Source organism: Lycium barbarum, chromosome 9 (assembly GCF_019175385.1).
Source record: "Lycium barbarum isolate Lr01 chromosome 9, ASM1917538v2, whole genome shotgun sequence".
Taxonomy (NCBI): Eukaryota; Viridiplantae; Streptophyta; class Magnoliopsida; order Solanales; family Solanaceae; genus Lycium; species Lycium barbarum.
This window is the reverse complement of record NC_083345.1, coordinates 103,691,544-103,763,632: the sequence shown is the minus strand read 5'-3', so window position 1 is coordinate 103,763,632 and position 72,089 is coordinate 103,691,544. Positions and strand designations below refer to the sequence as shown.

The window sequence follows — 72,089 nt, the reverse complement described above, 5'->3', positions numbered from 1 at the left end:
CATCTACAAGTTGATGTTCTTGATCAACCACTAGACGCCGTGACCTAGATCGAGATTAGGGAGGTTGAGGACGGGGGTTTACGAACATTATGGGGACACGGGAAAATCCCCCCTCTGAAGCAAGTAATGCGTCTAATTGTGCTTTCATACCAGTAAACTTCTCGTCCCTTCGCCTATCCCTGGCCTCTGCAGCTTGTAGCTGCTCGTCCCTCCCCCTATCCCTGGCTTCCGCGGCCTGTAACTGGCTAGATAGCTTATTCATCTCCTACATGAGAAAGATATGTATGATAATAAACTTTATTATTTTTCTTCATTTCTTTGTCTTTTGTTCTTGTCTAATTGATTCTACAACTCTGAAGTTTCTTATGTTTTAATTCAGAATGAGATATTCCTAGTGTTCTAAAATAGTCCTTTATTTTAGTCTTAAGGAAAAAAGACCATCTGTTATATTGAAGAACAGATCTAAATTTAGCCAAATTAATAACTTGGGTTTGTGATAATTTGTAAACTACATATGCTTGTGACAAGTAGGATAAATAAAAAAAAATGTGAATTTTCTTACTAATATTAGAAAGTTACTTTTTTATAGTCGAAGTAATGTGATTTTTTATTTTTATTTTTCTCGAAATTCCTTTCTGGATATTCCTCAATGTCCCGACTATTAGCGGAACGTGAGAAGCAAATGATTAATCATTTGTTTCCGCGATCTTCTGATCCATGGCCATAACACTCACTTTATCCAACAACTCGACATCATTGGAAGAACCTATGCCTACTGGAATTTACAAAATGCTCGATTTAACATTCTGTAAGCTGTACCAAACCTAGTAGCACCGCCAATAGTCTCAAGCCACACTTCCATTTGTTGTTGTGTAAGTTGTGTGTTAGGTGGTTGAGTACGATGTAACCAAGCCACCAATTAGAAAAGGTTCAAGTGTCATTGCATAGTCAACAAAAGCAATGACACCATCTGCAAATTCTTCCCTCATCCCCCCTCGGCCAATATTTGCCCTATCATACATCCAACTAAGATATTCCATCTACACAAATAACAAAAAATTTAAAATTGTTAATCCACAAATTCAATGTTCAAAATATTTCAAGGTTCAATTTAATTCGATTCAAGGTTCAATGATAATCTAAAGTCCAATTTATCCATGGTTTCAATCTAAGGCTCTTGAACAATGTAGTAAATCAAGGTTCAAAATAACTATGTATTACTCAGTTCTAATCATTAAAGGTTCATATACTGTTAGCATGCCATTTTTTAAAGTGTAGTGAACTTTAAGTGATCAACTCCATAAGCTAATGTATCTTCTGAAAATTTCTCCTGCATATTCATTTGTTTGAAGACTACTTCCACAGTTGAAGCAATTTTAAAGGGCATTAGGAGGTTTTAAATACATACTAGTTGGATGATTTCGTACTGCTAGTAGGATCTAGAATTGATTGTGAAAAATAATTTCCTTGTTCTTCCAGTTTGTTGAACCATACAATTTTCTGGGTGAGAAGTGCTCTAGCTAACAAGTTCCAGTTAACAATATTCTTTCATAGACGAGTAACAGTTCCCTTCCTGCCATTGTTTTTATTGCCTTTCACTCAGATAAAGAGTAATCATTGACCAAAAGGTTTGAAGACTCAAAACTAACAATGTAATTAATTAAAAGTTCAAAACTTGGACTAAAATTAATCTAACAAAACCCTAAAAAAAAATTGCATATAAACTACCAATGAACTAGAATCATAGGCAAAAAAGTTAATTAAACTAGTCTAATCTAACATAATAAGCATTACTAATATATAAAACACCAAAAAAAAAAATACCTTCAGGTCGGTTTTTCTAGTAAGAAGTGGCCTGGACGACGGGCGAAGGGCTAGGGATTCCCGTGGATGGTGGGATGTTGCCATCCGTGTTTTGTCGGAGCGAGAGAGAGAGAGAGAGAGAGAGAGAGAGAGTGAGAATTCGCAATGGGCAGAAAGGGAGATTTTTATTAAATTTACTGACCTCATAAGGTAGGTAAATTTAATAAAAATCTTGACCAAATTTGGATTAAATTACCGACCTCATGAGGGTATCTTTTATTATTGTTTTTATTTAAAAGAATACCGACCCACCTCACGTGGTTGGTAAATGTTTAAAAATTATAATATTTTAATTAAATAAAAAGACCTAAAGAGGCCGGTTTTATAATTTGATTCTTAACTATCTCAAATAGTCACAAAATTCACAGAGGAGGCGAGTACAAGCAAAAATATGCCTGAGGGGGAAACTATCGAGGAGTCGAGAGAAATCCCTCCAATCTGGACCTCCCTATTTGCTAGTAATCGAAGTTCTAAAAATGGGATGAAGTTAACTTACATACCACCGGAAATAGTTGAAGGAAAACCTGTGGCTCAACTTGAACAGGAGGAAATGGATAGTGAAATTCGAAAATGGTCGAGTGCTCTGATTGTATATGTAATTGGGGAAACGCCTGGGTACAATTACATGCTAAGATATGTTACACAAAACTGGAATAAGGTGGCTGAACCTGAAGTGTTTCTACATGAAGAAGGCTATTATGTAGTTAAATTTCAAACACTAGCAGATATGTATGAAATCCTTTACTCTGGCCCTTACACGATTAATAACAAACCCATGGTGCTCAAGCCTTGGACTGTTGATTTTGATCTAAGCAAAGAATTCCCTACTGAGATTCCCCTATGGATCACAATGCCTAACTTACCAATGAGTTGTTGGAGCTATCAATCACTGAGTCGAATTACTAGTACCATTGGCAAGCCGTTATTTGCTGATGAATGCACCTCTAGGCAAAAGAGAATCTCCTATGCACGAGTTCTTGTTGAAGTCAATTTCACCAGACTGTTGCCTGATGTGCTGGAGTGAGTGAACCTAATGGAAGGAAGTTTGAACAGGTAGTCACTTATGATTGGAAACCGGAATACTGTAGCAAATGCTTGAAGATAGGTGATTGTTGCAAACTGACCCCTGCAGTGGAGAACCTAGGATTTCAACAGCTTAGGAGAAGAAGAAGGACCAGAAGAAATCAGCAAATCGGACCACTGTAGGTGAATCAACCACCTAAACCTGCAAATGTAGTTCAACAATGGAGATCAAAAGAAAATGCAGAGGGTAAAGCACAAATGAATACTGTGCAAACTGGGGATGAACAAGCTAGGAAGCTAAGTGCTGATGAGTCAAAACAGCAAATAGCTGAACCAAGCATGTTGAATCAGGTGACTACTCCTCAACAAGAGCCCCCAGGGACTCTGACTGTGATCAACAAGCAAACACAAGCTGAGAGGGCAAGTCCTGAATTATCTTGCCTAACAGAATTCCCTGCTCTAGGATCTGGTGGATACAGGGCAAAAACAGGACATCTGAGAATTGGAGAATTGGTGATTGATAACCATAAGCTCACTGGCATAAGTGGGCAACCTATACCTTCTCAATGACCTGGTTGGTGTGGACTGTGAGGGGCATTAATAAAACGTACAAGCAGAAAGAGTTACAGCTATATTTAAAGAATAATCACATCAAGCTTGCTGGCCTGCTTGAAACCATAGTTAAGGAGACTAGGGTGAATAAAGTTTATAAAAACATTATACCATGATGGGGACTACAAAGCAATTATCAAGATGCTGTCAGTGGAAGAATATGGCTCTTATGGGATACTAATATTTACACAATTGATGTAATAAGGACTGAAGCTCAATTCATACACTGCCTTGTGAAGGGGAGGTTGGATGGATTTGAAACACTAGTCATTATCATTTATGGATACAATATAATAGAGCAGAGAAAGAAATTATGGGAGAGCCTTGCTGATATCTCAGTAAGTGTGACTAAACCATGGTTGGTAAGTGGGGATTTTAATGCTATGCTCTACCCTGAGGAAAGATTGTTTGGTAATCTAGTTTCCTCAGCCGAAATCTTGGATTTCTCAAACTACATACACAATCTATTGCTGAATGAACTACCATGGAAAGGAGAATATTATACACGGTCTAATAGACAACAAGGACCCGATAGAATTTATAGCAGAATTGATAGGGTGTTTGGCAATGACCTTTGGATGATGAACTGGGGATCCGTGTGCACTGAATATGGACTGCCCCTATTTTCTGATCATTCCCCAATGCTGATTAACATTAAAACTGTCAAATGGAATGTGAAGTCACCATTTAAGTTCTTTAATGTGTGGAGCCAACATCAAAACTTTGAGCAGATTGTAGCTGAGACATGGAGCAAACAGATGGCATCGCAAAAAATGGAAAACATATGGAAAAAACTAAAGGCACTCAATCCTAAACTAAAACAGCTGAACAACAATGACTATAGAGGTATCACGCAACAAATTGAAAGGGTGAGGGCTGAACTTATGTCCATACAGGAAAGGATGAATATGCAGTATACAAATAGTCTACTAGAGGAGGAAAGGATAGCTGCTCAAACATTAGAGAAATGGTCCTTGACTGAAGAAAGCATACTGAAACAAAAGTCAAGAGTCAAATGGGTTAAGCTAGGGGACTCAAATACAAAGTATTTCACAGCTGTTATGAAAGAGAGAGCCAATAAAAAATAGATCTTGGAACTTATTGCTACTGATGGCACAAAGATCAATACACCCACTGGTATTAAAAAGGAACTGGTAGATTTTTACAAGAGTTTAATGGGATCAGCAGCACCAACTCTACCTGCTATCAACTAGGTGGCTATACAGAAGGGACCCAAGCTAACCCATGAACAACAGGCTGCTTTGTGTGTTGAGGTTACTAAACTAGAGATATATGATGGGTTGTGTAGTATTAGTGAAGACAAGGCACCAGGTATTGATGGGTACAATTCTTGCTTCTTCAAAAAAGCTTGGAAACTGATCAAAAAAGATGTTATAGATGCAGTGCAAGATTTCTTCACCACAGGTCATTTATATAAACCCATAAACTGCACAGCTATCACCTTAGTCCCTAAAGTAACAAATTCAACCAATGCAAAAGAATTCAGGCCCATTGCTTGTTGCTCGGTTCTATATAAGATCATCTCTAAGGTATTAGCAGCTAGGTTACAGAAGGTGATCTCAAGTATCATTAGTGAAGCCCAAGCAGGCTTTATCCCTGGTAGGAAAATTGCATACAACATTGTGCTAGCTCATGAGCTTGTCAAGGCATACACAAGAAAGAACACCTCCCCTAGATGCATGATTAAAATAGACTTGACTAAAGCCTATGACTCAGTGGAGTGGGTATTCTTAGAATAGACTATGATAGAGCTGGGATTTCCTTCTAAATTCCAAGAATGGATCATCACTTGTGTTAAAACTGTGAGTTACTGCATTACAGTAAATGGGGAACCTTCACCCCCATTTACAGCTGCTAAGGGACAAAGACAAGGGGACCCAGTGTCTCCCTTTTTATTTGCAATAGTAATGAAGTACTTAAGCAGGTGGCTTAATGATCTAAAGGGGAAAAGAGAATTCAAATTTCACCCAAGATGCTCGAAATTAGCTAAACACATCTCAGGTTCGCTGATGATTTGTTACTATTTGCAAGGGGTGATCTAATCTCTGTCAAGTGCCTGCAACAATGTTTTGAGCAATTCACGAAATCCTTAGGACTGTAAGCAAATTTGACAAAAAGATCAGTATACTTTGGAGGGGTACCACAAGACACAAAGGATGCAATCTTGAATCTGTTGGGTTTCACACAAGGAGAGTTGCCTTTCAAGTATCTTGGTGTCCCATTAACTACCAAGAAAATGTCACTGATACAATGGCAACCACTGATAGAAAAAATGGTAGCTAAGATAACAACATGGACAGCCAAGAAGCTTTGATATGTAGGAAGGCTACAACTGGTTCAAGCGGTCTTGTTTGGCATCCAAGCCTTCAGCTCTTCCTAATTCCATATAAAATACTGAAGACAGTGGAAGCATACTGCAGGAGCTATATATGGTCTGGAGAAAATGCCATCACGAGAAGATCACTGGTAGCTTGGGAAAGGATGTGCTCACCAAAAAGTAGTGGAGGACTGAATTTGATAAATATCAAGATGTGGAATAAGGCAGCAATTGCAAAGAACCACTGGGATTTGGCACACAAACTGGATAAACTTTGGATCAAGTGGATACATACATTTTACATAAAAGGGCAACAGTTGGATACCATGGTGATACCTGTTTGCTGAATGTAGCTTCACTAAAAGAGTATGGGATAGACTACTCCTATGGATCACCATGGTATCCAACTGTTGCCCTTTTATGGGATAAACCACCAACACTTTTGATGGACTCTGCACAATGCGAAGGGAAAATCACAAGAAGCCGCAGTGTTCAAGATGGTGTATGCAGAGGTAGTTCATGAGATATGGATTGAGAGAAACTTGCGTATATTTGAGAAGAAGAGTAGAAGTGTAGAAGCTATAGCCCGATTTATTGCTTGTACATGCCACATTAGAGTAACAACAGCAACTGGCAACGTGATGCAGAGGCTGAAATTTTGACTAAGGAGAAAATAGAGTAGCATAAGGTCCTATGGTCTGAGTGCTACAAAGGGACTCCTGGACAAAGGGGATCTCCCTTAGTAGAACTTGGGTAACTGAGCTTAAATTGTACTTAGCCTGATAGAGAGGCTCAACATTTGAGACAGCAGAAGAGAGTGATACCTGCTGTGGTTATGTAATTTCTCAATGGTGATTAATATAATCATTTAGTTACCAAAAAAAAAAAAAATTACCGACCTCACAGAATCGATATATTTTTAAAAAAATTAATTCCGACTGTTGACAACTAAATTTTGACCTCCCGTAATTTATTTCAATCACTCCGAGTCCCCAGATATAAATAAATGAGCTGAGCATTTTTAGCAGCCTTAAATCATTTTTATAAATTGTCCAGGTCAATATTTCTTTCCCTTAAATTAACAAAAAAGGATTTTCATGCATCATATTTTTATTTAGAGTTTAATGAGTATTTTCAAGATATTTTATGAGACTTTGTTAAATTCAATTAAAAAGAAAAAGCGGGAGAGAGGGAGGGTTCTTATTTATATTATTTAAAATTATTTTGCAAATACTTCTTTCCTTTTTATTTTATCTTTGAAATTTTGAATAATTTAAGTAATTAACTACTAAACCTTTTAAACTTGTGATTTTTATGATTTGTCAAAATAGGCATAATTGTCTTTAAGCATTTTAATTAGGCTAATTAATTAATTAAGTGATAATTACTGCAAAATTGAGCCTTTTATATAGATATATTTTTTATTTTGGACATAATTAATTTAATCAGTTCATAATTTTAAGAAATTAGAGTTGTTTCCAAAAACAGCCTGTTAACATTTGATTTGAAATAATAGGTTTAATTTAACTTCCAAAATTGATTAAAAAGGCCATAATTGAAATAATTATGATAGGCTAATTAATTAAGGTCATTTTTGGCCCATTGACAATTTGACAGACTTTTTAAAATTATTTTAGTAAAATAATTACGGCCTAATTTTTCCTGTAATTAAAATTTTCTTCAATTTTAATACTCTTTCTAATTATTTGTTTTTTAGGTATTAGATATACTCAATGTGTACACCAAGTATACATACATACATACATACATACATACATACATATATATATATATATATATATATATATATATATATATATATATATATATATATATATATATATATATATATATGTATGTATGTATGTAGGTATGTATGAGGTATATATGTATACACTTGGCGTATACTCAATGTTTTTTAGGTATAAAATTTTCTTCAATTTTAATACTCTTTCTAATTATTTGTTTTTAGGTATTAGATATACTCAATGTGTACACCAAGTATACATACATACATACATACATACATATATATATATATATATATATATATATATATATATATATATATATATATATATACACTTGAGGTATATATGTATACACTTGGCGTATACATGAACTTATAAGGGCCATTTAAATTAAATTCGGAATTTTGACAGAGTCCAGCCCAAGCCAGGCTGAGACCCGGCCCAAGTCTTTTTAATTAACGATAGGTATACCCACCCCCAAGCCCCTTATTTCACTTTTTTTCATCCCCCCCCCCCCCCCCCCCCAACCTGCTTCACTCTCTCTCTCTCTCTCTTTCTTTCCTTTCTCGTGAAACCCTAGATAGCCGCCATGCTCTTCCTCGTCTCTCGCATGCTAAAAATGGCATTTTTACAGGCGTATGCTGACAACATTTGTATGCTCTTTGTGGTGAAATATCAAAGATTCACTTGGTTCCACGATTTCTTTTGCCCAAATGTGGTAACAAATCCTTACTTTACTCTGTTTTTTCAGATTCTTAGTCAAAATAGTCATTATCTTTGCTTTAAAGTTTACTTTTGCTTGCATTATTACTATTGGTCTACACTTGTTGGCTTAGATCGACACAAAAATGGTCAGATCAGATCGTGTGTTGGCTTGCCTTAAGATCTGGGTAGTCGATTTGTTGTCTATTGGGTTTGATTGTAAAAAAAGAGGTTTTGTCCTACATCGTTGTTGTTTGGTTTCAGTTGAACTTTTGGGGTTCTATAAATAGAACCCCAACCCTCGTACAAGAACAAGTTTGGGAAGGTGAGAAAAAATAGCAAAAAATATAAAGAAATTTGAGAGTAAAAGAAGTTGAAAAACTCAGATTTTTCGAAAAAAAAAAAACTTCTTAGTAAAACAATTTTAAAAAAAAACCTAGACTAAATAGTTGGGGTTTTGTTAGTTAAAATATTTGGTCCTTACTTCATTTTTTTTCGTGTGTGTGTGGCTGGGTTGCTGAGGTTTGGAATCACAGAGGTTCCCAAATCCGTTCTTTTCTTGGCTGCGCACATAAAAGGTAAACCTTAATTCATTTATTTTTTGGTATTTAGTATTTTGCCTAGTTTAGATATGTTCACAAGTTGGCTATGTTAATGATGGTGCTTATTTGCTTAGTATGCCTTGTTTGGTTTTATGCTTAACATGTGCTTTAGTTAATAGAAACACAATAGGAGTTAGTGTAAATATTATTGTGAAGTTCATTTAAGAAGTAGGCTGCTTGAATCACTTATTGGTTTTGTTTGTTCATGTGATCTTAAGGTTCTATGATCACTATGAAGAAGTGTGTGTGAAGTGCTTTTGAAAGTCCCTTTCCCTTACCTTTCTTTCTTGAATGTTTTGTTAGTTAATTGATTATGATCCTAAGCAGAATCACCATAGGGAGGTTAAACTTATTTTTAAAAGAATTGAGACAATCCATGTGTTGGTTTAGATGATTGTGGGTAGTTTACTTGTAATATGTGCTTGTGATTATAGTGAGAAGTCCCATACTTTGTTAATCAGTCATGAACTGCCCCTATTGTGAAGTGAAGCCTTTTGTCAAAAGTCTTAACTGTGGTTGTTTGAACTTGACAAGTTGGTTTGGACACAACTCCTGATGTGTTCTCTTTCTTTTGAAAATAAGTAAATAAATGAACACTTCGATAGAATTTGAACCTGTTTGCTGAATCTCTGAACATATAACAATAGATTACCTTATTGCTTCTTTCCTTTCCTTTTAAATGATCTTGCTCACTTCAAATAGAGTAAGACAAGATAAATCAATGGTTTTTTTGTTTGTCAATTAATACTAAAACAAAGGAGTATCAGGTTCATGTCTTAAGCTTATAGATTGGTAGATTGTTCATGGCAGTATTTGTGGTTGTGTTATTATCTAATGTCAGCTAGACTATGTGTAATCCCCTGTGATTTGTGGCAAATGTGTGCTAATTGTCCATGACTTATAGCAAATCCTAGAACCATTATGATTAAGGCATTGGAATGTGAATTCTATTTCCCTTTTTGGTTTGCTCAAGGCTGGTTTTCTTGACTGAATTTGTTGCCTATACACATGGTGTTCATAATTTGTTCTGTTGTCTTATGTCACAAGTCCTTCACTTGGGAATAGTCTACTCCTAAATGTGCAGAGTTTGATAAAAAAGGGAAAAGTGAAAATGGAAAGAAGTGATTAACTGTAGGAACTATAGGATTAAGTCCTCATTTGAAGACTAATTAGAGTTAATCTAGTTGACAACTGGCTAATTTGTTGCCTGTCAACCTGCAATTTAGTCATGATCAAGTTCAAACTGAAAAGGTATAAAAAAATAGAATGAAATTGTGTGATAACGTCCAAATCCACCCTATTAATTAGAATGGGCACGGTCGTATGCAAATATAATTTACCCAACTATGAGTCGGGGTCGAATCCCACAGAGAACAATATGTAGGTGATTTAAGCAGATTAGGAATTATCACTAACAATAGCTATGCCCGAACGCATCAATGGTGGTTTTTTATAAGGTTTTGATAAAATACGGAAATATAAATTCTAATCTAGAAAGCAAGTAAATTGATCAATGGCAACAAGAATGGAAGGAGGGAAACTACTTCTCAAGTAACGATCCAATCTATTTCACGAATTGTAAATAATAGCAAGTTTATGTTATTTAGCCTCGGATAATGACTCTAAATTAACTTCTTCCGAAGATTAACTAGACTACCCAATTGAAGATCCCTCAAGCAATTAGGAGCATTAAGAACACCCGAATATGGCTACAAGTGGTATTGCCTATTCCTAGGTCAACTTCCATTAGATGAGGGTTAACGCCCCAAATTCATGTTAATTATCCTATCCCAACTCCGTTTTTCCTCTTCCGAGTTTCAAACAAAGTAAATGGGCGAGTTCAAAGGTTAGCTAATCCCTTGAAAACATTCATGAACAAGAATAATTAAAATAGCAAAAACTTACTTGATTAAGAACAATGCAAATGAATAAATAAGCACAACAAGAGTGTCAATCTTAATTGTCACCAAGAGATTTCCATCAACAAGGATTAAAAAGAAGAAAGAACAATTTGTGTAGGAACCCTAGCTTCCAACTTGTGGGAGCTGCCAAAGATGAAAATATTTTGCCCCCTAGTCTTCCTTTTATGTTTCCCAATTTTTCCAAGTCCAAAAAATGACAAAATATGCCCCAGATTTTCGTTTTTGCAGTTCTGCCCGTTGTTTGCAAATCTGTCCCGTTTTTGCAAAACTGTCCACTTTTGACAGTTTTGCAAAACTGTGTAGTTTTGTCCAATTTGACCTCTTTTTGACTTTATTTTCACTTGGTTTCTTCCGATCACTTCTAAATCACATAAACCTGTAAAATAGATGTAAATGATATTAAATGCACTATTTTCTCAAGCAAACATAGCAAAAATATAAGATTAAAGAAGAGATAAGTTGGTAAAATACTAACTTATCAAACCCCCAAACTTAAACTATTGCTTGTCCTCAAGCAATTCAAAACATACACTCTCTTTCGAAAAAATCGACTCAATAGTACACCAACATCATACCAAGTTAAAAAGTCTACTTTAAGCACAAAAACGTGACTTTGATTGGTACCAACAATTAATTCAAAACATATGAATCACCAACTTCTTCTTAAAAACTTCATTTTCCTTTCAAGTGCTCAAACACCAAGTTAATCAAAGTAGCAATCAAGTCATGACACTAAAGCTTCAAAATTTGCCTCCTTATCACAAAACAACTTTCTTTTGTTCATTCCTCTCAATTGGAAAATGAAACAATTTCACAACTTAAATTCTCATGTGCCTTCACACTCAAGAGAGAATCCCACACTTAGAAAATGTAATTCAAAACACAAATGGGATATTAAATAGAAAGAATTAACTCTCTTCTCTCACAAAGATGTTCAATTGCACAAGTAGTACCATAAGCTTGCCCTTCATGTATTTCTCCACTAATATAGACACACTTGGTTCAAAATCAATTAGGACTTAAAGGGTTGTAATGTAGGCTTTTGGTTAAGGTAGGAACATAATTTGGAAATAGTGACTCAAAAAACCTCCCTAAGCACTACAATTTTCAACAATCAAAGCACACTTCCTTTGAATTTTTTCCACCCTTTTCTTCATTTTCCATTTCACCAACTAGTCTTCCCTTTATTCACAACTCTTCATTATTCCTTCCTCTTTTTTTTTTTTTCTTTTTCAAAATAACAAGGAAGTTTCCAATTTTTTTTTTTTTACTACTTCATTTTTTTCTTTCACCTTAAAGTAACACCCACATCACAACTTTTTCCAACTATCACCCCCAAACTTAGGCTTTTAGCCTACGTTTGCACTTTCAATGCACTTAAGGAGGTAGGGTACTAAAAGATGGATCAATGAAGAACAAAAGGTTAAAGCTTGTAACATGGTTGCCAAAGAAAAGGTTAAAGGCTCAAAAGGGGTTGACTAGGGAAAATATGCAAGGGTAGGAAATTTAAGGCAAAAACGATCCAAAGAAGGCCTAACATCATTTGTCAAACCAAGTGTAACCTAGAATTTCGCCTTGAAACACATTCCGGGCAAGTTCTAGACCACAAGTAATGTAAAAGAACTCACAAAAACCTCACCACACATGGCACATGATAATCCAAGTAGAATATGTATCCAAAACCCAATTGAAACAAATGAACTCAAAGAAAGTCACTTATAGCCTAAAGAGACTAATTAGTGAAAGTAAGAGCAAACAATTGAGTCTAAAATTCACAACAAGAATCATTACTTCAATCTTTTTTTTTTTCTTTTAAATCAAGAATTCATATGCTAAGGTTTAAATAAGTTGGTACCAAGCAAGCCAAAAATTAGCCAAGGGGTAAAAAATCACATCCCAACACCATTTTTACTCCTAAACTACCTAACTAAGAACGGAAATAAAATAACAAAAGTGACTAATCCACAACATGCAAAAAGAACGAAATTTTCAAGAATTTGAGAAAGTTCCATTTGTAACGTTTATCCACAGCCACACCAACAGTCAAAAAATAAGCCCGACAAGGGCACACAATATCCATATATAAGATAAAAGCCCGGCAAGGGCACAATTTATGCATATCCAAAATATAATGTGCTACCACATGCCACCCCCAACTAAAAATATTGCAGTGTCCTCATTGCACATAATCAAAACAAAACATAAAAATAGATTTTTTTTTTTGTGCAACTGGACAGTTTTGCAAAAAAAACTGGACAGTTTTGCAGAAACTGGACAGTTCTGCAGAAACTGGACAGTTTTCGCAACTGGACAGTTCTGCAGAAACTGTTCAATTTTGCAAAAACTGGACAGTTTTGCAAAAACTGTGCAAAACAGTTCTATTAACAGTGCTGCAATTTTCAGCAGCTACTGGTTTGGGGCTGTCCGGAAATCCGACCTGCTCAAAACAACTCCAAAAATTCTGAAACTTTGCAGATTAGTCAAAAACCATAAACTAAACTATTCTAAAAAATAAAATTTCAAAAACGATTTAAAATTTTTAAAACGATGGGTTGCCTCCCACCAAGCGCTTAAGTTAACGTCGCGGCACGACGGTTACCTTTACCGCTTTTCTCGCCATTTGGAGCTTATGAATTGGGCACCCAACTTGGACTCAAGTTTTTGACCACGAGCGGTGGGCGGTGGTAAGTAGATGAACAAGCCAAACGTTAATTTCTTCATTCTGCACTTCTTGGCTTTCAAATGAGGAATGTCATTTTGCCTTCTTACTCTTTCGAATTGCAAGATGTAAGGCACTTGTCTTTCTTCTTCACCATCCAACATGGATGTATGTGGCTCAATTCCCATATCACCATACAAATCCAATGTTGAAAAATGCTTGGAGTGAGACTTCAACCTCCCGATTTGCAATTTTTTCCGGATTTTGACATTCTCATTTTCCCCCAAACTAGAGTCAACTTCCACCATTTTTCTCAAGACAACGGTTGACTCTAATTTCTTTTCTTCTTTGGCATCTCTAATGAAAATAGATTCGTTTGGAGGATTTTCAATTCTTGATTCCTCCTTTTCATGATTGGCCTCTAACATGGGCATTCTCTCCTCATATTGAGCATTTGAGAATTCTTCTTGATTTTGATCAAATGCCCACGGAAGATTTTTGTATTCATTCATCAAGCCATTTTGGAGACTAGTTTCCAAGTACTCCTCCAAGGCTTTTTGCTTTTCATTTCCTTCTTCAAGTAGGCATTCCATCATGAGCTTGAACTCTCCATTTTGTCCATTCTCAACTTCTTCCACTTCCATTTCCCTATCATTGTCACAACAAAAAGTAGAATCGTCATAGTGGGGGTTCGGGGAAGGGAAGGACACATAAGCACAATTAGCCCAATGGCCATTTTGACCACCACATCTATCACATATGCTCCACTCATGGGTTCGAGATTGTGCGCACAATCCTCCCCCGGGAGACTTTAAACAATTTTGCCAAGAGTGAGGTCCTCCACAATAGGGACAAGGGTCATCAAAGTATGAACAACTTCCATCCGACCCATTTTCAGTACAAGATGCCATTGTTTTTTTTTTAAAATTTATTTTAGCAAAAGCAAAAACTGGACAGATTTGCAAAGGCAAAAACTGGACAGATTTGCAGAGGCAAAAACTGGACAGTTTTGCAGAGGCAAAAACTGGACAGTTCTGCAAAAACTGGACAGTTTTGCAGAAATAAAAACTGGACAGTTTTTTTTTTTAAGATAAAATAAAGCAAAGAAAGTTTGGACCAAAGCAAATTAGCTTAAATCCCAAACTAAACCAAATACGCCAAATTGTTCCCCGGCAACGGCGCCATTTTTGATAACGTCCAAATCCATCCTATTAATTAGAATGGGCACGGTCGTATGCAAATATAATTTACCCAACTATGAGTCGGGGTCGAATCCCACAGAGAACAATATGTAGGTGATTTAAGCAGATTAGGAATTATCACTAACAATAGCTATGCCTGAACGCATCAATGGTGGTTTTTTATAAGGTTTTGATAAAATACGGAAATATAAATTCTAATCTAGAAAGCAAGTAAATTGATCAATGGCAACAAGAATGGAAGGAGGGAAACTACTTCTCAAGTAACGATCCAATCTATTTCACGAATTGTAAATAATAGCAAGTTTATGTTATTTAGCCTCGGATAATGACTCTAAATTAACTTCTTCCGAAGATTAACTAGACTACCCAATTGAAGATCCCTCAAGCAATTAGGAGCATTAAGAACACCCGAATATGACTACAAGTGGTATTGCCTATTCCTAGGTCAACTTCCATTAGATGAGGGTTAACGCCCCAAATTCATGTTAATTATCCTATCCCAACTCCGTTTTTCCTCTTCCGAGTTTCAAACAAAGTAAATGGGCGAGTTCAAAGGTTAGCTAATCCCTTGAAAACATTCATGAACAAGAATAATTAAAATAGCAAAAACTTACTTGATTAAGAACAATGCAAATGAATAAATAAGCACAACAAGAGTGTCAATCTTAATTGTCACCAAGAGATTTCCATCAACAAGGATTAAAAAGAAGAAAGAACAATTTGTGTAGGAACCCTAGCTTCCAACTTGTGGGAGCTGCCAAAGATGAAAATATTTTGCCCCCTAGTCTTCCTTTTATGTTTCCCAATTTTTCCAAGTCCAAAAAATGACAAAATATGCCCCAGATTTTCGTTTTTGCAGTTCTGCCCGTTGTTTGCAAATCTGTCCCGTTTTTGCAAAACTGTCCACTTTTGACAGTTTTGCAAAACTGTGCAGTTTTGTCCAATTTGACCTCTTTTTGACTTTATTTTCACTTGGTTTCTTCCGATCACTTCTAAATCACATAAACCTGTAAAATAGATGTAAATGATATTAAATGCACTATTTTCTCAAGCAAACATAGCAAAAATATAAGATTAAAGAAGAGATAAGTTGGTAAAATACTAACTTATCATGGTGTCTAAGGGAGAGGTTTGTTCTCTTATTTTTTATTTCTTCTTGTTGGTCCTGCCCTATTAGTTATTTTACTTAAAGGGTGAAGTAAATTTATTATGAAAAAATAGACTGATATGCTATACTCTTGCATCTGTGTTGGTTTTCATCCATGTATGGGTCTTGATTTGGTAAGAAATCATAGTGTTCCAATTTTATGAGTTTAAGTGTTAAAAGAAGAATGAAAGGAAAAAACTTGGTTTTGATTTGTCCAAGTCCTGAACAGTTTGGAGACTAAGGCTTTTTCCTTGAGACATGAATTCTTTCTTTGCTTTCCTGTGTTATAAGTGGTTGATGTAATAATAATAGCCCCTTGTTTTCAAGCTGCCTAGGCTTAAAGATGAAAACAGATAGAAAGAAAACCATATGATGCTAATCTAAGTAAAAGAAGAGTATTAAGGAATATAAAAGAAGAAAGCAGTAGTTGAGAACTTAAGAGAAAAGCATTTGTCTTTGATCTGTAAATTGTCCAGTCTCTTTTGGTATGTGATAAAGGGTAATAAAAGATCATAAGTGTAAGGGTTGAGGTTGAAAACCACTTCGCTAGATGGGGAAGGTCTTTTAAAGACATCTTAGGAGAGGATTGAGAAAGGGTCAAGTATTACTTGACCCATAGTATCTTTTCTCCTAAATAAAAGATAGTCATGGCATCCCTGACAAGCCTATGGGGGTATAACCTCCTACCTTTGCACCTTTGATGTTTCCTTGTAATCTTGTTAAGTTCATTGAATCCTAAAAATGAAACTTTTTATGCATTTGTTAGTTGTTCATTAGGATTGATAGCCTGGTCTTGTTGCATTTGTTCTGATGTGTCTTAAGAAAATGGTTGGATCAGTTTAGATGATGTATAATGATTTGGAAATTGTAATAAAACTGGAAAAGGGAAAAGTTGTTTTCAAAAAGAGAATGCTGATTGTTTTTTGGTAGATAAAGTAGAAGAGTTTTTTATGAAGATGACATGAGAATATATGACAGACTCTTTAACATTTGGTTAAGTTAGGATCATGATTTAGACCCTATGTGGATTCTGTGTGCACTGATGTGGTTTCAACTTGTATTTTTGAAAGGTGATCTATTCTCCCCTTGTATCCTAAGTCCAAATAGTGCCCTTTTAAAAAATAAAGAAGTCAAGAATCTGCATTCATTCAAGGTAGCAGTGTAGGCTGAGAGGGTATGTTTGGCCCTTTTCTTTGTGATACTCTAGACAATAAGTCATGCTTCCTTTCCATCTTCTTCTTTGAAATGTGTTGTGAGTCCATCAATCTAAAGTCCCAGTAAAAGATAAAGCTAAACCTAACCTGGTTATGTTAAATAAATGTGTCCTCCTTTTTTGTAGCATTAAAAGTTAGTCAAGGATATGTGGTACTTGTCTAGTCTTTTGGAAGAATGAATATTAAGATTAGGCCATGGCTAAACTAGGTGCATCCCTTTAAAAATAATCTAAGCTTTTCTGCAAAGGGAATAGAATCAAGAGTAAAGGTGTGGGGAATTCCAACTCTGAACTTAGAAAAAACTGTGAAATTTCTGTGCCTTCCTGGGACCTTGACCCTTCTATTTGCCTAAGTTATGTGTCAAGGTGTAATTTTTGTACCTAAGACTTGTATATTCTAGATGGGATCATGATGACTTAAAGGTCTCTTGGCAGTGTTTTCTACAACTGATCCTAGTTTGGTTTTCATTATTGCTTGTGTCTTGAATTGGGTTCTGTGAGAAGTAATATAGTATAATACCAATAAAGGGTCGTTCCTTTTAAAAGAACTATGATTTTCACCTACTTGGTTTTGTTACACCATACATGTTGAGATTACAATTTGATTCCTTCTGTTTATTTTTTGTATCCCCTAGAGGAATCATTTAGACTTTGGAACATAATCTCTAAAAAATGGCAAGAAATCTTCATTTTAATTGTCCATAAAATGTCTAGGCTCATTTGAGGGTTATACTTAGATAGTTCTACATATTTTTCATGCATACCAAACCTGTTGTGATTGTACTATACCTAGAGGATGGTTTTTCCTTATCCTTGTATGTCTCTATACTTTACCACATCTGTTTGATTTAATATTGTCCAGAATTGCATTTTTTCTATGTGACTGTCACTGTTGTGATTATTTGTTTTAAGTTTAGTCTAGGCCACATTGCGTTGATACAGATTGATTTCATTTTCATGCTCAAGTCACTTTATCTCTTTGCTTGTCTCATCTATTCTTGTTGGCTGATATTTGTTCCATACACATGTATATTGGGCCTATCCTATTCATTCTGAGCCATGTGTGTGTGTATGTGGATCTGTGTCTCCCATGGTTGTTGGTTGAGAGGCAATTTAGGTAAAGGAGGGTATAGTTTGAACCTTTCCCTGGTGACCATCCATGCTGGAGGTTCATGAAACCTCTTAGAACTTGTGCGGCATCAGGAATAAAGGGGGGAAATGACTTGGCCTTCCACCACCTACTTTGGGATTTGAGTTTGAGGACGTGGAACACACATATGCCCCTCATATGAGCTTGTGAATAAATATGATATGTTGCTTATATATGTGTATATTTATGTATAGAAGGGGACTTGTAAACAGTAGTGTATTGTGTATATTATGTGCACATATCATGTGAATGATAGGAATAGTAAAATATAAACTAACCGGGGTCTTTCGTCCCCCCCCCCCCCCCCCCCTGCATGGCCACTTGGGCCGAAGTCCAGCCACCCTATTGGGCTAAAAGCTCAATAGGGAAAATTCTTTCAAGTGTCTTTGAGTCCAAAGAAGAAAGGGAAGCTAATATATTGAAGTCCTAGTCATGGGTAAAAATGACATGAAGGCCCAACCATGGGTGAAAATAGGTGGGGTTTGGTACACCCCATTTCACTTTATTCCGTTATATTTCCTATTTTTGCTTATTTGTGTTGTATTCGGTACTTGGTAAACACACATACATTATTGGAACCATTATATTGTGAATTAGGGATCTTAGGCAAACGGTGCATATGTCGTTTAAATTGACTTTAGCACCTAAAACTCTTTTGTCTGAAAATTTTAATAATGCGTACTGATTTTTGAGATAAAAATGGAAAACAAATACTTTTTTATCTTAATAAGCGGGGAGCCAAAGAGGTCTATTTTTAAATAAAGACGGTACAACGTGTGGTATAAAATTATGTAGATGAATACATTTAGACAAAAATTTCTTTTTATCTTTCAAAAAAATGTTAAAATATGTCTTTTTTCTGGTCATGAGTTAATAACACGCCATATTTTTGGGGGCAAAACCCACCCGAGTCTTTTCCTTAAAACTGAATGTTTTCAAAGAATATTTTTGGGCCAAAACCCATTTTCCGTTTGGTCTTCAAAATAAGGATTTGTATAAAGTCACCATTTGGGCTAGGAAGTTCTGTTGGGTTTTTCTACATAAAATCTGAGGCTAATAAAAGGAGACTAGGACCCATAGGGTAAATGGCCAAACGAGGTATTTTGGGCCAAGGCCCACGCGGGTCGTTTCTCTAAAAAATAAAAATAAAAACATTTCTTTGGGCCAAAACCCATTTAATGTTTTGAGCAAACGAACCCATGATCAAAGGTTTTTCTGGGCTAATGTTTTAAAGAAATTCAGTAAAGTGTCCTATGGCCCAAAAACGAAATGGATTTTAAAGGCAAAATTTATCTTTTGAAACTAAATCTGGGACTTTATAAAAAGTATATATATATATATATATATAGCAAGTGTATTTTATAGAGGGGACATATACAAGAGCTTTTAGGCCACAACAATTCATTTTCCCTTTAAACCAATTGCGCAAAATAATATAAAGAGTTCTTTCTTAAAAGGGTCAAAACAGTCCAATTTACGCCTAGTTTATAAAAATTTAGGTTAGGGTATTCTAAAAACGTATTAGACGGATTAACCCAGCCCATGTGTGAGTAAAGCATGAATAGAACTTAAATCAATAAAACAATAAATAAACTTTCCATCTTTTTCTATAGAAAACTACTATCCTTATATATAAAAGGAACTAATCATACCCAGATATCATAAATCCGAACTTAAATACTCTATATATAAAGGGGATATATTCAATTCTTTTTTTTTCAAATAATGATATGCAACATGACAATTTTTGCGAGAAATAAACACTAATTAGTAAACAATTCATGCAAATACTCACACATTGGAATTCGTAGGTCAACCGTATAGAACGAATCCTTAAAACTAGGGTGACTAACACCTTCCCTAGGGGATCACCAGAATCTTTACCTAGAACCTTGGATTAAGAAGTTTTTCACGGTGTATGAATAAACTCTTCAAAACTAGTTTTCCTAATTTCCTAAAAATTAGGTGGCGACTCTTTTAAAACAAAGTCCGAAAGAGCACCAACAATTTCGAAGTAATTTTTCCGAACGCTAACCCCGCCTGCAAAAATGCGAACCGTTACACAGACTTCATCATGAGGTCGGTATATCTATTATCCAGATTAAATTGATTAAAAATGAAAGACATGTACGCATTTTTTAGTAACTAATGTGTAATTTCTTGCAATTACAGGAACTGCTCTCTCCACCTTCTCAAAAACTCGTGTAATTTCTTTCCACCCAGAGTACTGCATGAACCAACTCAGTATAAACTCATTTCATCAGTCTTGCCTGTACTGATTTGCCTCAAGTAACTTTGCATATCCACTGCTGGTACTGCTGATTATCATTACTACTTTGGATTGAGACCTACAACCACTGCAACAGCCTTGCCCGTAGTTGCATAGTGAATAAACACTCTCCAAACAAATGATTATTAGTCTCTGGATGGGTTTTGCAAAGTGAACAGATTGGACTAACATCAATTTCCCATTTGATTAGCTTGCCTGCTGTATTCAAGTGACCTTGTAAGTGAACCCAGAGAGTCAAGATTGCTTTTGGTCTGGCTTCATTCCTGAACATTAAATGCCTCCATATATACAACCTTGACATGGTCCCCTACAGATTGCATATAGAACTGCCTGATCAGGTTGTGCTTGGTTTCCTCTGCAGCTTCCCTCTCTCTGATGAATTCCCTTGCTTACACTATTTTTCTCACCATCCAACTTACTTGCTTAGGCATAGGAATAGCATAGATATCTCTGTCCTTAATATAATAGCTATGGATCGCACGTACGCATTTGAACTTAATATTCTGTAGTGAGCTAATTTTTTCTTCAAAGCATCTTACATTCCTTTCTCTCCAAATAGTTGTAACAACTTGTTAGATCGTTTTGAATTTGAGAATGCTTAATTGAGACTTTCCGTAGGTTCACTTAATGCTTTATGACTTGAGGGTATGGGCGGCATGGGTCCCGAGGAGCTCCAGCGCATTTTGTAATGCAAAAAATCAAAATTAGTGATTTCAAAGTTTAAGAGTTAACCAAAGTCAAAATTGTGTTTAGACGGGCTCAGTTTCGTGATTTGGACTTGTACGTATATTTGGATCCCTGAAAGACAGGTTTGAGGTGAGTTTCAGACACAAAAACAACACTTCAGCTACACCAGATTTTATTTTTCATGGTGCAATAGATTTAAGCCTTCACGATCAAGAGGCAAGGGATCGCGATCACATAGTGCTCCTTGGTTGGATTTCATGGTCGTGTTCACGAGGAAGGGGGTGGTGACCTTTAGCAGTCGCGTTGTTCTAGTCAAGGTGGCATGGAGGGCCACTCCTGACTGCTCTTCGGGCCGCGTGCCTCTCAGTAACGATCATGAGGGAGGATTGCCTAGCAGTGTTTAAAATTCAGATTGGGAGTTCATTATTTCAAAACATATTGTGGCTAGTTGGGAGCTCGATTTTGAGGCGATTCTAAGTGGAAATTCAGACTTTAGATTATTGGGTAAATGAATTCAACTTGATTTTGAGTATTTACTTCAATTACCCATTACTTTTAACGTCTATTTTAGCGACTTTGAGTTGGATTTATGTTTTTTTTTTTGGTTAAAGAATTGATAAATAGAGAAATTGAATGTTGAATTTAAGTTAGTTTGAGTTGTAATATAGGATTTGGGACTCTTGAGGGATGGGTAACCCAATTTTGTAATCAATTTCAATTTTGACTCTAAGGCTCAGGTTAATTGATTTTTGTTGACATTTGACCCGACTATTTTATATATATAATATGAGCATTGTTGGACTCGTTTAACCTTGTAGAGTACATTTTTAATAGATCAAACATATTTGGAGGCTCGAGGAGAGGATAAGGTTGTTTGAGGTGTTTGCCAAGCTTCGAGTTGAGGTAAGTTAATTAAGGCTTTGATGTCGATGAGGGATGTCTTCCCTACTATATGATTAATGAAATGAACTAAGGGTAAGCTAACGTATAGCCGAGGTGCCGAGCACTTTTTTGGACACCTAGTAACATGTCAACCCATTATTTCGACCTACAGGGAGAGGGAGGGTGATCGAGGGGACCTAGACTTTCGATCTCTTCTCTATGGCGGGAGGTTTCTTTCGTATCAAGAGTGTGTTGGGGAGGTCAGGGACGATAGATTGGATCGAGAGACGATGTTTATGCCTCTTCTTTATCGATAGGATTCCCATTATTTTCAGTCCCCTATTTTGCTTTAGTTGATAAATTGACTGACTATCTGATTAATTGAGCACGAATCCATATTAGTGAGATATGTCATGAGTACTAATATTTGCTTGTTAGGCTTTATTTTGAGCTATGCACCTGAGTGACATGTTTAGCTTTTGCGCATACTTCATGGAAGACCACTATATAGTGTAAAAAAAGTTTAACCTTATTAGTTAAAAATTAATGTGAGAATACGTATTACTTGACTATAATTAATGTGTATAGAAAATATAAATGTGGTATTCATTAATTTTGTGTTTATATACAAAATGTAGTTGTGTAACTGTCTCCCAGTTGCAAAGCTTAATGCCTCACCATTTTATTCACGTTTTTCTTGTCATGATCTGTCTGCATGAACATTCACCTCTAACTTGTCATGATCTATCAGCTTTCAGTTTCCAAGGTGAAGATTAATATCGTTGGTTGTCAATTGGCTTTTTCTTTCGCCTTTTCTTCTTCCATAACCATTCATTCCTGCAAACAAAATTCTCTCTCAAATCTTCCAATTTATTTGACAGCTATTATGGACGTTTTGAAATTACATCAGTTTATAGTAGTATGATTTCATAATAATTTTTAGAAATTTCAATATTATAAATGTTTTTTTTTTGTTTGTTTTTTCATCCGGTGTCTGATATCTGCATTGGAGCCCGACTCTGTCAGGATTTGCATTGCGTAGGGCTCGGAGGAAGCGTTGCCCCCTATCAACGATTTAGCCCCATCCGTTGCAGCACATCCTTTGGTGTGTATTTAATTTATTCAAATCTTAAATGTAAATGTTATTTCTTCTTCTATTCAATCTTTATTTAGAACTTGGTATTTAACTAGATATCATTTTATACAAATATATACTATGCGAAAAGTAACAAAAAGGAGAAAACCAATCACGGGATTCACCCTATAATTCGAAAAGGTACCTATCAAACTTGTTACAAGTCCAAATCACAAGTAGTAATTCAAAGTTTTGTCCTCAACCTAATCCAACTTTCACTCTTTCACTATAAAACAACTAACTATATGTAGTTTTTGAAAGATGACTGGTCGTCGAAACTTGAAAAGCTTAACTCTCAAAATTTCATTCAAACTGAACATTCATTGACAACCTGTCATGATCTGTGAAGGTTAATTTTGTTGGTTGTAGACTTGTAGTTGGCTTCTTCTTCTTTTTTTTTTTTTTTTGTCCTTTTCTATATAACCTTCCTTTCCATGGACAAACGATTAAAAAAGATTAGCTTATACTCTCTGCGTCCTAATTTATGGAGCATATTTATTTAATTTATCTTAAAAAATACGATACTCTTTTATTAAGAAATATATTAAATTTTTAGATTTTTATTTCTATTTTATCTTAATGTTATGATTTTTAAAGATATAAATATCTATGACTTGTTTTAGGTCGTAAATTTTAAAATATTTCCCTCTTTCTTAAATATGTGTTTAGTGAAACACACTCCCTTTATTCACTTTTATTTGTCCATAATAGACTTTGCACTCTCCTTAAGAAATTATTAATAAAATCCCTATTTTACCATAATATTTATATTAATTGGTATATAGTTTCAATGAACTTGGGAAATAATATGAGAAATGTGTAGTTAATATAAGGCTAAAACAAGAAAACAGATATGTTTTCTCTTGACATGTTAAAATGGACAAATAAAAGTGAAAATTTATTTGTAATATAGTTGATAAGTAAAAGCGAATAGAGGAAATACACAAATTAATCGCACAGGAAAAAATTTACACTATTAGGATATTTTAGTATGTTGTAGTAGTTGATGTACCTAATTTTTCATCCTGATTTTTAAATAATAATGTTATTCATACTTATGTCCAATTCGATTATTCCACTAGGTATTTGCTACCTCCCACTAACACATGCATTGGTTAACTCTAGTTATCAAGATTTGGAGTACTAATCCTAATTGCTATCAACACTTACATGTAATTATCCGTTGGCTAACTTAATGTTATAAAATTCTTATACAATATCAATGTATAAAAAATGAACTCTTAAAAAATACATGAAATCAATCTTGGGATTCACCCCACATTTTTAAAAGGTGGTTATCACACTTACTACCAGTCCCATTCACAAGGAATTTAGAGCTGGCTTTCTCTGTCTTTTTGGGCATCACTTTTGTACTACTGACCCCATCATTTTTAAGGTTGTGTCTGTACTCGACTGCCACCTGTTCAAATACTTCAACATCGAACATGTTCATCTTCAGTTTTGGGTTCATCAGGTCCCTCACATATGCAAAGGGCAATTGGTCCCTTGGATTAAATCCTTCAAGTTCATTAAATAATAGACAGGAGAATAGATTGGTTGCCACACTATGTTTCCTCAAGATTATTGCACTATCTGGTACATCTGCAACAACCATAAAAAATCACATTAACATTAATTTGCAATAAAATAAGATACACTTCATAAAGAATTGACATTTAGACAAGATCATGATTAACAAAAACATGTTTTCTTTGTACAATTATCAAAAGGATGAGACATTATTACCCCTCACCTAGTAGCGTTTTTGCTACGACACACCTTACTTACTTTTTGGTCCTATCACCCCCCTAAATTATTTAAAATCGTAATATTTTACCCCCTTAAGGTTGACGTGGGCACTCGCGTGTGACCAAATATTTGAGGCGTGTAAGAGTTCCAAAAAATAGTTTCTAACCAATGGGAATCTTCCACGTGTCAATTCCAAAGCTCCATTTTATTCCCCCACCGTCCAAAATTAATTCCTTTAATAATAAACCCGACCCGAATTACAAACAAAACAAATATGACCCAAGTCTCAAACAAAACTCCATTCTCCTATATTCATCCCATTACCCGACCCAAATTAGAAGATTACCTGACCCAAATTAGAAGAACACAAGTCTCAAATTCTCTCCTTTTTCAACTAGTTACGGTGTATGATATTTTAGGGCTCGAAAATAGCGAAATTGTTTCTCCTTTTCTAATTTAGGGCTTTTAATTTATTCCCCAATTTCTGTGTATGATAATTTAATCCATGGTTGGGTCGGGTAATATTTGTGTGGGTTTTGGTTTGCGAAATAATTGGGGATGGATCGGGTAGAATAATAAATATAAATAAATTAAAAAGATAAAAGGTAGCTGCTTCGTGGGACCCACGGCGCGTGCACACACCGCATATAATTTATCTGGTCCGAGTGTCCACGTCAGCCTTAAGGGGGCAAAATATTACGATTTTAAATAGTTTAGGGGGGTGATAGGATAAAAAATTAGATAAGGTGTGTCGTAGCAAAAATGCGACTAGGTGAGGGGTAATGATGCCTTATCCTATTATCAAAATAAGACACTTTTATAAAGAATACCCTAGAAGAAGCAATCTAATTAGAAGCTTCATCAAATAGTTTGGAATAGTAATTATGGGAAAGAGAAAAAATAGGTTAAAGGTTACGAGGTGGCCCTACCATTAAACTATCTTCAAAAGAAAGGAAAGGATTAAAGCTCATAGCTGCCATTCAAAAAATCATTGCTGGTAAGATTTTGCTCATAATGTGATAATGCCATTGTACTCAACATATTAATATACCTCAAACCTTTTTTGTTCTTTCTAGAAACTATTAGATGGGAGTGTTACACACTACACGTAATACTGCTACAATGTTTCTTAAAAGTGGATTAACTATTTAAATATGTGAAACTGACTTTAATAAAAAAAAAATATGGATGTTCGCCTAACACGAATATTTTGTTTACTTTCCCTTTTTCTTGTTGGCAATGAGGAATATGTCTTATTTTATTCACTATCATACAACTCCGAGCATAAAAAACAGCTCATGCTTTCTCAAAAAGTTGTTTCAGGAAACTTAAAGAAGCTGCCAAGATTTCCCACTTGTAATCCTCACTGACTTGAACAAATAGTGCAAATTTGTAAATCTTTTACTCTGCTCAATTTTAGTTTATGTGATAGTATTTGGCTAACACACAATTTAAAAAAGAAAAAAATACTTTTGAAATTTTGTGATGTTAAACCTATGCCATAGAGTTTTATATGACTGTAAAAACATGTCATTAAGAATAAATAGGGAGAGTAGCTAATTCTGTTCTTGAAGAAAAAAGAGAACTCATCTACTCCACTAAAGGAAATGTTTTAAGTTAATCTTAAGGATAAGAATTAAAAAAAAATCATTACAGTCTATGTTGCTCAGACTCTCCAAAAAATTACCGTATTCATGTTGGATCCTTCAAAAATCAATTTTAGAGCAACCGACACACATCAGTCGACATTCTTAAAGAGTCTGAGCAACATAGATTGCAATAAAAAGTGTATCAATTTTTTTAACATTACCTGAAGGGTAAGGCTTTTCTGGAGTCCAAGGTTGCAAGCCATTCTCACAATATGTTTCCATTTGTTTTTTCAATCCATCAACATCCCACCATTTCTTCCATCTAGCAGTTGCCATTGCTTCTTCCATTGTATGAACATATAAAGGATGTCTTGAAATAGCGATATCAACGTCTTCCATAACAACAAGTGAGTGAATCAACAAAAATGGATCAACAACTAGCTGCATTTTGGCATCTACCCAAATGCTATATTTTGAGTTTGGGAAAAGCCTATGAACCAAATATTTGGGAATTATTCCATTCATTGCTGAATTCTCATACAAATTTTCTTTTGCAACCTTCACGATTCTCCATACTCCCACTGAATTCTTCTCTTCTAATGTTGTTGAAACTAAGTTGTGATATTGAAGTCCCTTGAGTGTCACATCATCTACAAACATGTAAAAGCATACTGAGTAGGGTGTCTCTTTACCAAGTCCGTTTGGTTGCCTGATCTTGTCATGGTCATTGAATATTGCTGAAATAATCACTAATCCCTTGCAATTTTCCATGGCTATCCTATCTGAAAATTTCCAAAAAAAAAAAACCAACAAAAAGTATCAGAAAAAGACCTCCAAGTTTGCCTCCTTTGGTGTAGTAATAAGAGTGTTATATGGGTGATGTGTGGATTAGGCATATGTCACTAGTTCGAACTTAGTCACATAATAAAAGCATGATATTTGTATGACTATAAATCATTTCATTAAAGGCAAAATGAAAAATTTAAAGTTAAATTATTATTAAATATTGAAATGTATCATTCTTTTTTAAACTGACTAAAAAGAAGAGAGTATCACATAAATTGGAATATATGGAGTACTATAAAACACCTCCAAGATTCAAATTTTTCCTTAGTAATTGTGTAATGGTGATATCATTCCAGCATAAATTGCAGAGTAGTAAGAATTTATAGCTTCAAAATCCACAATCAAAAGTCACAAAAAAAAAAATGGTTATTTTTAGTTTCATAGATGAAATTGAGTACATGGGAATCCTAAGATCCAAAAAGGCAAATCTTGGTAATTTGAGATAATCTGATTACTAACCAGATTTACTGATAGGGAATTTTTTGAAGAATCCACAAGGAACTTCAATTCCATCAACAACAGGATGATCAAAATAAGAAAACCTCTTCTTTGTACTGAAATTTCCACCAAAACTATCAGCATTCCCCTGAATATACCTCAAATTTCGCGAACCAAGAAACGTCGAATTCTCATTAAATTCATTGATTTCCTTCAAAGCATTCCAATAATCTGCGAAAACAACAAAACCCCATTACTTCAAACATCAAAAACTCATCAAAAATCAAAGAAAATTCAATTTTTTTTTCTTACCTGAGAAATAAACAGGGGAATTACAAGAAGAACGAAAAGTAGGAAGGGCATGTTTGTGTTCTCCATAAGTAGAATTGTAAACAAAAAGAGGTGTTTGAATTGGATCATTAGGTGAATATCTGAAAAGGCAAGTGGTTGGTGAAATTAGAGAAGTGTAAAGAGCTAAAAATAGAGAGGTGAAGAGATAGCTTATAGAGACACAGAAAAGTTTTGAGTAACAGAAGAGTGGTTTGGACGATGTAGCCTTGATCCCCATTTACCTTTTCTCCATAACAGAAAAAACATCTCATCGACTATTGTTGTTATCATCCTATGCAAATTGTCTTTTTTCCTTTTTCTCAACCAATTATGTATTATCTCATTTATATTAGACGTCTTTTTCTGCGGGAAAAGAGAACATTAGACGTCTTCTCTCGACCAATATATTTTATTTCCTACACCGTGTCCGATATTCGTATTGGGATTCGACTAAATCTAATTTCTGGCGCTCTCTCAACCAATACATGTCTGAATCAATTAATCATCGATCTCAAATTAATACTCCCTCCGTACCAATTTATATAAGGGTTGGCTTATTTGGGGAGACAAACAGTTCTTTCTTCGACTCAATTTCAAACTTAGATTCTTCGAGTATTTTATAATAAGATTTACATATTTGAAAAGTACATAAAAAGTATTAAAGTTTGCATAATTGATAATTCACAATATATGAAAAGGATTGGAGAAAATCATAATAAGAAAAAAGAACTGTTTTAGGTCAACCCTAATATAAATTGGGACGGAGGGAATAGGAGTTTGGCCACAAGAATTCTATTTAGATGAAAAAAGACTTATCTGACACATGGCGTTTATGTCAAATGAATAAATGCAAAATGTGTTTGACATATAGACTTGTATCAAACTTTCAAGGCTTAATACATTTGCGGTCCTTATACTTGTTAGTAAATTTTATTTAGACACTTGAATTATAGCTTGTTCTAATTAATCACCTGAGCACATGATAAATTACTCCTATTAGACTCTTTCAGTTTGAATCTTGAAAATACTTTTATGCATATTCTCAAGCGTCTATTGGGTAGTTGAGTTAATCACTTAAAATTCATAATCTTCTTTAATTATATATCTTGACCTCAATTGGAACAAGTTTGAGGTTTTACGAATTATTGAGGCTAAAGAGTATAATTAAAGGCGGTAATATATTTTAAGTGGTTAATTTATCTACATAATGAGCACATGAGAACACACCTAGAAGTTTTTCAAAATTTGAATTGAAAGTACTTATTACAGAACATTTTATCATGTGTTCAAGTGCTCAATTGGAACGTAACACGCACTAGTTCATGTTTAAGTGAAATTTACTAGCAAGTATAAGGGGTCGTAAATGTATTAAGCCAACTTTTAATTAAACATAGTTTATGTTTACATGATACGTAACCTCAATTTCGTGGTTCTTAGGATTTAATTGATTTAGTGTAAACATCATATGTGGATAAATTTTCCATCCTATTTATTTTGTGTAAGTCTATTTTATTCTACAATGGTACCCTTTGCTCATTCAGGATTATACCCTGATCTCCATGTAGCATGTGTTTAAGTGAACACATTCTAATGAGATGATTTATAACCACAAATATCCTATTTTTTCATTTCATTTTTATGCTATTTTTTTTACGAAGATCATTCCGAGTCATTAGATAAAATTTATCCTATTTTTTTATTTTATTTTTAAATTTCGTGCTCAATCAAACATCTTTATATAAATTGAGACGGAAGGAGTATTAATTTGATCTAATGACCCAGAATGATCTTCGTGCAATGCAATGCATAAGAATTTACAATACGTTAGTAATATGCTTGCATATGATCTTGTAAAATCTGTCAGTGGAAATACTGACAAATCAGAAAAGAGAGAAAGGAATAAATGGAAGAAGACAACAAAAAAAAAAAAAAAAAGTGGATTTTGCGGATATGCCAACTACAGAAGTTTCTACCTACTTTGTTATTTACCTGATTCTTCTTCCTATTGCTTTTTTCTTCCTTTTTTGTATTTTGCATTCTCCATAACACAGGTAATTTTCTGTGGAGGGGGTCAATCACATGTCAACAATTGCTTGTTTTCTCTGATTATATTTGTTTAATTATTAATTTTTCTCTATTACTTTAGCTTAAATTTTTCTCTCTCTTTTTTGCGTAAGAAAAATGGGTTTATGTTATAACAATTTTTTTAAATTAATTATTTCAAATTTGATATTAGTTCATAAAGATATGCTCAATTATAATAAGTGTATTGGATCTTGCACATTATGTGTTTCGTGGGTCTAATGTAGCGTATTGCCATCACATTGCCCGGACTCCCCTCTACTTCTTGGTTGAAAGGCCATAAATTTTTGTAAGAATGTCCAAATGATAAAAGATTGTCTCGTTAGAAACTAGACTTCGTGTTCTTTTATTTGAAATAAAATTCATAGTCTAATTAGTGGGTAAATTTCACAGTTGGTCGATTAACTACCACATTTTTTCACAAAAGTCACTTAACTAATCGTTTCTAACACAAAAAATAATTAACTTTAAGTATACTAACACAAATTCACTAATCCGCTTTCCGGTGTCACCCGGTTCACTAAACCACTTTACGGTGAATAACTCTTTTTTACTCTTTTTTTTTTTCAAAAGAAATTAATTTAAAAGGTTCGACCCGACCCAAAACTCGTATGAACATAAGTCATATGAACCCATATAAGAAAAATAAAATATTAAAATAATAGAAGTCCAAGCTTCCCCCAAGAATACGATATACTTGATGCTACTAGGGACAAGGCTATAATAACCATGCCAGAAATGATCAAGAACAAGCTGATGAGAAGGTTGTTCAAAAAGAAAGAATTTTTTAATTACCTAATATTATTTCAAACCAAACGTGTATTTAATGGTAGGGAAAAGGGAAGAATATGAAAGGTTATTTACTTTCTTCATAAGGGTTTTGGGTCGGGTTAGGTTGAACCTTTTTAATTAATTTTTATTTATTTAAAAAAGAGTAAAAAATAATTATTCACCAGAAAGTGGTTTAATGACGCCAAAAAGTGGTTTAGTGGCTTTTGTGGTAGTGTATCTAAAGTTAAGTGACTTTTTTGAAAAACTATGATAGTTAAGTGACCATCTGTGAAATTTACCCCTCTAATCTATATCTATATATAATATAAAATTAGACATAGGCAAGGTGATATGACACCTCTCTGTGGCCTCCATTAGTATTTATCTTTTTTTCTCAATTTTTGGACCATTTTCTCTTCATTCTCTATTTTACTAAATAAAATAAAATATTAAAGGTTCATCTCCTACGTATAATAAAGACTCACTCACCATTCAATAACATTATTTGTCACTACTTCCCTTATACTTATTGTAATTACATTATATTAAATTTATTAGTAAAAGCAATTAACCTTCCATCATTCAATTCATTCAATTTTTATATATATAAAGCTAGGCATAAACAAGGTGAGGTGACGTCTCTCTACGGCTTAGAAACCCATTTAATTTTTCTCCTTTTTTTGAAATCTCCCTTCAATTTTTTTGTCATTTCCCCTATTCTTGCATTTATGTTGTATGTTATTATGACAAAAAGAAAACTCAAAAGTCCTTTCCTAGCCAAAAAACAGAAATAGAACGGTTGCAACACTAAAACAAAAATGATGGTTGCGATTGAAACGGACGGTTACCAACTTAATGGGTATGTTACAATTTACCACATTGAAGATCCTTAATGGGATGCCTCCCTACGTAATGCTATAAAAGAAACAAAGTAATATGACACTCTTCCACCTCAAAATCAATCTTTTACCCATATGCTCTTGCGACAGTTTTTTGGTGAATTACCAAAGGGTTCACAATTCATCATCACGTGTATCTATTCACTGCAATCTTAAACTAAGTTAGGGAAAAGGATCAAATTTACCCTCCAAGTATGGTTTATAGTTTAAATTTGCCTTCGGTCAAAGTTTGGGATCAAAGTTACCCTCCCGTTAGAATACTTGATAAATTTGCTCTTATATGGATGAAAGTCTGACTTGGACTCCACAACACAAAAAAATTAGCCACGTCGGATCCACATAGGCTTCACGTAGACTCCCAATCCCAATTCTCTTTTGAGAAAAAAAAAATACCCCTGCAACATTTGTTTTGTCATAGTGAAGGTTTCTTCATGTTTTGTTTTGTCATAGTGAAGGTTTCTTCATGAACTCTTCAGAGCATTTTTTAACAGAGGAAAACATTTTTTCTCAGAATACATTCCTAAACGTATACCGAAAGTAAGATCAGAAAAGTTATGATCCTGCAAAAGTGATAACAAGACAACAAAATAAATTTGTGCAGTTCAGCTTTGAAAATCCATTTTCAGTTCTCTTCAACAAAAATCCATTTTCAGTTCTCTTGAATAGTTTTTGAGAGGTTCTGACAGGGAGGCGACAACAATGAGTTAAGTTAGCTCCGTCGAAGTTCACCTAAGATAGATGTCATGTTCAAAAAAGCTTTGTTGGTCAGATAAATTCTATGTTTCTGGACAGAACAACGAATCCTTGGTCGTATTAAACATTTGTTGTTGCTGCTGCAGAATTTTTCTTACATGCCTCCTATTTTATCACATGCATTAAGTGTGTACCTCGATGCGATTAAAACTCTGGCTTTTCACATTACTATATGGTGCCTTAGTGTCAGCAATAGTCTAGACGGGTTAAGAGAATTGGGATTGGGAAACGAGTTAAAAAGAGAATTAGGTTTGGGAGTCTACGTGGAGCCTATGTGGATCCGACGTGGCTAATTTTTTTGTATTGTGAAGTTCAAGTCAGACTTTCATCCATATAAGGGCAAATTTATCAAGTATCCTAACGGGGAGGACAAATTTGATCACAAACTTTGACGGAGAGGGCAAATTTGATCCCAAACTTTGACGGAGGGAAAATTTAAACTATAAACCATACTTGGAGGGCAAATTTGATCTCAAACTTTGACGGAGAGGGCAAATTTGATCCCAAACTCTGACGGAGGGTAAATTTAAACTATAAATCATACTTGGAGGGTAAATTTAACCCTTTTCCCAACTAAGTTTGATTCTTAGTTAAATCCATTATAATTTATTTTTGTTGCAGTGATCAGCTTTTTAAGGATTTGATGACATCGTTATTGTTACTATGAGGCTTCGACGTTACAAGTTCTATGCTGGCGATATTGCATAAGTTGTTTGTGCGGAATTTCTATCGAGACTTACTTGATTAGTCATGATCTAATTTCTAGAAGTGATCAAAAGTTATATTTGATGCCATTTTAACAGGAAGGGGGGTTGATTCCCTAATTTGTATGATAATTACGTCGAGGATCCTCTTCTACGTTCCCTATGGAAATAAAATATTTCATTTTGATCGTAATTATATTTTCACTAAATTAATATAAAAATAATTCACACTATTTTTCATTATACATTTGGTGAAGCCAAAAACCTCCTATAACATGTATATTCTTGTGTACTCCAGTTTTTTTCCTTTCCTAAATTCATTAATACCACTAAAGTTTTTTTATTCTCTCTGATGATTATTATTATTCACCTAAAGGCTAAAGTATAGTTGTTTTGCATTTTTAAGCTACGGTGATTAATAGGGAAAACTCAATCTTGCATTGAATTGTTTGATCAATTACTATTAACTTTGCATTGCTTAAAATGTGACCCTTCCATTGTATTTGTTTGGAAAATTAATTACAATTTGTGATTGAAATGCATATAAATTAAGAAACTAAAAGGTCAAATATAAAAGAGAGTATCACTCGAACTTTAGAAGGGAGATTCAAATAATAAAAAATCCTCTACGCTTTCTTGCTCTCTCGTACACTCTTACACTTTCTTGCTCTGCTTCTGCCCGTTGATTGTTGTCGTTGCTGCCAGTTGATCGTCCGTTCATGGCTTCCTTGGTAAGTTTTTAGTTCCCTTCTTTTTCTATTGTTTTTTTCAGAATTCTATATATTAGTATTTGTTGTTTATCTGCGTAAAAGCTTTCTTTTTGGCAGATTTAACTTGGTGCATAACTGCTTCCACCATCTTCTCTATGTTGAAATTAAGAAAAAAATAGTATCGATTTTTGCTTTAATGGTTTTTCATAGAGCTGTTTAGGGATGAAATGAGTTAAAAGCTTGTCGTTTTAAAAGAAAAGAAAAACATTTTTAAATATTTGATAATTTATGCAAAACTATTTTAGATGGTTGGAAAGACATTACTCCCTCCATCCCTATTTATATGATATAGTTCGGATTTCGAGAGTCAGTTTTTCTTGAAAAATAATTTACATATTTATAAACTATATAAAAAGTATTATAATTCATAATAATTAACAATTTAAAATATTTAAAAGACATATGAATTAATCGCGGTTAAAGATTTTCTTGTTTGACTCTCGGAAAGCGAAGTGCGTCACATAAATTGGGATAGAGAGAGAGTACCTTCTATTTGATCAAATTTATGGGGTTTCTAGTGTTGGGATATATACTATTAACCATGTGTTTGGATATAGTATTTATTATATAACAATTATTTATTCATTGTTTAATAAAGAATTAAATAGATCATGTACCAGCATGTGTGTCCTTTACTTATATAGTAGATGATTTAGTGTATAGAGTTTAGCTTATACACGGAAGATTAAATCGTCGGTCTTATAAGTATGAAATTTATGTTCACAATCTAAGATGAAAATTGGACAAAGCCATCGGTATGATTGTAGCCCAAGATTAATATAATGTATCTTCATTATGGGAACGGTATAGTTTCGTCTTCTTGTGCTAGTACATTTTGTATGTATTGAACGAACCAAGTAGAGATAAGTGTTTTTGTACTGAATATATAAAACAAATTCTCTAGTTCATTAAATGTACTTATACTCTTAATCTTGATATAATTATTATGATCAATGTGATTTGTTCATTATTTTGATTTACTAAAAGGTACGACTCAATTGCGGGTCTATGTATTCCCGGTGAATTGGATAATGGCAAATTACATTTGTGAAATAATAATTAGTTGATAGAATCCATGTCTTGACTTTGAGATTGATGATACCCCTTTATGGATGCTTATAAGTCTCATGTGAAAACCCTGCAGGTGGATTTTGTATCCGTCACATGATGTAAGTTAAGCAGAAATATAAAGGATTCAATTAGTCAATGAATTAAATTGTCAGTAATTTAATTTAATTGATTGGTATCTGTAATCTTAACATGAGGAGTTAAATAAGTTTTAATGTATGATTTTGAAATTGAACTGAGGAGTGCAATTACGATTTTTTAGTGGAATAATTCGTAATTTATTATGGTATGATTAATTCAGATTTCTTGAATTAATTCCATAATAGGAAGCCTCGATAATTAAATTCTGTGGTCCCTACTGTGCCCGAATAATAAAGAATTATATAGAATATTATTTCTAGGTGAAAAATAAAGACCCAATAGGTTTTGGAAAAGGGAAAAACCCTAAACCTGTAGATATAAAATAGGGGTCTTATTCCATAAGGAGGCTGAGAGTTTTACAAGTTTCTACTCTTTTTCCATAGAAATTCGCCCACACGAATTTCACAAATTCTGGTATTATTCGGGTTACACAACAGAAGACTGTGGAACTGAAGGATGACGATCAACTGGATGGTGTGTGCTCGTGGTTGAAGATTCGATTCTTGGTCGCGGTCACGCTTCAAGAGATAAGTATCAATTCTATGGTTGATTAATATCTTGATTATGTGTTATCTATATTACATGTAAGTTCGATCCTGACTTTTTGCTTCCGCTGTGTATGCCTGATATCCATCAATTGACATCAAGAGCCTGCTTGCATCTAAATAGATAACCTGATAACATGATTAAAATATGATTTTTGTCTTGACATTGTTTTTCATGTTTTGTTAAATCTTAAACATGAGAGAATATGATGATATTTGGTGCGACGAATGAAATCAGGACGATATTAATTTTAATTGTGTTAAGGATCAACAGCAGTGGTTGTTGGCTTTTTGCTCAGCCGGTGACTCTTTGCTATTTCACAAATTATAAAGTTGCTTTGTTGAAAAACAGCTGATTTATTAACTGGCAGCTAGGTCTTTTTGCCGAGGTTAAGTTTCTTTTACAAAGTAGAAATCTTTGTTCACAAGTCTTACGGCAGTAATTTCTTGCCCAACTTGTATTAGATTTTGCCTACAAATATGTCTAGTATGAGCATTCATGAAAAAAAAAAAAAAAAAAAAAAGGTAGTATAAATTAGTATTATATGAACTTGATTTCTATAAAAGTAATTTACGTACCACAGATGAATGCATATTGAAAACGGCGGCTGTGTATAAGGAATAAGATCCTTGGTTTCCGGTTGTGATGTCAATGGCATTAAGTTTGTTTAATTTGACTAAAGTAACAATATGTGCTATTGTTTGATTAAAAATTCTGATTGGCACAGTTTTCATTGCTCTCTGTTTGTGTTAAAATATAAGGGCACATTGTTCTTTTTCCGTCTCATATGTATGATAGTGTATCAATTAAGAATTTTGTGATTAATAAATAATTATCACTGAAGCAGTTTATTTATTTGGAATCGTTGAAAATTCTTAAAGCTTTATATATATGAAATTATATCAATACATGAATTGAGAATTATGATTAATAAATAGGATCTATGAAAGTAGATTATTTATTTGAGTCATTAGAATATTTTCAATGTATCATGTATAAATTGTCCCAGAAAATAAATTTACCTTTAGCTATTAGTAACGCTTAATTAATTCATGAGAAGAGATATTGAAGTGTTCACCTAAAAAGAATAAATATAATATCTTGGATTCTCAGGTGTATTAATCGAGAGGATAATTTATTGTAAGAAGGTTTTGTATGTCTTACCCAGAAGAAGGGACACATTGTATGCCTTCAGCTCGTGGGATAATTATAAAAGGAGAATAGAAACCTGAATCAGATTATTTAATCCTTAGCTATGCCTAAAACGGTTATTTTAATGAATTTGGTTAGCTGTGGAGATCAAGAATTTCACGAATTCTTATTGACCTGAAATTTGGTGTGTTCATTGGAAACACATAGTAAGAAATAATCTTTGAGGCTGTTTAGATGGGTTATGTTGTTCTTTCGGATTAAAACGAGTATGAAAAACTACTCTTTATGTCAGTTTTGTTTATGTTAAATCTAGAACATGAATACACATGATGATTTAACATGAATTGATATATGATAAGAATGTAGGTCATATTGTTTAATTCTTAAAGATGCTTAAATTATTTTGAATCTGATTTTGGTTGTAGCTTTGGACATGAATTATTTTGCGGACTTCAATTAGCCGGAAATTTAATAGATTCATTGGAAATGACCCATTAAACAATATTCATTGTTATAATTTGGGATTGTTTAAATGGTGTTTTAGGCATTTTTTCTATTTCTTGAAAATTATTTTAAGGAAAAATAACTCGGTTATGATCTAATGGTGATAGAGATTCTTCCTTATGTTTTTCATGTCTAAATACTAGTGAAATAATAAATTTATGTGTTGACTTTTAGTCTTCCTCCCCATCGGATGGATTTATTATGGGTTGTCACTAGGTATAATCACTAGTTATTGATAACTTGTATTAACTCTCCATCTGAGTTACATGTTGAGTCAATGGAACTAGAGATAATGATAATGATATTCACTTGGCTTAAATTAGCAGCATACTCTTCGTTTGAGTTAGCTTTGGTTTTAAATTTATAAAGTGAATATTTGGCATCACATATATATGTTGCATGAATTGTTCTTTTATATTGAAATTTGTTGTGCAAGATGTAGGGATATCTATGTGGTGTGTTTTGAATTTTATATTCAATGATTACATAAACATGCTAATTTCCAGAAAGCAACGCTGAGATTATGTAAACATATTTTAAAATTTTGTTCGTTGTTCTTGATTCATGTATATTAGTATGCGAATGATGATATGTGATAAGAGCTACTGAACAAATGTATATATATATATTTTTTAAATTCTATTTTGGCTGGAAAAAAAATCTGTTTTTTATCCGAATTGGTCATGGTTTCGGAATTCTGATTTTTGACGAACTTCGATTGACTCAAAATTTGGTAGGTTCATCGGAAACGACCCACTGAGAAATACTCACAGATATGCTGTGACCTAGGGGATTTTTTGGCCATTTGGGGTCGTTTAGATGGGTTTTTGGATATTTTTTCTGTTTTCTGTAAAAAGAAATTGTTAACTAAATTTTGTTTAACAAATAATGGTGTTAGGGTTCATTTTCTATGGTCTCCATCGTATATAGCAGTGATATAATGAGTTTATGTGTTGACATAGGTCTTCCTCCCCATTGGATAGATTCATTATAGTTAATTACTGTGTTCTAGTCCCTAGTTAATTGATAGCTTGTCTTGACTCTCCAACTGAGTTACAAGTTGGTTCAATGGAACTAGGGATAATTAAATGGGATATTTACCTAATATAAATTAGCAGTTTACTCTCCATCTGAGTTGGTTCTGTTTCTTTATGGGGTGATATATCTGGCATGACTCATATATTTTGTATGAATTGTTAAGTTTCCCTATCGAATCTAACTGTTCGGTAAGCATGGTTATATGTGTGATGTGTGGTTTGAATTTTATTATTCATTCAGCATAACTAATGATTTATTTAATGATTATATCTCAAATTCTCAATAGATTTTATCCAGCCCACTTACTACTAGTCAGGAATTTCTTCTGATAGAAATAAGACATTAATTTAAAGGATGCATTATATGTAACTTCTGTTAGAAAGAATTTATTTTCAGTTTCTAACCAAACAAGAGATGGATAGTTAGTTTATTTTTCTTGTAACTCTTGTGTTATTAAGTTTGATAAACATTTTATCTCTTGTGGTACAATGATGCGTGACCCTTTAAATTAATAACTCTTCTGAACTGAATAGTGTTAATCTGTCCCATCAGAGATTTTTTTTTTTCGTGAATTGAATGAACTTATCTGTGACGCTTGTGTCTAGGTCATTTTAATCTGAATAGAATTTCGAAGTTGGTCAAATGATGAACTTTTGAGGTTCATTGAAAGTAGAGGCACTACCAACTTGTGAGTCCTATTTAGAAGGAAAAATGACTAACAGACCTTTTTTTTAAAAAAGGAAATAAAGTTAATGATAAGTTAAGACAATCCATTCCGATTTGTGTGGTATAATGAACTTCAAGGCAAGAGGTAATTTTGAGTATTCTGTGACATTCATAGAAGATTACTCATGATATGAATATATCTATAGATGCTCTGTAGGTCCGAATGCTTTGAAAATTTCAAGGTATTTAAGGCGAAAATGAAAAGCGTCAGGGGAAATATATTAAGTCACTGCGATTTGATCATAGTGGCGAGTACCTCTTTGCAGAGTTCATTAGTTACTTATTAGATAAAGGAATTGCATTTTCAATTGTCTACATCAAGTATTCTACAATAGATTGGTGTGGAAGAGAAAAGAAATATGACTCTTTTGAAGGTGATAAGATTAATTGACTTATTTATATTTGCTTTTTCGTTTTGGGATATGTCGTAGAAACTGCGAGTTACATTCTTAATTTAATTCCCTCTAAGTTAGTACCTTTGATACCCATAGAACAGTGGATTGGAAGTAAGCCAAATCTGCAACATGTTCGGATATGAGGTTGTCTTGCACACGTGTTCAAAGGGAAAACAGATAAGTGGAAATCAAGAACGGATGTACGCATGTTTATTAGATATCCAAAAGGAACGAAAAGAGATTTAATTACTGTCCTAAAAGAAAATAAGGTAATTGTTATTACAATTGCTAGATTTTTAGAAAAGGACTATTTAATAAACCAAGTTGCTAGAAGTAAACTAGTTTTATAGGAACTGAGCAAAGAAATAGCAAATGAGTCATCTAAAAAATTCAGAAGTTCAAGAACATCTAACCGACAAGTCAGGGTTGAAGTTTCATTGCATTTAAGTAGTGGGAGAAACATTAATAGGCGTAACGAAATTCACTACTTTTAAGTAGTGGGAGTGATGTTGAGCAAATAACGCTATATGAAGTCGTTAATATTTTAATAACGAAAGGCAATGAAGATAATATTAAGACTCAGAAATATGATAGTGTGACTATAATAGTAGTAGTACTTAGTCGTAGTGGGAGAATAATAACCAAGATCGGTTCAGTGTATTTTTTTTTTGGAGAGTTTCATGATAGGATCCCTGAAGATCTTAGTACAGAACCGGTCATTTACGACGAAGCACTACTAGACGAAGTTACATCAGAAAACAACTTGGTAAGTTAATTTTAGCAAAGAGCTTAGTCGCTAAGACTTTTGGTAGTCGTGCAAAAGGAATACATGTGAAAGTGGTAAATGCATGGTTAAAAGTCTAAGTGGGAGATTGTTGGGGTATATACCATTAACCATGCGTTTAGACATGGTATATTCTAACAATTGTCATGGTTAAAAGTCTAAGTGGGAGATTGCTGGGATATATACTATTAACCATGTGTTTGGATATAGTATTTATTATATAACAATTATTTATTCATTGTTTAATAAAGAATTAAATAGATCATGTACCAGCATGTGTGTCCTTTACTTATATAGTAGATGATTTAGTGTATAGAGTTTAGCTTATACACGGAAGATTAAATCGTCGGTCTTATAAGTATGAAATTTATGTTCACAATCTAAGATGAAAATTGGACAAAGCCATCGGTATGATTGTAGCCCAAGATTAATATAATGTATCTTCATTATGGGAACGGTATAGTTTCGTCTTCTTGTGCTAGTACATTTTGTATGTATTGAACGAACCAAGTAGAGATAAGTGTTTTTGTACTGAATATATAAAACAAATTCTCTAGTTCATTAAATGTACTTATACTCTTAATCTTGATATAATTATTATGATCAATGTGATTTGTTCATTATTTTGATTTACTAAAAGGTACGACTCAATTGCGGGTCTATGTATTCCCGGTGAATTGGATAATGGCAAATTACATTTGTGAAATAATAATTAGTTGATAGAATCCATGTCTTGACTTTGAGATTGATGATACCCCTTTATGGATGCTTATAAGTCTCATGTGAAAACCCTGCAGGTGGATTTTGTATCCGTCACATGATGTAAGTTAAGCAGAAATATAAAGGATTCAATTAGTCAATGAATTAAATTGTCAGTAATTTAATTTAATTGATTGGTATCTGTAATCTTAACATGAGGAGTTAAATAAGTTTTAATGTATGATTTTGAAATTGAACTGAGGAGTGCAATTACGATTTTTTAGTGGAATAATTCGTAATTTATTATGGTATGATTAATTCAGATTTCTTGAATTAATTCCATAATAGGAAGCCTCGATATTAAATTCTGTGGTCCCTACTGTGCCCGAATAATAAAGAATTATATAGAATATTATTTCTAGGTGAAAAATAAAGACCCAATAGGTTTTGGAAAAGGGAAAAACCCTAAACCTGTAGATATAAAATAGGGGTCTTATTCCATAAGGAGGCTGAGAGTTTTACAAGTTTCTACTCTTTTTCCATAGAAATTCGCCCACACGAATTTCACAAATTCTGGTATTATTCGGGTTACACAACAGAAGACTGTGGAACTGAAGGATGACGATCAACTGGATGGTGTGTGCTCGTGGTTGAAGATTCGATTCTTGGTCGCGGTCACGCTTCAAGAGATAAGTATCAATTCTATGGTTGATTAATATCTTGATTATGTGTTATCTATATTACATGTAAGTTCGATCCTGACTTTTTGCTTCCGCTGTGTATGCCTGATATCCATCAATTGACATCAAGAGCCTGCTTGCATCTAAATAGATAACCTGATAACATGATTAAAATATGATTTTTGTCTTGACATTGTTTTTCATGTTTTGTTAAATCTTAAACATGAGAGAATATGATGATATTTGGTGCGACGAATGAAATCAGGACGATATTAATTTTAATTGTGTTAAGGATCAACAGCAGTGGTTGTTGGCTTTTTGCTCAGCCGGTGACTCTTTGCTATTTCACAAATTATAAAGTTGCTTTGTTGAAAAACAGCAGATTTATTAACTGGCAGCTAGGTCTTTTTGCCGAGGTTAAGTTTCTTTTACAAAGTAGAAATCTTTGTTCACAAGTCTTACGGCAGTAATTTCTTGCCCAACTTGTATTAGATTTTGCCTACAAATATGTCTAGTATGAGCATTCATGAAAAAAAAAAAAAAAAAAAAAGGTAGTATAAATTAGTATTATATGAACTTGATTTGTATAAAAGTAATTTACGTACCACAGATGAATGCATATTGAAAACGGCGGCTGTGTATAAGGAATAAGATCCTTGGTTTCCGGTTGTGATGTCAATGGCATTAAGTTTGTTTAATTTGACTAAAGTAACAATATGTGCTATTGTTTGATTAAAAATTCTGATTGGCACAGTTTTCATTGCTCTCTGTTTGTGTTAAAATATAAGGGCACATTGTTCTTTTTCCGTCTCATATGTATGATAGTGTATCAATTAAGAATTTTGTGATTAATAAATAATTATCACTGAAGCAGTTTATTTATTTGGAATCGTTGAAAATTCTTAAAGCTTTATATATATGAAATTATATCAATACATGAATTGAGAATTATGATTAATAAATAGGATCTATGAAAGTAGATTATTTATTTGAGTCATTAGAATATTTTCAATGTATCATGTATAAATTGTCCCAGAAAATAAATTTACCTTTAGCTACTAGTAACGCTTAATTAATTCATGAGAAGAGATATTGAAGTGTTCACCTAAAAAGAATAAATATAATATCTTGGATTCTCAGGTGTATTAATCGAGAGGATAATTTGTTGTAAGAAGGTCTTGTATGTCTTACCCAGAAGAAGGGACACATTGTATGCCTTCAGCTCGTGGGATAATTATAAAAGGAGAATAGAAACCTGAATCAGATTATTTAATCCTTAGCTATGCCTAAAACGGTTATTTTAATGAATTTGGTTAGCTGTGGAGATCAAGAATTTCACGAATTCTTATTGACCTGAAATTTGGTGTGTTCATTGGAAACACATAGTAAGAAATAATCTTTGAGGCTGTTTAGATGGGTTATGTTGTTCTTTCGGATTAAAACGAGTATGAAAAACTACTCTTTATGTCAGTTTTGTTTATGTTAAATCTAGAACATGAATACACATGATGATTTAACATGAATTGATATATGATAAGAATGTAGGTCATATTGTTTAATTCTTAAAGATGCTTAAATTATTTTGAATCTGATTTTGGTTATAGCTTTGGACATGAATTATTTTGCGGACTTCAATTAGCCGGAAATTTAATAGATTCATTGGAAATGACCCATTAAACAATATTCATTGTTATAATTTGGGATTGTTTAAATGGTGTTTTAGGCATTTTTTCTATTTCTTGAAAATTATTTTAAGGAAAAATAACTCGGTTATGATCTAATGGTGATAGAGATTCTTCCTTATGTTTTTCATGTCTAAATACTAGTGAAATAATAAATTTATGTGTTGACTTTTGGTCTTCCTCCCCATCGGATGGATTTATTATGGGTTGTCACTAGGTATAATCACTAGTTATTGATAACTTGTATTAACTCTCCATCTGAGTTACATGTTGAGTCAATGGAACTAGAGATAATGATAATGATATTCACTTGGCTTAAATTAGCAGCATACTCTTCGTTTGAGTTAGCTTTGGTTTTAAATTTATAAAGTGAATATTTGGCATCACATATATATGTTGCATGAATTGTTCTTTTATATTGAAATTTGTTGTGCAAGATGTAGGGATATCTATGTGGTGTGTTTTGAATTTTATATTCAATGATTACATAAACATGCTAATTTCCAGAAAGCAACGCTGAGATTATGTAAACATATTTTAAAATTTTGTTCGTTGTTCTTGATTCATGTATATTAGTATGCGAATGATGATATGTGATAAGAGCTACTGAACAAATGTATATATATATATTTTTTAAATTCTATTTTGGCTGGAAAAAAAATCTGTTTTTTATCCGAATTGGTCATGGTTTCGGAATTCTGATTTTTGACGAACTTCGATTGACTCAAAATTTGGTAGGTTCATCGGAAACGACCCACTGAGAAATACTCACAGATATGCTGTGACCTAGGGGATTTTTTGGCCATTTGGGGTCGTTTAGATGGGTTTTTGGATATTTTTTCTGTTTTCTGTAAAAAGAAATTGTTAACTAAATTTTGTTTAACAAATAATGGTGTTAGGGTTCATTTTCTATGGTCTCCATCGTATATAGCAGTGATATAATGAGTTTATGTGTTGACATAGGTCTTCCTCCCCATTGGATAGATTCATTATAGTTAATTACTGTGTTCTAGTCCCTAGTTAATTGATAGCTTGTCTTGACTCTCCAACTGAGTTACAAGTTGGTTCAATGGAACTAGGGATAATTAAATGGGATATTTACCTAATATAAATTAGCAGTTTACTCTCCATCTGAGTTGGTTCTGTTTCTTTATGGGGTGATATATCTGGCATGACTCATATATTTTGTATGAATTGTTAAGTTTCCCTATCGAATCTAACTGTTCGGTAAGCATGGTTATATGTGTGATGTGTGGTTTGAATTTTATTATTCATTCAGCATAACTAATGATTTATTTAATGATTATATCTCAAATTCTCAATAGATTTTATCCAGCCCACTTACTACTAGTCAGGAATTTCTTCTGATAGAAATAAGACATTAATTTAAAGGATGCATTATATGTAACTTCTGTTAGAAAGAATTTATTTTCAGTTTCTAACCAAACAAGAGATGGATAGTTAGTTTATTTTTCTTGTAACTCTTGTGTTATTAAGTTTGATAAACATTTTATCTCTTGTGGTACATTGATGCGTGACCCTTTAAATTAATAACTCTTCTGAACTGAATAGTGTTAATCTGTCCCATCAGAGATTTTTTTTTTTCGTGAATTGAATGAACTTATCTGTGACGCTTGTGTCTAGGTCATTTTAATCTGAATAGAATTTCGAAGTTGGTCAAATGATGAACTTTTGAGGTTCATTGAAAGTAGAGGCACTACCAACTTGTGAGTCCTATTTAGAAGGAAAAATGACTAACAGACCTTTTTTTTAAAAAAGGAAATAAAGTTAATGATAAGTTAAGACAATCCATTCCGATTTGTGTGGTATAATGAACTTCAAGGCAAGAGGTAATTTTGAGTATTCTGTGACATTCATAGAAGATTACTCATGATATGAATATATCTATAGATGCTCTGTAGGTCCGAATGCTTTGAAAATTTCAAGGTATTTAAGGCGAAAATGAAAAGCGTCAGGGGAAATATATTAAGTCACTGCGATTTGATCATAGTGGCGAGTACCTCTTTGCAGAGTTCATTAGTTACTTATTAGATAAAGGAATTGCATTTTCAATTGTCTACATCAAGTATTCTACAATAGATTGGTGTGGAAGAGAAAAGAAATATGACTCTTTTGAAGGTGATAAGATTAATTGACTTATTTATATTTGCTTTTTCGTTTTGGGATATGTCGTAGAAACTGCGAGTTACATTCTTAATTTAATTCCCTCTAAGTTAGTACCTTTGATACCCATAGAACAGTGGATTGGAAGTAAGCCAAATCTGCAACATGTTCGGATATGAGGTTGTCTTGCACACGTGTTCAAAGGGAAAACAGATAAGTGGAAATCAAGAACGGATGTACGCATGTTTATTAGATATCCAAAAGGAACGAAAAGAGATTTAATTACTGTCCTAAAAGAAAATAAGGTAATTGTTATTACAATTGCTAGATTTTTAGAAAAGGACTATTTAATAAACCAAGTTTCTAGAAGTAAACTAGTTTTATAGGAACTGAGCAAAGAAATAGCAAATGAGTCATCTAAAAAATTCAGAAGTTCAAGAACATCTAACCGACAAGTCAGGGTTGAAGTTTCATTGCATTTAAGTAGTGGGAGAAACATTAATAGGCGTAACGAAATTCACTACTTTTAAGTAGTGGGAGTGATGTTGAGCAAATAACGCTATATGAAGTCGTTAATATTTTAATAACGAAAGGCAATGAAGATAATATTAAGACTCAGAAATATGATAGTGTGACTATAATAGTAGTAGTACTTAGTCGTAGTGGGAGAATAATAACCAAGATCGGTTCAGTGTATTTTTTTTTTGGAGAGTTTCATGATAGGATCCCTGAAGATCTTAGTACAGAACCGGTCATTTACGACGAAGCACTACTAGACGAAGTTACATCAGAAAACAACTTGGTAAGTTAATTTTAGCAAAGAGCTTAGTCGCTAAGACTTTTGGTAGTCGTGCAAAAGGAATACATGTGAAAGTGGTAAATGCATGGTTAAAAGTCTAAGTGGGAGATTGTTGGGGTATATACCATTAACCATGCGTTTAGACATGGTATATTCTAACAATTGTCATGGTTAAAAGTCTAAGTGGGAGATTGCTGGGATATATACTATTAACCATGTGTTTGGATATAGTATTTATTATATAACAATTATTTATTCATTGTTTAATAAAGAATTAAATAGATCATGTACCAGCATGTGTGTCCTTTACTTATATAGTAGATGATTTAGTGTATAGAGTTTAGCTTATACACGGAAGATTAAATCGTCGGTCTTATAAGTATGAAATTTATGTTCACAATCTAAGATGAAAATTGGACAAAGCCATCGGTATGATTGTAGCCCAAGATTAATATAATGTATCTTCATTATGGGAACGGTATAGTTTCGTCTTCTTGTGCTAGTACATTTTGTATGTATTGAACGAACCAAGTAGAGATAAGTGTTTTTGTACTGAATATATAAAACAAATTCTCTAGTTCATTAAATGTACTTATACTCTTAATCTTGATATAATTATTATGATCAATGTGATTTGTTCATTATTTTGATTTACTAAAAGGTACGACTCAATTGCGGGTCTATGTATTCCCGGTGAATTGGATAATGGCAAATTACATTTGTGAAATAATAATTAGTTGATAGAATCCATGTCTTGACTTTGAGATTGATGATACCCCTTTATGGATGCTTATAAGTCTCATGTGAAAACCCTGCAGGTGGATTTTGTATCCGTCACATGATGTAAGTTAAGCAGAAATATAAAGGATTCAATTAGTCAATGAATTAAATTGTCAGTAATTTAATTTAATTGATTGGTATCTGTAATCTTAACATGAGGAGTTAAATAAGTTTTAATGTATGATTTTGAAATTGAACTGAGGAGTGCAATTACGATTTTTTAGTGGAATAATTCGTAATTTATTATGGTATGATTAATTCAGATTTCTTGAATTAATTCCATAATAGGAAGCCTCGATAATTAAATTCTGTGGTCCCTACTGTGCCCGAATAATAAAGAATTATATAGAATATTATTTCTAGGTGAAAAATAAAGACCCAATAGGTTTTGGAAAAGGGAAAAACCCTAAACCTGTAGATATAAAATAGGGGTCTTATTCCATAAGGAGGCTGAGAGTTTTACAAGTTTCTACTCTTTTTCCATAGAAATTCGCCCACACGAATTTCACAAATTCTGGTATTATTCGGGTTACACAACAGAAGACTGTGGAACTGAAGGATGACGATCAACTGGATGGTGTGTGCTCGTGGTTGAAGATTCGATTCTTGGTCGCGGTCACGCTTCAAGAGATAAGTATCAATTCTATGGTTGATTAATATCTTGATTATGTGTTATCTATATTACATGTAAGTTCGATCCTGACTTTTTGCTTCCGCTGTGTATGCCTGATATCCATCATCTAGAAGTTAAGAATTTTTATCTTTAGTCCTTGATTCTTGATGTCTGCATAATTTAAGTGTAACTTTCCGATTAAGGGTTTGCCACTTTTAATATAAAATAGATAGATAGATAGATATAAAGAGATTAATGCTAATACGCTGAACATACATTATTTATTCTAAAGTATACACTAATTATACATTAAGATGCACTAGTGATACATCACATATGCAATCTCTCTGTAGAGTGTACATATATAGAAAGGGAGGAGGAGGAAACACGCATCCAATCTTAGTCAGGAACATTTCAACACTTTTTGTGAGAAAAACTATATGTTCTCTATATTAATACTGAAGAGGCAATAATGACTAAATAAGTGTTGAACTAACTACCGTGTCATTCAATGGTAGATTAGTGGTATTGAAGCTGAAAAATTATTTCTTTTGGTCCACAAGATAAACTCCAAGATCGTATGAAGCTTTAAGTTTCTTGTAGAATCATGACTATAAAACTAAGCACATGCAATAACTAAATAAGAATAACATGACAATATTGAAAAGTCAATTTATTCTTTGGTGGTCTTCCCATTTTTGACCCATTCTAAAAATTGATTCAACAAATCAGAAGAAACAAGAACATTGATTGAAGTCTCAAAAGGTTGCTTTTCAAATAGAATAATGCTTAGAGTTGATGCTGCCAAGCTAGTGAGCTACTATTGCCTTCATTCAAGTATGCAGACTTGCAATGGTTCGATGGACGTCTTACACTGGAAGATTGTTTAGTGATATGTTCCATCATTTCAGCATTTTCAGCCATTGATCTTAGCTGCTTCCACAACATCCATATTAACTGGCTCTAGCTCCACGACATCCATATTAACTAGCTCTAGTTGCACAATATCCACATAAACTGGCTCTATAATTAATATCTGTATGTATTGGTTCCGCAACATTCGTATAAATTAGCATCTCATCAATAACATCTCCCGCTACAATTAGTTAACGTAGACATAAGCATCAGATTTAGAAATAAATGTATAATAAATATATGAATAATAGATTCAGCTAGTGCAAAACATAATTACCAGTAAAACAATCGGTAACTCCCTCATTGCCATTTTCACAGTGATCATCAGCAGCGGGAGAGTTTTCCATATGAACGTTGCTCTGTTTACTACAATAAGGAGTACATGCTTAAAATTTATTAAGTCCTTGTGAATCCTCTTTCAGATGGCAGTACATGAGATATTCCTCTAGAGGTCCCAGAAGAAGTTGTGCTACCACCAAAAGAGATGAGAAGTGCAAGAGGCCAAAAAAGGCAAGATGAAAACTGTCTCCAGAGATACATAATAAGAGACGAAGATTTTATGTGGAGCATGTGAGAAAGAAGGCACAGTAGGAAATTGTGCATGAATATCCCAAAGATAATTTCAAACTTTAAAATTAGATTCAGTAGCAGAATTCCAGTTGTGTTGGTGATTCAGTTCTATTTTAATTGTGTCGCTGATTTGAAGTGTGATAAGACATATTTTTAGTCTAAATGCATAATAAAGTATTGTTTATGGTTTCGAAATATGTTTATTTTTGTGAGCTAATTGTGCAAATGTGATCATATAGTATTTAATGCTGCACTTGAAATACACACACACATATTCAGATATGGCATTTCAAATGTATTTCTATAGAAATATCTATTTATCTTGTATATATCTACATATATTAAAAGTACGAATAATTTTTGCTAAATGTTGAACGACGAAAATATTCTCATAATGTTGATCGACTTTTATACCCTTTATATCTAAATTATATTTTCAACATTAATGTCCAAAAACGTAAAATTAGTGTTAAATAGTTTGGTACGTAGGGAGATAAATTAAATGGAGTCCATGTAGGATTGAGACTATTCGGTCACAGATTTAAGTTATATTTAAAACTTAAATTTCAAAATTTAAGTTTTGAATTTATTAACTAAAAAATTGTTCAGAAAAGACACCTCTTCCAAATAGTCTCCTTTCTTCTCTATATATTTGTTATCCCTAAAAGTGGCGTAACATTCTGCAGTAACATTTTTGGCTTTGAGGAATCCTGAAGAAACTTGTATGTATCCCCTAAATAATATACATGCAATATTTCTTTAAGGACAGTGATTTATTCACGCCTCAAAGTTTTCTATTCTCTTCTTTTTTTAACAATCTTAAAAAAATAATTGCTATGGAAAAAATACTTTCTGCTGTTGACAATTCAAAGGAGTTCATCAAACTTGACAGCTTTGATGGAACAAATTTTACTCGCTGGAAAGATAAGATGATTTTTCTTCTTACTGCTTTGAAAATCTACTACATTCTTGATTCGGGATTAATTGCAACTCCCGAACCCACTCCACAAGACTTCGATGAAGTCAAGGCAAAAAGGAAGAAACGTGAAGAAGATGAATTGCTATACCGTGGACATATCCTGAATACTCTGACAGATCGTTTCTATGATCTGTATCATAGCATGAAGTCTCCAAGGGAAATATGGGTTGCTTTGCAGAATACATACCAGAATGAAAAAAGAGGTACTGATAAATTCTTGGCTCTGCAATAATTTGAATTTAAACTGATTGATGCCAAGCCTATTATGGATCAGATTGATGAACTTCAAGTGTTGGTTTCAAAACTAAAAGATCTTGAAATTAAGATTCCTGATGCACTTCAGATAGGTGCAATTCTTTCGAAGTTACCTTCTTCCTGGAATGATTAAAGAAAGAAAATGTTGCATTCGGCTGATAAATTTACTATTGAACAATTTCAAACTCACATTCAAATTGAAAGTGAGACTGGTGCTCGTGATGCTTCTATTCAAGCATCAAGTTTTGCTGTTAATTTTGTTAGTCAGAATACTTCTGATAATGCAAATAAAAATTTGAAAGTTTCCAAGAAGTTTAATAAAAAGAGATAAAAATTGCACTGTCATCATTGCGGGAAGAAAGGCCATAAGATTCGAGATTGCAGGTATTAAGAGAATTTTGGAGAAGACTGTGAGCGTGAATAGGAAAGACTGGTCGCTGAAGCTTGATGATGCTCTGTGGGCATACAGAACAGCCTACAAAACTCCTATTGGCACATCTCCCTATAAGCTCGTCTTTGGTAAGGCATGTCATCTACCAGTGGAGCTTGAGCATAGAGCATATTGGGCGATAAAGAAGCTGAATTTAGACATGGTTCAAGCTGGAGAGAAGAGATTGTTGCAGCTACACGAGTTGGAGGAATTTCGCTATCATGCTTACGAGAACCCGAAAATGTACAAGGAGCAAACTAAGAGAATTCACGAAAAGTGCATCCAACCTCGCAACTTTGATCCCGGGCAGTTAGTCTTTTCGTATAACTCGAGGCTAAAGATTTTCGAAGAGAAGTTGAAAAGCAAGTGGTCTGGTCCGTTTGAAGTTGTTCGGGTAACCGCACATGGGGCGGTTGAGCTGAAACCGTTGAATGCAGAGCGAACATTCTTGGTAAATGGGCAGAGGGTCAAGCACTATTTTGGAGAGGTCATCAATGCAAAGAAAACCCTGGTGGATTTAGAGGAGGCTTGAAAAAACCCTACGTCGTGCCGCGACGTTAAATCAAGCGCTTCTCGAGATGAAACTCGTGTTTGTAAAAGTAGCATAAAGAAAAAGAACAAAAAAATGAAAAAAAATGAGAAAAATACAAAAAGAGTCGTGCCACGACCTTAACTAAGGCGCTGGTTGGGAGGCAACCCAACGTTTTTATGCATATAGGTCACGTTTGTTCATGTTGCAGGACTAGGGAAGGAGGAGGACCACAAAACACGCAAAAAAAAGTTGAAATTCGTACAGGTTTGATGTATGAGCTGGACCCGCGACGCGGGGCCAACACTTGAAAATAAATATTCTGCAGCTGTTTTTCAGGGTTGCACCCGCGACGCGGGTGTAACGCCAACTATGATATTTTTAAAAATATTCTACAACTGTGTTTTCCTCGTTGCACCCGCGACGCCGGTGTAATGCCAACTCTGATGTTTTTTTCACAAAAATAAATATTCCGCATTGGACCCGCAACGCGGATGAGGCGGATCAAAATTTACTTTTTTAAGTTAAAAGGGCAGATCCGCTCCCCCCCCCCCAATTCCCATTCCCTCTCAAACTCACAATACCTCTCCTTTTCCCCTCCCCTCTCAAAAAATTCGAATTCGTCCACTCCTTTTCCCCAAAATCCATAGGAAACCCACATACAACTTCAAGAACTTGTTGTTTCATCTCATAACATCAAGAGGTAAGCATAATCTTTTCCGTTTTCATTTGTTCTTGAAGATTGAAGTTGTGAAACTAGGGTTATTGGGTTTGGGCGAAATTGGGGCGAGGATTGGTATTGCTTGTTTGCTATTGATGTCTAGGGCTAGAAGATGACTCCTATTGTAGAAGGGAGGGTTTTTAAACCCACCGTTGCTTTTTAAAATTCAAGGGATGATTTTAAGCCCGCAAGGTGTTCTTAAAAATGTTGGAATGAATTTTTATATGGAATTGTGAAGTCTTGAGTAGCAATATGATATGAAATAGTGTACGAACCCTTGGACATCGATTGTGCGTCAGTAATTGTGAATTGGGTTGAGAAAAAACCATGAACCACCAACGCAAAGTCCTAAAACATGAAACTTGTTTAGCTTCTTGATTTTTGTTTTTTTTAATTCTAGTCCAACTTAGTTAACTACTTTGTTTTTCCTCTTTTGTATGTAGTTTGAAGTAAGTGTGGGGTCGGTTCAACCCCAACTTAGGTGTTAATCATGAAAAGGCCCGGAAGAACACAAAAAGAAAAAAAATCACAAAGTTGGGCCACACAACTCTAAACTTGAAAACATGGGAAAGACTTAAGTGTGAGGTCGTTTCACGACTCCCTTTTTTTAAAAAAAAATTGGATTCATTGTTTGGTATTGTATTGTTTTGCAGGCAAATGGTTAACACCAAAGGTAAGGGAAAATCGGCAGCCACTTCCAGCTCTCAAGGCACAAAACGGCGGAGAGCCAACCTCTCTCCCCCTCCCAAAGCTAAAAAGACAGTGAAATCGCTATCGGGGGGTAAGCAACCAACCGTCCCTATCCCTCGTGCTCCATCATCTAGACCCAGGCTAGATGTTCGTGCATCCGGGGAGGATTGGTATGATATATTCAACCCCGCAGCGGGGTACATCCATGAGCGTTCCATCAATGGCACCTTATTGCAGCGCCGCTTCAGGAATGTGTACAATCAGCTTGTAGACATGAGGTGGGTGTCCATATTTCAGACACCGAGGCCAGTTAACATCGATCTTGTCCTCGAGTTCTACGCCAATATCACGTTCACTTGACATGGCAAATGGGAGTCGAATATCTATTGCAGGGGAGAGGACATACCCATCTCACCATCCTTCTTATGCGCACACTTGGGAGTCCATGATTATCCTATTGAACAGCTATTGGACTTCATTCACCCGCCTGATTACAAGGCCATTCAGGAAACCTTGTGTGGTGTTGATTCCAAAGCCTCATGGGTCCGTTATGCGGGAAAATATCGTAAGAAAAAGTACATGAAGATGAGTAATGTTAATCAGGAGGCGCGGGTATAGTTGCGTTTGTTGAATTACCGAATCTAGCCATTGGAGCACTATTCTGAGGTGAAAAAGGAGCGGGTTTGCATTGTATACTTCTTTATGATGGGATAGCTCATTAACATAGGGTATTTGATGATAGAGGGGATGCAGAAGGTTCGATTACACACCCCGTTGAAGTTGAGTTTCGGCAGCATTCTCACGGCTCACTTGATGAACTTGAATGACAAATTAGCACAGCCGTCTGATAGAGTGTTACCACCTCATGAGGATGCCCTTGATATTTCAAATGTCAAGGTACCAGAGTTGAGCAAGAAGTAGCAGCTCTCCCCCACCGAGGAGAAGGCAGCCCAATCCACAGTGTTGGCCTAACTTTACAGAGGGATGACGGTGGCCGCCGAGTACTTGGATGTCGATCTGTCCAGTGTGTTTGCTGTGGTTCCGCACACCCCATACTTCCGAGATCTTGTGGGAGAAGAGGCCACGTTAGCTGTCAATGAGGATGTGAACTCGGCGGACTTGATTGAGGATGTGAACTCGGCTGCCTTGATTGAGGCCGATATAGCCGCTGGTGAGGAGGTAGAGTACCAGATGAGGGAAAAGAATGACTATGATGCTGTGATGGAAGCCGAGCCTGAGAATGGCGAGGCTGATGATTTTGATGAGGATGACTAGGCCCTAGTGGGCCCCAGGGAGTATCTCTCACCTTACTTTTGTTTTTATCTTTTCATATGCATTGAGGGCAGTGCATGAAAGTAAGTGTGGGGTGGGAGTACGTCTCGAGATAGAGGATGCTTATGCCTTAGGATTTTTTTTAGGATCTAATTTTAGGTTAATCTTTCTTTTTAGTTAGGATTACTTGAAAAAAAATGTTTTTAGATTAGGCCCTCAGTAGTGGCATGAGTCATCCGTTAGGGTTTCTATTTTCTTTTTGTTTTTACTTCTTAGTCATAGAAAGGGCTTTTCCTGATGACGAGTGGTTGACAACCTGCTTGAGGGAAAATTAGTCCTTAGGATAGGAGTATTCAAATGATAGGTGCACGGGTTAGGTGAAGTATTGACATATGAGTGATCTTAAATTTTTTTGTGAAAGCATGCCTTGAAATTGTATCATTTTTCTTGGAAACACTTGCAAATTCTTTTGTGTTTGGCTCGTTATGACCTACTTGGCATTGTTGATGCTTGTTGCTGTTTGATTCAAGGGACAACCAAATCCCTCTTGCGTGGATTGTATGCCAAGTGTGTGTATGGTTTTGCATTTGTATCCATGTTTGGTATTCACGTCTAGAACTTGCCTTGTGTGTTCGCGAAATGAAGTTTGATTGAGCCTAGAAAATGATAGAGGCGTTTCTTTGATTAGTCACTAAAAAAAGCCTAAAATGTTTATCCTACCAACTTGTAAATAGCACCCTAGTTAACCCTTTTGAGCCTTTAGCCTTTTCTTTGATAGCAGTTAATTAGCCTTTACCCTTTCGTTCTATAAAACTCGAGTTTTGATCCAAATACTGTATGAGCACTTTAATCATTTACTTATATAATGGGAGTTGGGGATGTGAATGAAAGAGGGGAAGTGGTTGGTAATTGTAATCTAGGAAGACTATGTGAGCACCGAATGAAAAGAACTAATTCACTTGTTAGTTGGGAATTGAAGGAAAAAAAAACATGTAGCGAAAAAGTTTCCCTTCTAACTTGTGTGACTTTTAAAAAAGAGTGGTGCTTAAAAAAAATGGGTGACTTGGGAGAAATTTAAAGGTTGGTTGGTAGTGAATAAGGGCTAATGAAGAAATGATGCAAGAATGATAGAAGTATGTGTATTAAAGTGCTCAGGGAGGTTAGTCACTATTATGCAAATAATTCCTACCCGCCCCTTAGCCTACATTACAACCCTCGAAGTCCTACTTGATTCTAGGTTCGTCCTACTTGTATTAGTGGAGTGGTTACACTACGGGAAAACCTATGGTACGTCATACGTTGCATGTGATATTCTTTGTGAGAGTAAGCGTAATTAGCGATGTTCCATTGATTTAAACAGATATGATTCTTGAGAGATATGGACTACTTTCTTTTGGTAAGGGCACATAATTAGCAATAGAGCGGTGAAGTGTTGATTTCTTGACATAAAAATGTTTACATGCTTTAAAGTGGTGTCGTTGGGTAAATTGGTTTTAAAAGGGAAGTGTTTTTCAGGAAAATGGTCATTGTTGCTAAAAATGAGGTTTTAAATCTTTGGCATGGCTTTCATAACTTGGCTCATTGTTTTGGTTTTGAAACCTTTCATTTGAGATAGCCATACTAGCCAAATCCCGTTGTAGACCTGTTTGAATGAGTTAAGCTAGAAGTGTAGGTTGGTGTTGGCTTGTGGTTGCTCGAGGGCGAGCAAAGTCTAAGTGGGGGGTGGTGATATTTGGCACAAATATCTATGTTTCATGTCATTTTATATCCTATTCTTATGACTTTTACCGCTTAATCTATGATGAAATCGTCGTATTTGAGCTTATGTCGCTATATTTCATGTGTCTAGGTACGATGAAGACAAACGATGGAAAACCGAGCAGTTTTAGTTGATTCTGGAGGTGATCTTGTGTGCACGAGTGAACGAGAGGAGCTTACGACACTTAGGAGAATTTCTGGAAGAATTGAGAGCAAATGTACCAGCCTCGCGTCGCGGATGCAACGCGAGGTGACACTCAGGTGTTACGACCGCATCGCAGGCTCAGTACAATTGAGGTTCCAGAATCACTGAAGACCCCGTGACGCGTGGCTAATGCAGGAATGCCCAATTTTGTCCGATTTTAAGTAGGATTAGGACCCTTTTATTTGGTTAACAACCCTAAACTATAAATAGATGTTTTGTTCGTTATTAATGAAGTGCTGGGATTATTCCAAGACTTGTAAGCCGTCATATTACTTTCTCTTTAGATTTTATTTTATTTTCATCTTTACAACCCTAGATTATTCATGAATTCTGGTTGTTCATTGAGAATCATGAGTAGCTAAACTCTAAAATTCTAGGGTTGTGGCGAAAGACATGATAGTTGGTTTGGCGACACCTTTTATCAATTAAATTTTCATATTTTGGGTTGCTTATTTATTCTTGATCTTAATTGTTTGATTATCTAGCCAATAGTTGAACACTATCTGTGGCGTATGAATTGAACTAGGGATAGGGAATTTGCATGCGTAATAAGAATAAATAGGGCTTGTTCGATATAATCATTTCGCTAATGAGGATAGGAATATACCCTTTAGCCTTGTTTAGTTGAATACGGAGAAGTAAATATGTTCTTGTTAGCTCTGGCGACCATAGGGGTATAGGATCTACAGGCTTGTGAGCAACTCAGAAGATACTCATAAAGTTATAATTAACCCGTCAACTAGTAACCCAAGAAATAAGATAGGTAGAATTGTCAGAAGATCAACTGGATTGTCGAAAGCCATAACCCTGGAACTTTCTCTCATCTGATAAATCTTACAGTCTTTGTCAAAATACTGTCAGTCACAAAAACACCCATCACAAATTGTTTACTTTTTAGTTTTAGTTTAGTTACAACAAAGACCTTGGTTTTCACTTTCTTGAATAGTTTTATTCGAATTTGAATTAGTTTAACAGTAGAATCTAAGTCTCTGTGGGATCGATATCTGGACTTAAAAGTCTATATTACCTGTACGATCGCCTATACTTGTGTGTGCATTTGGGAGCAACAAGTCTATACCTCCACTTGACCACTCGTCTGAGGATGATAAGCAGTCGTTATCTTGTGTTTCACCCCATACTTGAGCAACAATTTATTAAAAAGCCGAATGCAAAAGTGTTTACCTTGATCGTTGATGATGGCTCGAAGGGTCCCAAACCTTGTAAAAATGTTCTTCTTCAGGAATCTTGCCACCACACTAGCATCATTGGTAGGAAGTGCAATGGCCTCCACCAACTTTGAGACATAGTATACAACAATTAATATGTACTTATTCCCCTTGGACGGTATGAAGGGTCTCATGAAGTCAATACCCCACACATCAAATAGTTCAATCTCTAAGATGCCCTTCAAAGTCATTTTATGACACTTGGAGACATTTCCGGTTCTCTGGCAGTTATCGCAGGCTCTCAAAAATTCATGAGCATCTTTGAACAAAGTGGGCTAATAGAACCCAGATTGAAGTACCTTCACAGCTGTTCTGTCACCCGCGTGATGACCACCATAGGATGATGCGTGACACTTCTCAAGAATTGCGGGGACCCCTTCCTCTGGGATACATCTTCTAATCAGCTGATCTCTGCCAATCCTGTATAGATAGGGCTCATCCCATACATAGAAACGGCTATTATGCAAAATCCGCTTCTTCTTCTCGTGATTAGCGCCAGGGGGGTAAATCTCACTTATTATAAAGTTCACCATGTCTACATACCATGGCACCTTAGTTGATTTAAGAGAAAAAAGTTGTTCATCAGGAAAAGTCTCCTTAATCACCACTGCTTCATCTACATGTTCTCGATCATCCAATCTCGATAAGTGATCTGCTACTTGATTTTTTATGCCTTTCCGGTCAAGAATCTCAATGTCAAACTCTTGCAGCAGCAACACCCAATGAATAATCCTCAGCTTTGCATCCTTCTTCACAAACAAATAACGAACTGCAGTGTGATCAGTGTATACAATCACCTTCGTGCCCACAAGATATGATCGGAATTTTTATAAAGGCGTAGACAACCGCCAATAACTCCTTCACTGTGACAGTATAGTTCATCTGGGCCGCATCAAGTGTCTTGTTGGCATAGTAAATAGGATGAAAAATCTTGTCCCTTTTCTGACCAAGGACAACTCACACAGCAAAATCACTTGCATCACACATCAAAATAAACGGCAGAGACCAATCAGGTGCGATGATAATAGGAGTAGACACTAACCTCTATTTCAACTCATTAAAAGCCGTGAGACAGGCTTCATTAAACACATACTTCACATCCTTCTCTAAAAGCTTGCACATTGGATTAGCAACTTTAGAGAAGTCTTTGATGAACCGTCGACAGAAGCCTGCATGCCCAAGAAAACTGCGCACTCACTGAAACGGGTGGTGGCAATTTTTCAATTGCTTCAATCTTCGCCTTGCCAAGTTATATTCCCTTGCTTGATATCTTGTGCCCAAGAACGATGCCCTCTCGAATCATGAAATGGCATTTTTCCCAGTTAAGTACCAAGTTCGTTTCTTCATAACGTGCTAACAAGGCATCAAGATAGTTCAAGCAGTCATCAAAAGAATCCCTAAAAACAAAGAAGTCATCCATAAATACCTCCATATAGTTTTTCACCATATCGGTGAAAATAGTCAACATGCATCGCTGGAAAGTACCTGGAGCATTGCATAAACCGAAAGGCATCCTTCGGAATGCAAACATACCATATGGACAGGTGAATGTGGTCTTCTCTTGATCCTCAGGTGCAATCATGATCTGGTTGTAGCCCGAATAGCCATCTAGAAAGCAATAATAATCGTGCCCAGCCAATCTATCGAGCATCTAATCCATACAGCACAAAGGAAAGTGATATTTTCTGGTGGCTTTGTTATACTTGCGATAGTAAATACATATCCTCCAACCAGTAACAGTTCGTTGAGGCACCAATTCATTATTCTCATTCTCTACCACAGTCATGCCCACTTTCTTCGGGACACATTGTACAGGACTTAGTCATTTGCTATCAGAGATAGGATAAATAATGCAACTGTCAAGCCACTTGATTACCTCTTTCTTCACTACCTGCTTCATGATCGAGTTCAGTCGTCTTTGGCACTCAACACTAGGCTTGCTTTCTTCCTCCAATAATATTTTGTGCATGCAAAATGAACTACTAATACCTCGAATATCAGCTATCGACCACCCAAGGGCTCGGATTCGATCTCTTAGCACTCGTAACACATATTCAACCTGCACATTACTCAAGCAAGCAGAGAGGATTACAGGCAATGTGTCTCCACTACCTAAGAAAGCGTAGAGAAGATGAGGAGTTAATGGCTTCAACTCAAGAACTGGAGCCTCTTCAATAGATGGTTTCGGGTTCTTTAATGATTCTCGCCTGTCTAGCTCTTCAAATGCTGTGTTTACTCGTAAATAAGCACATGAAGTGTCAAGGATGCTAAGACACACCTCGAATTCTGCATCAATCATCAAGTCTTCCCCATACACCAAAGCTGTCTCCAAAGGATCTCGCGAAGCTAGAAAGTGATCTAACTCTACATTTGTGAGCTCGGGCTCCACCACGGTAATCATCTTCAACTCCTCATAATGGGCTGGAAGCTTAGTAGCTTTAAACACATCAAAAGTCGCCTCTTGTCCATCAACTATCATGGATATCTTCCCATCTCACACTCGGATCACACCATCAACAGTAGCCAAGAATCCTCTCCCCATGATGAGAGGAACACTCTTATCTGCCTCATACTCATATATCACAAAATCAACCGGCAGAATAAACAGGCCTACCTTCACAAGAACATCCTCAATAATACTATCAGGATAAGCAAGAGATCGATCAGCCAGCTGCAACGTAATAGTCGTTGGCCTAGGCTCACCTAAGCCCAACGTTTGGAACACAGAAGTGGGCATCAGATTAATTAGAACCCAAGTCATACAATGCTAGCCTAACTTCCATGTTGCCAATAGTAATTAAAATTGTGAAGCTACCCGGATCTTTCAACTTTGGATGAATTTTACTCCTCACTCTAGAACTACACTCCTCAGTAAGTGCAACAGTCTCAAACTCTGTCCAACGGCTATTGTTCGCCACCACATCTTTAATACACTTAGCATATTTTGAAATTCTTACAAAAGCTCCACCAAAGGTATGTTGATGTGTACCTGTTTTAAGAGTTCAAGAAATTTCTTGCAAGCAGAATCTGCTTTCTATTTCTGATGTCGCTGTGGAAAGGGAGAGAGGTGGTCAAACCACTTCCTCTACGTGTTTCTCTGCAACTGTCTGCTTTGGCTCAACTTGATTAATAGGGATGCGTTCTGCTTCTGCTATGTTCTTCTTTTTTGGAGGCACTTCTTCAAGTTCTCTGCCATTCCTCGAGGTGACTGCCTTGAAATCCTTTGGCTTCTTCTATATATCACTAGGAAGAGCACCCGGTGGTCTGACATTCTACATAAGAGCCATCTGCCCCATCTGACGCTCAAGCTCGTGAATAGATTTCTGTATCTCACTCTACACTTTCTGATTTTGCTGCTGCGTTACTTGTGTTTGAGTTATGAGCTGCTTCATCATCTCTTCCAAATTGCTAGCTGGCTGAACCTGAGGTTGCTGATAATTGTTCGACTTGAGGAAGTCCTGCTTCCTGAATGGAGTGTTGTAATTATTTTCATAATAGTTTCTCCGATTTCCAATACCACAGTTGTGCTGCTGTTACACCTTGGAATATTCCCCGTACCTGTACTGTGAATAGTAAAATGAAGGTCATAGCGTATACGACATTTCAATGAGTTAGGGATAGTGTTTGATGATCCTAAACCTGATTTCAAAACCATTCGAGAAAAGGAAAGGAAGTTGTTAAGTAAAGAGCGTCGTAAGTCGTATATCAAGTAAGAATAACGAGCAACGATTTGGCGAAGGAATAATGGTGTCTTAGAGACATGCAAGGAAGTCCCTTAGGTTGGTATTGAGGTGTTAAACAAGTGCCAAGAAGGTTCCATAAGGATCAGAGATCAAACGAGACAACGAAAGCGAAAACGGAACCACTGGGCATTATACGGTCCAATCTACGGACCGTATAATTTATACTGGCCGTATAATTGGCCAAAGAGAGGACCAGCCTCTGGACCAAATGTACGCCAGTACATACGGTCCGTATAATAGGTCTCGACCTGCTTTTAAATTAAGTGTAAGGGGTCATTTTTCATTTCACCCATTTCATTTCCCACCTCTTCCAACTCAAGAAGCCTCTAGAACTTTCCCTACTCTTCAACCACAAGAGAAATCCAAGGGAAACTAAGGTCAACAACACGTAATCCATGAAATAAAGTGTATGAAAACTAAGTAGGGTTCATCTTCCTCAAAGAAAGTCAAAGGAGGTGAAGAAGGGTTTTGATGCTAAGGTGGAAACTCAACCCAAGGCTTGTTCAACCAACATCATAGGTAAGTTTTATGATCATTTCATGTTGATTAGGGTATTGGAAGGCTTAGATACTTGAAATGTAGAAGAACATAGAAAATGGCTCATTATTGAGTGAATAGTGACATAATTGAATGATAGTGGGATTTAATCATGAAGGTTGAAGAGTTGTGATTATGAATACGTTATAATGATGAGTATATCATGAAACAAGTATTAAATGCGTGAAAACACAAAGATGAGCTATAAGTAGAAATATGGGGAAAATTGGAGGAAAATGGTGGATTTTGCTAAATATGCATAAATGATGATTGTTGATTGTGATATGATGAGTAGTATTGTGAATGTTGGGAGTTGATATAGAACATGGGAAAAGTAGTATAAACGAAGGAAGTGCTGCCCAATTTTTCCTAGAATTAACGATGCGTTCTTGTAGTCAATTAACTAATGTTAATTCGAATTCTCTCATGAAGGTGACGACGTGATATCGAAGGAGATCAAGTGAGCGATAGCTTAGTTAAACGACCAAGGTATGTGAGGCTAGTCCTTTTCTTCTAATGTCATGAATCCTATAGCGTAACCTCTTTATCCTCTTCATGAGTTTCCATTTTTCGGAAAGTTAAGAGCCTACATTCATAAATGTCTATGTAAGATAAGGGATACGATATGATGATGCCATATTGGTAATGATGTTATTTATCGCTATACTCACCTTATGTACTAGTTCCTTCAAGGTGAGGCAGAATGTCAATAATTGCTCCATAATGATATCGGGGGATCACGACCTTACGTCACCCCGATAGAGTAGAAATGATCTTGAGCTTTATGCATGTACTATGAAAAGATAAGCATGTTTTGATAAGTATATGATAGTATGTATTTTATGATTAGCATGACATGATTGCATCACACCGGGCCTAGTTGGCCGGGTAGTCACCGCCAAGGCGGGCAGCTATACGGATACACCATGATCTTGGCATGGGCAGACACCACTAGTGGGCGGCATGAGATGGTACCCCGGACGCGGGCTAATGTTATTGATTATCACACCATTCCGACATGGACGGGCAGCTTGCATACTATGCATATATGACATGATGATGAGTATGAGTAAGACAACATGCATTACCTCCCATATGATTGTTATTCGATTCCAGATGTTTCATATTGATGTCTTTATTCATTGTTTATGCCTCTCATACTCAGTACAATATTCGTTCTGACGTTAGTTTTCTTTGGACGCTGTGTTCATGCCCACAGGTAGACAGGGAGGTGAGCTTGGCCCAGATCCTCAGTAGCTGTCAGCTGATAGAGAGCACTCCATTGTTCGGAGGTGCTTATGGTTACTCTTTTGGTACATATGTGTATTTTTGGGCATGACGGAGTCTTGTTCCGTCTATGTATATAGTATGTCAGTAGAGGCTCGTAGATACGCAGTGTGGGTTATATGGACTCAGATGATGTTGTTACGTATATATATATATATATATATATATATATATATATATATATATATATATATATATATATATATATATATGTTGTTTTGATAGCCGAAAGGCAAATAAGAATAAAGTATTTATGTTTCTGTAAAATATATGCTTTCTTACACTTCCATGAATAAAAATTGCAAATGAGCATTAGATGAGTAGAATGAGTAGTAAAGTGAGCGGTGCTCGGTAGCTAGCTCCAGGTACCCGTCACGGCCCCTAGTTGGGTCATGACAGAAGTGGTATCAGAGCAGTTCGTCCTAGGAAGTGTCTACGAGCCGTGTCTAGTAGAGTCTTGTTTTTGGTGTGTAGCGCGCCACGCTAATAAACAAGAGGCTACAGGGCATTTAGGAAAATGACCATCTTTCTTCTTATGAGATCGTGCGATAGAGCCATGTCTAAGATTATATCCCTCCTAAAAGTGTGCTATGATTTCAGAATATGCCGCCAAAGGGAAAAGCTACCGCCGCCTAGAAGGGCAAAGCTACGACGAAAAGACGGGCAGAACGAGAGCTTCCGATGAATATAGAGGAGGGCGAATCTCAAAATGAGGCCTCGCCCCATGTGGAAGAGCAAGGGGGAGCCTCAGTCCCAATTCCGCCACCAGTTACTTCGGGTCAAAAAGTGACCGAAGCTATTCATTTATTGACGCAATTGGTTGCCGCCCAGGCACAACGGCAGAGTGCGGGCCCGAGTGTTCGTTCAGCCAGTACGAGAGCCTGTGACTTTCTGACTTTGAACCCTCCGGAATTTTTCGGGTCGAAGCCAAGTGAGGACCCGCAGGGATTTATTGATGAGATGCTGAGGACGCTGAAACTTATGCATGCTTCTGAGACCGAGTCGGTAGAGCTGGCGTCTTATAGACTCCGCGATGTGGCGGTATTATGGTACAACAATTGGATGGTCTCAAGAGGAGAGAATGCACCTCCTTTTTGGCAGGAATTCGTGGATGCCTTTATTCGTCATAATTTACCGCCCGAGGCCCGCCCAGCTAGAGCGGACAGGTTCTTGAATCTGAAGCAAGGAAGTATGAGTGCTCGGGAGTATAGTATGCAGTTTAATTCTCTGGCCAGGTATGCCCCGGCTATGGTGACCGACATGGGCGATCATGTACATAGGTTCGTGAGTGGTTTAGGGTCACATTTGTTTAGAGATTGTCTGACGGCCTCCTTGCAAGACGGGATGGATATTTCCCGAATACAGGCACATGCTCAAAATCTTGAGAATCGACAGCAGCAGCAAAGAAGTGATCGTGATAATGATAGAAGGCAAGGTAAGAGAGCTAGATCTATGGGAGCGAGTAGTGAATATAGAGGGGGGTCGAGGCAGATGTATTCTAGGCACTCAGGTCTGTCAGCGACCAGTGCGCCTTCCAAATTCTCAGACAGGAGGGCTGATCGTTCCTTTCAGTTAGGACAGGGCCAGAGTTCGAGGGCCTCAGATTTTCAATCTAGAGGAGATTTTAGTCAGCGGAGACCTCCAGTGCCGCGGTGCAGTCAGTGCGGTAGATTTCATTCCCGGCAGTGCCGTCAGGGTTCGGATGCGTGTTATGCCTGCAGGCAAGTCGGCCATATGATGAGAGATTATCCCTCAGCGAGAGGTGGAGCTGGGACTCAGTCTACAGGGTCAGCAGTTGGTTCTTCTTCAGTACGCCCGATAGCACAGACTTCTCAGACCACTGCAGGTAGAGGCAGAGGGGGAGCACCCACTTCAGGTGCCGTTCAACCCCGTGTATATGCTTTGGCTGGGCGACAAGATCTTGAGTCTTCCCCGGATGTTGTCACAGGTACATTGACTATATTTTCCCGTGATGTATATGCTTTGATCGATCCAGGTTCTACTTTCTCTTATGTCACTCCGTATGTTGCTGATTGTATTGGGGAGCAATCCGAGCCAATTAAACTTTTTGAGGTATTCACTCCGGTTGGTGATCCGGTAATAGCGAGGAAAGTGTACAAAAATTGTGCCATTGTAATATGTGATCGCCAGACTAAAGCCGACTTAATTGAGCTTGAAATGATAGATTTTGATGTAATTATGGGTATGGATTGGTTGGCCTCATGTTATGCTAATGTTGATTGCCGAACAAAAATGGTTCGATTTCAATTCCCGGGAGAGCCCGTACTCGAATGGAAGGGTAACACAGCATCCCCAAAGGGTAGGTTTATTTCCTACCTCAAGGCGAGAAAGATGATAGCTAAAGTTTATATTTATCATCTAGTTCGGGTTCATGACACCGAGGCAAAGTTGCCAGCTTTCCAATCTATTCCGGTAGTGAATGAATTCCCCGACGTATTTCCAGACGAACTTCCAGGTCTTCCTCCTGAAAGGGAAATCGATTTCACTATTGATGTGTTACCGGACACTGAGCCTATTTCTATTCCTCCCTATCGAATGGCTCCGGCAGAATTGAAGAGCTAAAGGTACAGTTAAAGGACTTGCTTGAAAAGGGGTTTATAAGGACCGGTTCATCGCCGTGGGGAGCACCGGTCTTGTTCGTGAGGAAGAAGGATGGATCTCTACGAATGTGCATTGATTACCGATAGCTGAACAAGGTAACAGTAAAGAACAAGTATCCCCTCCCCAGAATTGACGATTTGTTTGATCAATTACAGGGCGCTAAATGGTTTTCCAAGATAGATTTGAGATCTGGTTATCATCAAGTGAGAATTAGAGAAGCGGATATTCCCAAGACTTCCTTCAGGACAAGATATGGTCAATACGAGTTCCGAGTAATGTCGTTTGGGTTGACGAATGCCCCGACGATGTTTATGAATTTAATGAATAATGTGTTTAGGCCATTCTTGGATCTCTTCGTGATAGTATTTATCGATGATATTTTGGTGTATTCTCGCACCAAATCAGAACATGCAGATCATCTAAGAATTATTCTTGGTGTTCTTCGAGCTCGGGAATTATATGCAAAATTTTCAAAGTGCGAGTTCTGGCTAAATTCTGTGGCATTTCTAGGTCATGTTATTTCAGATGATGGCATCCGAGTCGACACTCAGAAAATAGAAGCTGTGAAGACTTGGCCAAGGCCTACAACACCTAGAAGTTCGTAGTTTCCTGGGTTTGGCAGGATATTATAGAAGATTTGTAGAGGGCTTCTCGTCTATTTCAGCTCCATTAACGAAGCTAACCCAGAAGTCGGCGAAATTTCAGTGGAACGATGCTTGTGAGCGTAGTTTCCAAGAGTTGAAAAACAGATTGACTTCAGGTCCAGTGTTAACACTCCAGAAGGGCCAGAAGGCTATGTTGTATATTGTGACGCTTCTGGCGTGGGGCTAGGATGTGTATTGATGCAGCATGGCAAGGTTATTGCATATTCCTCTAGACAATTGCGGAAACATGAAAGGAATTACCCAACTCATGATCTCGAATTGGCTGCGGTTATTCATGCTTTGAAGATATGGAGGCATTATTTGTATGGTGTGCACGTCGATATCTATACAGATCACAAGAGTCTCCAGCATATTTTCAAACAGAAGGAGTTAAATCTGTAGCAGAGGCGATGGTTAGAATTACTGAAGGATTACGTGATGTGAATATTCTATATCATCCCGGAAAAGTGAATGTGGTAGCCGATGCGCTTAGCCGTCGATCAATGGGTATTTTGTGTGAAGTTCCTTCGGAAAAGCAAGAAATGGTTCGTGAACTCCATCGATTAGCAAGTCTCGGGGTACGTGCAATTTAATCGGGTAGTACGAGTATTAGCATCAATGACCCCACAGTGTCATCTTTGAGTATAGAAGTGAAGGAACGATTATATGAAGATTCTCAGTTAAGTCATTACCAAGACCTATCTCGTGAAAAAGAGAAGTCTCCATTTGAAGTTTCCATAGATGGGGTCCTTAGATATCAAGGCAGGCTATGCGTACCAGATGTAGCAAATTTGCGCCAACGAATTTTAGAGGAAGCACACTATTCTTGGTATTCTATCCATCCCGGTGCAACCAAAATGTATCATGACCTCAAATTGATATACTGGTGGGATGGCATGAAACGAGACATAGCAGGATTTGTAGCACAGTGCCCAAATTGCCAACAAGTGAAAGCTGAACATCAGAAGCCAGGGGGCTTATTACAAGCAATGGAAATTCCTACATGGAAATGGGAAGAAATTAATATGGATTTCATTGTAGGGTTACCTCGCACCCGAGGCAAATATGATTCTATATGGGTGATCGTAGACAGGCTCACGAAAGCAGCTCATTTCCTCCTAGTTAGAACCACGTATTTAGCAGAATACTATGCCAGGTTGTATTTAAAGGAAATTGTGCGACTCCATGGAATTCCATTAGCCATTATTACAGACAGAGGGTCACAGTTTACAGCCAAGTTTTGGAAGTCCTTTCAAGAAGGTCTAGGCACTCAAGTTAAGCTCAACACGGCGTTTCATCCACAGACCGACGGGCAAGCCGAGCGCACTATTCAGACCTTGGAAGATATGCTACGAGCATGTGTGCTGGACTTCGATGGTAGTTGGGATGAGCATTTTCCCCTTATTGAATTTGCCTACAACAACAGTTATCATTCCGGTATTCAAATGGCTCCGTATGAAGCTTTGTATGGAAGGAAATGTAGATCTCCAATTGGATGGTTTGAAACCGGAGAAACACAATTGATAGGCCCCGACTTAATCCAACAAGCAGTCGAAAAGGTTAAAGTAATTCGATACCGACTGTTAAGAGCCCAAAGTCGTCAAAAGTCATATGCGGACCACCGCCGACGAGACTTGGAATTTCAAGTTAATGAGTGGGTATTTTTGAAAGTCTCGCCTATGAAAGGAGTAATGAGATTTGGTAAAAAAGGGAAGTTGAGCCCAAGATACATTGGACCTTATCGAATCATCCGTAAGGTGGGTCGAGTAGCCTATGAACTGGACTTGCCTTCAGAGTTCGAGTCAGTGCATCCAGTTTTTCATGTATCGATGCTCCGCAAGTGTATTGGAGACCCAACCAGAATTGTTCCAGTTGATGATGTTCACGTGACGGAGAAATTGACGTATGAAGAAGTGCCGGTGGCTATCTTAGAAAGACAGGTGCGAAGGCTTCGGAATAAAGAGGTCACTTCAGTTAAAGTTCTATGGCGAAACAACAACAGGGAAGAAATGAATTGGGAAGCGGAAGACAAGATGAAATCCAAGTACCCACACTTGTTCCATCCCTCAGAAGAGATTCAAGACGAGACACCAACACTATGAGGTATGTACGCTCATATTTTTTTTATGCTTTTGGTCGTGTGTGGCCATAGATATATCAGTATTGTGATGTAGCCCTGTGAGGCGATGATATTATGGGTTGTTATGACAGGTTGGTAGTGCCAATTACAGAGGAAACTCTGGCGAAATTTTTGTAGCATCCCGAGTGTTTAACATTCGAGGACGAATGTTCCAAAAGGGGGGAAGAATGTTACACCTTGGAAGATTCCCCGTACCTGTACTGTGAATAGGAAAACGAAGTTCATAGCGTATACGACATTTTGATGAGTTAGGGATAGTGTTTGATGATCCTAAACGAGATTTCAAAACCATTCGAGATAAGGAAAGGAAGTTGTTAAGTAAAGAGCTTCGTAAGTCGTATATCAAGTAAGAATAACGAGCAATGATTTGGCGAGGGCATAATGGTGTCTTAGAGACATGCAAGGAAGTCCCTTAGGTTGGTATTGAGGTGTTAAACAAGTGCCAAGAAGGTTCCATAAGGATCGGAGATCAAACGAGACAACGAAAGCGAAAACGGAACCACTGGGCATTATACGGTCCAATCTACGGACCGTATAATTTATACTGGCCGTATAATTGGCCAAAGAGAGGACCAGCCTCTGGACCAAATGTACGCCAGTACATACGGTCCGTATAATGGGTCTCGGCCTGCTTTTAAATTAAGTGTAAGGGGTCATTTTTCATTTCACCCATTTCATTTCCCACCTCTTCCAACTCAAGAAGCCTCTAGAACTTTCCCTACTCTTCAACCACAAGAGAAATCCAAGGTAAACTAAGGTCAACAACACGTAATCCATGAAATAAAGTGTATGAAAACTAAGTAGGGTTCATCTTCCTCAAAGAAAGTCAAAGGAGGTGAAGAAGGGTTTTGATGCTAAGGTAGAAACTCAACCCAAGGCTTGTTCAACCAACATCATAGGTAAGTTTTATGATCATTTCATGTTGATTAGGGTATTGGAAGGCTTAGATACTTGAAATGTAGAAGAACATAGAAAGTGGCTCATTATTGAGTGAATAGTGACATAATTGAATGATAGTGGGATTGAATCATGAAGGTTGAAGAGTTGTGATTATGAATACGTTATAATTATGAGTATATCATGAAACAAGTATTAAATGCGTGAAAACACAAAGATGAGCTATAAGTAGAAATATGGGGAAAATTGGAGGAAAATGGTGGATTTTGCTAAATATGCATAAATGATGATTGTTGATTGTGATATGGTGAGTAGTATTGTGAATGTTGGGAGTTGATATAGAACATGGGAAAAGTAGTATAAACGAAGGAAGTGCTGCCCAATTTTTCCTAGAATTAACGATGCGTTCTTGTAGTCAATTAACTAATGTTAATTCGAATTCTCTCATGAAGGTGACGGCGTGATATCGAAGGAGATCAAGTGAGCGATAGCTTAGTTAAACGACCAAGGTATGGGAGGCTAGTCCTTTTCTTCTAATGACATGAATCCTATAGCGTAACCTCTTTATCCTCTTCATGAGTTTCCATTTTCCGGAAAGTTAAGAGCCTACATTCATAAATGTCTATGTAAGATAAGGGATACAATATGGTGATGCCATATTGGGAATGATGTTATTTATCGCTTACACTCACCTTATGTACTAGTTCCTTCAAGGTGAGGCAGAATGTCAATAATTGCTCCATAATGATATCGGGGGATCACGACCTTACGTCACCCCGATAGAGTAGAAATGATCTTGAGCTTTATGCATGTACTATGAAAAGATAAGTATGTTTTGATAAGTATATGATAGTATGTATTTTATGATTAGCATGACATGATTGCATCACACCGAGCCTAGTTAGCCGGGCAGTCACTGCCAAGACGGGCAGCTATACGGATACACCATGACCTCTTGGCATGGGCAGACACCACTAGTGGGCGGCATGAGATGGTACCCCGGATGCGGGAGGCCTGGACGCGGGCTAATGTTATTGATTATCACACCGTTCCGACATGGACGGGCAACTTGCATATTATGTATATATGACATGATGATGAGTATGAGTAAGACAGCATGCATTACTTCCCATATGATTGTTATTCGATTCCAGATGTTTCATATTGATGTCTTTCTTCATTTTTTATGCCTCTCATACTCAGTACAATATTCGTACTGACGTCCGTTTTCTTTGGATGCTGTGTTCATGCCCACAGGTAGACAGGGAGGTGAGCTTGACCCAGATCCTCAGTAGCTGTCAGCTGATAGAGAGCACCCCATTGTTCGGAGGTGCTTATGGTTACTCTTTTGGTACATATGTGTATTTTTGGGCATGACGGAGTCTTGTTCCGTCTATGTATATAGTATGTCAGTAGAGGCTCGTAGATACGCAGTGTGGGTTATATGAACTCACATGATGTTGTTACGTATATATATATATATATATAAGTTGTTTTGATAGCCGAATGGCAAATAAGTATAAAGTATTTATGTTTCTATAAAATATATGCTTTCTTACACTTCCATGAATAAAATTTGCAAATGAGCATTAGATTAGTAAGATGAGTAGTAAAGTGAGCGGTGCTCGGTAGCTAGCTCCGGGTACCCGTCACGGACCCTAGTTGGGTCGTGACAGCTGCCCCACAAAATAGACAGACTCTGGATTCAATAGGCAATTGCTATAATCATGAGGCTCACCACAACTTACACATACTGCCTGCTGAATATGTTGGATTGGTTGGATCTTCTGAGCTTGAGGGAACACTCTCAACATCACATTAGTAAGAGTATTTATATCAGCCCGAATAGCTGCAACATCATCAACTTGAAGAACCCCAGTAGCTTTCAGTAGGAACCCCCGACTAGTTTTGTGATACTTATGATGCCCTTCGGACATCATCTCAAGAAGAGCTTCCATCTCTTCATATGTTTTGTTTAAGAGCTGCCCTTGAGCTGAAGCATTCAAGAAGGCCCTTGATTCATGGTTAAGTCCTTCTACAAAATAGTTTACAATGATATCCTCTGGCTACATGTGATGTGGGCAAGCTCGCAAATAACCCTTATACCTTTCCCAAGCGTGTGGCAGAGATTTAGAATCTCTCTGAGTGAAGTTAGCAATTCTTCCTCGCAGCTCCTTTGTTTTCTTGGGTGAGAAAAACTGTCGATGAACTTATTCAATAATACCTCCCAAGAAGTGATAGAACCTGTAGGCAGATTTGTCAACCATTCCCTCGCTTCACCAATCAATGAGAACGAAAATAAGGACAACTTCACATAATCATCAGGAACATCTCTATATTGGAAATTCTCGCTCAACTCCACGAACTGGATCAAGTGCTTATGCGGGTCTTTACTAGACTTACCCATATACTTGCACGTATGCTGCACCAGCCCGCACTGTTCCTTCTTTCAGCTCAAAATTTCCAGTAATGTCAGGCCTAACGATAGCCTTAGCAGTAGTTGCCAGACTAGGTCTAGCATAACTGGACAAAAGAATTCATTGTTCTTGTGCCCTTGCAGCCGCTCTTGCACCCTGTTCATCCCCGTTTCTGTTTCTATCCCTTTCTGCCTGTTCAAGAGTAAGTCTTATTGCTTCCCCAGCCATTTTTCTGTCTGTGAGAAGTCTTTCGATTTCGAGATCAAGATCAACTAACAGTTTTTCTGAACTTCTAGTGCTTGGCATAAACCACAGAAACCTGAAGTAACACAAGTAGAACAACGAAAAAAAAGTAAAAACTTGAATAGAAAAAAACAAACTCAAATTAGAAAAACAGTAAATTTTTCTAAGT

At 35.9% G+C, this 72,089-nt stretch overlaps 3 protein-coding genes across 3 annotated transcripts; 2 read left to right on the top strand and 1 right to left on the bottom strand.

The window, feature by feature from the left end:
- The first annotated feature begins 2,254 nt into the window (after positions 1–2,254).
- On the top strand, positions 2,255–2,887 carry LOC132612097 (uncharacterized). Its single transcript, XM_060326438.1, has one exon. The coding sequence runs from the start codon at positions 2,255–2,257 to the stop codon at positions 2,885–2,887; it is 633 nt and encodes a 210-aa protein (XP_060182421.1).
- Positions 2,888–24,366: 21,479 nt separating this feature from the next.
- On the bottom strand, positions 24,367–28,449 carry LOC132609220 (alkaline ceramidase TOD1). Its single transcript, XM_060323096.1, has 4 exons — positions 28,113–28,449; positions 27,822–28,031; positions 26,738–27,298; positions 24,367–24,780 (listed from the first exon to the last, which is right to left on the bottom strand). The coding sequence occupies exons 1-4, from the start codon at positions 28,366–28,368 to the stop codon at positions 24,437–24,439; spliced, it is 1,371 nt and encodes a 456-aa protein (XP_060179079.1). The 5' UTR covers positions 28,369–28,449; the 3' UTR covers positions 24,367–24,436.
- A 22,700-nt stretch (positions 28,450–51,149) lies between these two features.
- LOC132612096 (uncharacterized) lies at positions 51,150–51,521 on the top strand. Its single transcript, XM_060326437.1, has one exon. The coding sequence runs from the start codon at positions 51,150–51,152 to the stop codon at positions 51,519–51,521; it is 372 nt and encodes a 123-aa protein (XP_060182420.1).
- The last annotated feature ends 20,568 nt before the right edge of the window (positions 51,522–72,089 follow it).

What these genes read in the sequence shown, in the direction of transcription:
- LOC132612096 (XM_060326437.1), top strand. Translation starts at nt 51,150, where the DNA reads ATGGTTCAAGCTGGAGAGAAGAGATTGTTGCAGCTACACGAGTTGGAG.
- LOC132609220 (XM_060323096.1), bottom strand. Translation starts at nt 28,368, where the DNA reads ATGGGGATCAAGGCTACATCGTCCAAACCACTCTTCTGTTACTCAAAA. An exon ending in TTCCCCTGTTTATTTCTCAG is followed by an intron (nt 28,032 to 28,112) that starts GTAAGAAAAAAA and finishes TTGTTTTCGCAG; the next exon opens with ATTATTGGAATGCTTTGAAG. An exon ending in AGAAAAGCCTTACCCTTCAG is followed by an intron (nt 24,781 to 26,737) that starts GTAATGTTAAAA and finishes TGGTTGTTGCAG; the next exon opens with ATGTACCAGATAGTGCAATA.
- LOC132612097 (XM_060326438.1), top strand. Translation starts at nt 2,255, where the DNA reads ATGCCTGAGGGGGAAACTATCGAGGAGTCGAGAGAAATCCCTCCAATC.